The sequence below is a fragment of the Prionailurus viverrinus genome, chromosome C1, assembly GCF_022837055.1.
Source record: "Prionailurus viverrinus isolate Anna chromosome C1, UM_Priviv_1.0, whole genome shotgun sequence".
NCBI classification, from domain to species: domain Eukaryota; kingdom Metazoa; phylum Chordata; class Mammalia; order Carnivora; family Felidae; genus Prionailurus; species Prionailurus viverrinus.
In genome coordinates, this window is record NC_062568.1 from 79,979,039 (window position 1) to 80,051,127 (window position 72,089).

At 36.0% G+C, this 72,089-nt stretch overlaps 1 pseudogene; it reads left to right on the forward strand.

Annotated features, from left to right (window-relative positions):
• The first annotated feature begins 21,982 nt into the window (after window positions 1-21,982).
• LOC125171639 (elongation factor 1-alpha 1-like) lies at window positions 21,983-23,347 on the forward strand (annotated as a pseudogene).
• The last annotated feature ends 48,742 nt before the right edge of the window (window positions 23,348-72,089 follow it).

Here is a 72,089-nt window from a genome sequence, read left to right on the forward strand (position 1 = left end):
TAGAGATACAATAATTTTTTTTGTAAAACACAATAATTTCTTTTTCTCAAATATCAACCTAAAATTATGTTGAAAACTTACTGATTAAAATCATAACACAAATTGTAGAATGGCCCAAAACAGTATATATATAAATAGAAATAAACATGAAAACAGTGCATTTAATTATATTTGATTAAATTTGATATAGCAACAAATAAATGTGTCCTCAGAAATATTGACATTTGTTAGCAAAAATCTAAATAGCAATCTTACAGTAAAATGAGATCACCGTTTATGTGTTTGTAGTTTACATGCAATGCCGGTTTCGACATTCCTTCCTGAGACTTAGTGTGTAGAAAAACTAAGAGATTACAAAATTCACTCTAATATTTTAAAGTAATTGCTTATTTCCTGACACATGGGATGATATAAAAAGGCTTATAGTAAGACACACAATTTCTGAAAGACTAATTATGCATTTAAGCTGAATTTTTTTTAATTTCAAATTAATTTATACATAATGCCACATCCTGTTTAGAGAAACTTGTTTGAAAAAGATTGTATTGTGAATATATACTGAATGAATTGATTTTACGTTTATTAAAAAAAAACAGTTTTATACCGCATTAAACTTGAAATAAATAAAACTCCAAAATTTAACAGTGGTACTAATCACTCTAGGCAGAAAATGATTTTTTTGCTCCAAATATGTGTATTTACAATGCCATTAAGCTCCTTTAATTGGTAAGCATCTAAGATATATACTGGCGTTCATAAATTTCAATTTGTTAATAAATCTTCATGACAATTCCTGGAAGGTACATAAAGATACACCTGGATTTAGGATGTCTATGTGCTGATCGACACATGGAATGATACAGAAAATGGTTCCTATCCTGAAAGATATATATTTTTATGACTATCAAGCAAGCTTTTGTCTACTATAGAAGACATTTGGCTTTGAGCCTTAGTGGCAAAAAAAAGGGAGTGGTGTTGTCATTACACCATCCTGGGGAAGTACTGTTACATCACCTTTGATCACAGTAAAAATGTAGTTGTAAATAACAACAACCACAAAAACAAAACCCTATTATTTCCTTTTTCCATAGAAGCAATAAAGGCTCATTATTTAACAAAGAAGAGATTAGGAGTGATACCAAAAAATTAAGTTCTTTTGTGTTAAAAACTCATGTTTGCTGAGCATAGAAGAAAGGTAAGTGTGTGAGACATCACTCAAGTTCTCCTGGGACGTTTATGTGCTTGAATCATAAACAAGACACATCGTGCTAAAAGCAGCATATGACATGTCCGAGACCTCACTGTGTGGTATTGCCCAGAACTGAATCTGTGAGGGCAGCTTATTTTCTATTGACCACCACCTTGGGGTAAAAGAGTAAGCAGGCAGGCTTCCTGACTTAGCAGGGCAGCGGTTGTATTTCTTTCCTGATGCAGAAAACCATACTATGATAGTGAAAAACTGTGGCATGGAGAATTACAGCTTAGAATTCTTGAGAGTTATATGAATTATATATTTACTCAGCCAAATTTTTACATTGATTCACATCTTAATTTTTCATTAGACTCATCTGAACAATTTGGACACATCCTTGGAAAATAATGATAATAGAAATTCAACTAACACATGTTCTTTTCCTACAATATAGAAATGATTTTGGGTTATTTATCAGGTTATTTCCCAGCTTTAAACTGACACGTCTGTATTCTAGGGCTAGTTATAAGATTCTACAATCCCATTTCTGCAAATCCGGTAAATTCTTGTTAGGTTTTCTCAATGAGTGCTGAAGAGCGGCTGGAAGCCTGGAAGAGGGAGAAGAGACACCTTTCTCTATTTGTTTCCTATTCCTGTTAAGATGATAACAGCCATTGCTCTTTGTCTTGGCAGTTCATTTCCTTCTAGATTCCAGGATTCCCCCCAACCCCGCATTTCCAGAACTCCCACAAATTTTATTTTTAAAGGCATCTATGAACTGACACACAAAAAAGGAACCTACACAGTTAAACTATGAAATTAAGGTAGGAATCTTGGATGACAGATATGTACCAAAGTAAGATTTCATCTTGAGGTCTTCTGGCAAATCCTGGACATCTTATGCTTCCACTTTATTGTTGCTTGGGGAACACAAATGGGATATATAGCCTGTGGACCAACTGAGGAAGGGAGTCTAATAGGATACCTGAATAAAAATCTGGGATCCAAAGTGTCATGCCTATATGAGAAGAAGGGATGAAAACTAATCTAAGCTTGAAGAAAGCGTCAGCAAGGATAGTTACCTGTGTCAAAGTTGACACTGGCTTGTGGGAGAAATACTATTCCCATAGAATTCATAATCTTGAACTGGCTCTCATGCAGGTTTGTTTTCTGAATTCTTGAGACATGAAAAGTCTCAAGTAAATAATTTAACTTAAAATAATCTTGAAATAGCAGTGCCCCCAATAGAAGGGCATTGTGAAAATACAGATATTGGGTGGAGGAACTCAATTTCAACCCAGGTGACAAACACTTTACAAGATAATATAAAACACAACACACACACACACACACACACACACACACAGACATAGAACGCTATGAATAAGAACTAGTACCAAAAACAGGCAATAGAAAAGATACTAGTAAATAATTCAAATATTGTAATTATCAGATATTGATTATAAAACAATTTTATATAACATAAGCCTAAGGAAATAACACAGAAACTTGAAAATTCGCATCATGCAGGCTTAAATTAAAATATTAAAAATAGTTCTTTACAAAAAAACCATTATAATATAAGCTATTCAAGGGACAGATTAGATCCAATGAAGGAAGAAATAGTATGAAAATTATCTGGAATGTAGCCAAGAGAGATACAGAGGAAGAAATATGGGAAGAGTATAAGAGATGGGAGGACAGAATGAGATGGCTCAAACATTAGCATAACCAGAGTTCTAAAAAGGAGCAATAGGTAAGGAGGAGGCAATATCTGAATAAATTATGGCTAATAATCTCTCATAAATTATGAAATACACAAACCCACATATTCAGAAATTCAAATAGAACCCAAGCAAGATAAATGAAAGAAATTCATACTAGATAGTGATCAGCAAATAAGCTGAGAAGATTCTTAAAATACTATTAGTAATATGATTTTAAAGACAGACTGATGTTGGGGCGCCTGGGGGGCTCAGTTGGTTGCACGTCCGACTTCAGCTCAGGTCATGATCTCATGGTTCATGAGTTCAGGCCCCGCATCTGGCTCTGCGCTGACAGCTCAGAGCAAGAAGCCTGCTTCTGATTCTGTGTCTCCCTCTCTCTCTGCCCTCCCCCACTCGTGCTCTGTCTCTCTCTGCCTCTCAAAAATAAAGAAAACTAATAAAAAAAATTAAAGACAGACTGGTAGAACAATAAAATGGCAATTAAATTGATGTTTGGCATCATTTTATGTTGAAAGAATACACAAAACTGTGTATACAAAACAAAAGCTAAACTTGCTGTTTCCAATTACACACCTAGGAGAAATAGATTTTTAAGAACATGTGTTAATATTAGTATATGACATAAAAGAGTTGACCACCAAGAGAATTTCACTAATGTGAATTTGAAAAAAGGTATGAGTGGCAAAAGAAAAATGATCCAGTGGAAACAGAAATGAACTAATAGTGTTATTTGTAAACTTGAACCATCTTTGACTACTTAAAACGAAAGCAACATCTTATTTGAGGGAAAAAGAAGGATATAGGCAGATTGTGGACAAAAGTAATACATGTTTGGAATTGGATAATCTTAAAGTATTCTAAGATCCTTATATCATACAGGTATTTTATGTGTCAACTTCATTGGGGCACAAAATGCCAGATGTTTGCTTAAATAATATTCTGGTTGCATCTGTGAAGGTGTTTTTTTTTTTTAATGAGATTAACATTTAAATTGGTAGACTAAGTAAAACAGATTGCTATCCCTAATGTGGGTGGGCTTCACCCAATCTGTGGAAGGCCTGAATATACAGAAATTTGAATAAGAAAGTTAAGGTTCTCTGCCTGGCTTCTTAACCTGGACATCGGTTTTCTCTTGTACTTTGGTACTTGGACTAAACTTAAGCCATCAGCTCTCCTTTTCAGGTCTTTGGACCCAGACAGGCACCTGCAACATTGGTCATCCAAGTTCTTAGGCTCAGGCTTAGACTGGAACTATCCTACTGGCTGTCATGGGTCTCCAGCTTACTGACTATGTATCTTGGGACTTCTCACCCTCCATAATCACATGAGCCAATTCTGTTTAATAAATCTTTAGATATGTATCTGGATTATACAATTACATACCTTGGAAATATCACATATATATAAATATGACATATACATATCATTGGTATATACAGAAATTGATTAATTTTAAACTTGATTAATTATGTTTGTCAAATAACTAATAACTAAAAGATTTACCATGTAACTTCTAAAAAGTTAAAGAAACGATGAATGAGAAAAAGTGTCCAAAAGAGCCCCAAAAAAGGGGGGGGTGAAAAGAAGCACAAAATCAAGGCAAATAGAAAATACATAGTAATTTGATATACTTCAATCCCAAAATATCAATAATGACATATAATGGACATGACATAAACATTCCAGTTAAGGGAAAGCTTGACACACCTAAAACAAAACACAGATGATTGAGAGTCAAAAGACTAAGGAAATGGGGAAGGTGTGTTAACACTAGACAAAATGAATGCATTGGCAGAAACCATTATTAGGAATTAAGAGGATATTACACAATGATAAAATATTCAATTTAATAGATGCTATATTAATTCTAAATTTTATGTACACAATAATATAACTTAAAATATATAAAGTGAAAATTGATGTAATTACAAGATGGAATTAAATACTTTCCCATCATCATTAGGGATTTGCCATGGTCACTCAACAAATGATTGGGCACAATGGCTAAAAATGAGTAAGAATATAGAAGAGCTAAATGGTACAATGAATATTCATCACAAAATTGACATTCATAGAACAGTACACTTAAACATTGGATAATACATACTATTTTTATACATATGCAATATTTATGCAAAGTAAACATACACTAACCTTACAAATTTTAAATGACATAAAGAACACATCATTTCATTGCACTGGCATTAAAATAAAAATATTAAAACATAATAACAAAAGAAGACACTTATGTTAAGAAAAGTGAAAAAATATCCCTAAAAAATCATGATTCTAATAAAAACAATAATATACATTATAAATTAATTGAACTATTATTAAAGTACTGTGATTAAAACTTATAAGATAGAGCTAAAGTAGATGTTAGAATAAAATTTATTGTCTTGAAAGCTTAAATTAGAAACAATGAAATATTTAGAAAACAATAGACTAAGTATTTAATTTCTTTAGAGATTTTAAAATAAGCAACAGATTAAAACCCAGAAAAGTAGAAAGAAGTAATAAAAATGTCAGAAGTTAATGAGATGGAAGCAAAATATAAAAATTATCCAATAGTGAAAAATGGTTCTTTGAAAGGTATTAAATAAAGTCAAATTTTATTATATTGAAAGGAAAATAATGGAAAGAAAAAATAAAATATTAACAATGGTGTAGTTTAATAGCTACAGAAAATACAGAGATTAATCAGATTACACCAGATTTACATAATAAAACTAAAAAAAGATGATCAATAATTTATAAGAATACAATTGATCAAAATTGACTTAAGAAATAACACAAACCTGAATATTTCCATATCTTTTAGATCAGTTAAAATGGTTAAAAACTCTTTCCACAAGAAGACACTGGGATTTAGATAAATTCAGGATTGAGTACTACCAAGTTTTCTAATAGCAGAAACAAAAAGATCAATCCATTGTTATTAAGCTAACTTACTTTGACACCAATTAAGATAAGAATAGTATAATAAAAAGTTACAAGCTAATCCCACTCAGGAACATAGAAGCAACAAACTAAAATATTAGCAACCCAAATACAGATATTCAGTAAAAGTGGAACACATCATATCCAAATTATTTTTACCTCAGAAATGTAGAGTTCTTTCAAAAGTTATAAGTGGAATGATATAACTCATCATATTAACATCTTAAATGAGAAAAAACATGATTTCTCAATAGATGAATGAAACTCTTCAATAATATTGTATATACCTTTATGATAAAATGTTAACAAGCGACAAAAACACTGAAAATCCCCGAACTTTATTGAAGTTATCTATTAAAAACTGTTGCATGCATTTATTTACTCATGTAATATAAATCTATCATATCAAAGCTCAACCCAGCACACGCCATGGGGGATCTGAGGTCTCTCACTACTTCTGGACATCCATGAGTATGTGCCCTGTGGAGTTTGAAATCTGGCATCCTCAGCATCTTTCTGTAGAGGACAGGGACCCAAACTTGGAAGTGCTATGGAGTTAGTGCCCTGTGAGGTAAATTCTGAGCAATAATAAAGGTAACGAGAAGATGCTGATAAATTAATTGTTCATCCTATCCCATTTCCCAACAGATCATTCTGAGGAGCAGAGGCAACTTTCAACATGTCTAGAGACACCTTGGATGACTTTGCTTTCAAAGTTCTGGAGTGCTCAGTATTGCCCCATTTCATCTGCTTACATTCCTTTCCTGTCTCACTTGCGTCCCCACCATCGGGGCCTTCATGGGATTATATCCCACCTCCCAGTAAAGAAACAGAAGGCATGCTCTCTTATTTTCTGAGGGATTCAGTGAAAACATTGCTCTCCAGTAAAATGGATCTATGTAATGAAATACTACAGAGCAAATAAAACAAATGAACCTCAGTTTTAAGCATAAACATAGGAATGTGAAAAACAATGTACAATGAACGAACATGTTGCAAAAAGATAGAAACAGTATGTTTCCATTGATATAATTTTACAAAATAGATAAAAGTTAAGCAGTGTAATTTTTATGAATACAAATTTTGTTGGAGAAATATTTTTTTTCTGAAGCAAAGAAGTGTTACAACAAAAATTATCATAGTGGCTATTCTATTGGGGGTAATGGAAGGGAAATATGAATGGAGAGAAGAAACACAAGGACTTTTAAAAAAACTGATAAAGTTTGTTCCTTGGTCTGAGTGTTCAATTTTGTTATATTTGTAAGCTGTACAAAATACATTTATTCCCTTATCCCCATAGGACCTTGTATTCCAGTGCCTTCTGTCAACTCAAAAACGTTGCTTTAACAAAGTCCCCCTAAAATTAGTAGATATTCCGCAGCTCTCAAGGGAGGAAATTCTAAGATAGTTCTATATGTATTCCAGTTATCCCCAGAAGGGCTCATCCTGTTGTTACCCACAGTAAACTTTTTGATTTACCTCCAATGTACTGACTTTCTTTTTGTATCTATGAAGCTCCAAAGAAAACCACCAAAGAACCAACCTTCTGAGTATGCATGCCCTTGAGTAGTCTCCTCTTCCATCCAGTGATGGAAGTGACACTTTGCAATTTGAAACCCACCTCTCACAATGACATGTCTGCTTCCTCTTTAGCATGTTTGGAAATCCTGAGATGCCGTATAAGAAGTGTGACTATGCAACATACTACTGGAAACATCCTGTTGAGAGACCGGTCACATAAAACATAAGAGACCCTATGATTACAGAGAGCCAACTTAATCATATCATGCTGTCCTGCTAAGACTCCAGCAGAGGTCTCTAGTGATAGAGGCCCCTTGAGAAGTCCCACGCGAGACCGACTGAAAAACCAGAGCTGATCTCATTCAATCAACACACATAATTTTGAGATATAAATAAAAAAATTAATTAACAAATGAAAAAATATATAAATAAATATAAATGATAACAAGCCACTAATTCTGGAGTGGTTTGCTACACAGTAAACTAGAACTAAAACATCTTTCCTCCTTCTCTTTCACTCCCTTTGTCATTCAGGTACTTCTTGTCACAGCCTCCCAAACAAACAACCTGCACACTAATCTGGCTTTAGAATGTACCTTTAGGAGAGCCGAAACAAAAACAAAATAATTAGCAGTTGAAATAAAGTCAACTCAATATAAAATGAGATTTTACGCTATTTAATTGTCATACACACTTGCATATACATATATAAGTAAAAAAATGAAGAATCATTATATTTCTCTTTTTTGGGGAATGATGAGAAATGGAACTTGGTAAATAGAAGATATTTGCTAATGGGTACAAAATAAGATATAGTAAAACCTTGGTTTGTGAGCACAGTTTGTTCCAGAAACATGCTTGTAATCCAAAGCACTTGTATATCAAACAAATTTCCCCATAAGAAATAATGGAAATCCAGATGATTCATTCCTCAATCCAAAATAATCATACACAAATGACTACAATACTGTAATATAATACAAAATAGTAAAGAAAATACAAAATATAAAGAAAAATAAACAAATTAACCTGCACTTACCTTTGGAAACCTTCATGGCTGATATGAGGGAGACAAGGCAGGAGGGTTATTGTGTATGACGACTTTCACTATCACTAATGGAATCACTGTTATCTACTGACTCAATGGAATCTTTTTCTTTTCATGCAACTTTAACAAGGAACCTATCCAATGACACTTGCTTTTGCCTCCTTTTGAGGATTTTTGTGGAAATGTGGCATTGCCTTGTTAAACAGGTTCATTGCCCACACCGCTACAGCCTTACTTGGATGGTGATTTTCTACAAAATTTTTCAGTGTTTCCCACCTTTTACACATCTCTCCAATCTCATTTGAAGTAAGGGATTCCTCTGCCTTTTTCTCCTCCTCCTCCTCTGCAGATGAGATCTCCTCCATAACCTCTTGCTATTGCTCGCAACACAGCTCCATCAGTCCGTGGGTGGTCAGCTTTTGGCCATGTTCCTTTTCCAGCACTTGAATGCCATCCTAATTCACCTCCAGCCCCAAGCTCTCCCCCAGGGGCACAATTCTATCAACAACTGGTGGCTCTTATTCATGAGCAAACCCCTCTAAGTCAAATCCAAAAATGCAGTCAGGTCAGTTTTCTCCAAGCAGAGTTGAGGGCTCTGTTGGTGACCACATCCCAGACTTAATCAATGATCTTGAGATAGTTCACGATGTGGAAATGATTTTTCCAAAACTAGGAGGGTAAGGTTTGTTCCTTTGGTCACCTCGAACTTTTCACTCTAATAGTACTTTGGCATAAAGCTTCTTAAAGTTTGAAATGTGGTATAAAGCTTCTGAAAGCTTGAAATGACCTGCTGATCCATGGGATGGAGGATTGGGGGGGTGTTGGGAGGAAGAAACTTGACTTTAATGAACTCGAATTCCTCCAGTAAGTCATCCTCAAAGCCTAGAGGATGAGCAAGAACATTATCCATAAACAGCAAGGCTTTGAGTGGCAGATTCTTTTCTAAAAGCTATTTCTTCACTGAAGGACAGAAGACCTTGTTGATCCACTCAATGAACAAGATAGGAATGACCCAGGTCTTGCTGTTGAACCTCTACATAACGTTTAACTCTTCTGCACCTTGCATTTCCCGAAGGTTCATAGATTCTTGGAATGATACATGAGCAAGGGCTTGACTTTGAAATCCCCACTTGCATTAGTACAAAACAAGAGAGTGAGATGGTCTTTCATGGGCTTGTGACCAGGCATTGCATTCTCTTCTTCTGCAATGTAGGTCCACTTTGGAATCTTTTTCCAAAACTCCCTGTCTCATCACAGTTAAAAACTTGCTCCTGCAGGTAACACTCAAACACCATGAGCTTCTGGAATTCAGTAGTGAATACATCAGCTGCCTGAGCATCTGAACTCACAGCCTTGCCATGCCTCACAACACTTCTCCTCTTAAAGTTATCAAACCATCCCTGCTTTCTTTGAATCCTTCTTCATTTTCTGTTGACGTATCTGGCAGTTTACTTACCAGGTCAGTGTACAAGGCCTTTGCCTTCTTGCAAATAAAGTTCTTAGTCACAGTATCACCTGCTACTTGCTTCTCCTTTATCCAAACCAGAAGCAACTTTTCTACATCTTCTAGAAATGTGGCCATAGCTTTGATATTCTCATGATTCCTTTAGCTGCATCTAGCCCTCTTGTTTCTTATTTCTTCTTTAACATTGTGCAAATGGTCAATGTAGACTTCTTATAAAATCTTGCAATTTGGCCACTCACATACCTTGTTTGTACTTCTTGATGATTTCCTTCTTAACTTCCACCATAATCATCTTCTTCTTACCCCCTTTCTTTTTAACCTTTTTCTGCTTAAGAGCCATTGGATAAGCTCACATGGATGTTGCCTAAGGTACAGTATTAATAAACTCTATCATATACTATATTTAATGTAACTGGCAATAAGGTAGTAAAGGAAAGGGTCTATATCTTCAGGCAGCCTGACGTAGAATGAAGCAGAGCATTCCTAAGCTTACTCCTGTATAGAAAAGCAAGAGACTGTCCATAGATGCTTTAAAGTGACAAAAATACACTAGTGCCAGTTGTGGGAAACTTCCAACATTCTGAAAAGTCACCGATTTCTGCCCAACACTGTAGCCTGAGACTGAGCATCTGAGCACGGGAGGGAATCACCCACAATCCCACAATGAGAGAGAGAGAACCATTGGTTCAGTCATGATCACGTGATGTTTGGTATCATGTACTACTCGTATTGCAAGACGTCACTCATTTATAAAGTTGAAATTTAATAGAAATGTTTGATTGTTTTGAGGAACACTCACAGAACAAGTTACTTGCAACCCAAGGTCCTAATGTAAGTCATTGGCATATACTGTGCCAAAGGGTATATGTTATAGATATTTCTATCCAAGTTATCCTTCTTATTTCTCTCCTTTGATCAGAAGTGACAGAAGCAGGAAACACGGGCTAGTGGAAACATGTTCTTTATTAGTTTGCAAGCCTTCTGCCTTCATCCATTCAAGCTGCTATAACTGAATACCAAAAACAAAAGAAATACATTTCTCATGCTCTGGAGGCTGTCCAAGATCAAGGCTCCAATAGATTCAGTATCTGGGGAGGACCCACTTCTTGGTTCATAAATAACATCTTCTAACCATGTCCACTCATAGTAGAAGTGGTAAAGGAGCTCTCTGGGGTCTCTTATACAAAGGCACTAATCTCATTCATGAGGGCTCCATCCTCATGGCCACCCAAAGCCCACCTCCAAATACCATCATGTTGGAAATTAGGTTTAAATATATGAATATTAATTTGTGAGAAAGGCACAAACATTCATAGCACCTTTTTTCTTTAAGTTGTATGTGAGTAAATGTTTGTCATCCTGAACATGTTTGTCATACCTTCTAGAACCTTGGCCATAGAACCAAGACAAGATTTAGAAAAAAAAAATGTTGACTTTTGTTTAAGTTACCACTTTTGAAGTGTATGGATGGGCTCAAAATTTTGTTCTTTAGAGAAATTCAAACTAGGGCAGGCTTTCATCCTTATGAACTGATCATATTCATAATTTCCAGAAGTAAAAAGAAGTAATAGATGACATTTCATTATCTCTTTAATCCTAAGAAACAATACAATAGGTCATTTCCTCATCTGCTAGTTCACATTTGTCTTTAATTTCTCTCATTCTACATTACAAAGGGCATATTCAATAAATATCTACCTAATACCTAACAAGGTGCATATTTACTTTTTTCAATAGAGAATTTAACAACTTTAGTTAAGTAATATTCTATCTATGAAGTATTGGCTATAGTTAAATTTTTAATAACTCTATGGTATGTTATTTTGAAATAAAATTAAATAATTGCTATAAATATTTCTAATGTATCTTAATATGCTGTTACGTATACTTTGAAACTCTATGGAACATTCAAGTCATTTTAAGTATGTTTTCCTGCAATATGATTTGAAACTTGGATAGCAGGCCTTTGAAATGTATAAATTGTAGAAGAAGAAAATCAGCATAGTTTTCTTTTCCTGGGAAGTGGAGCAGTTAATATTCAACACGAAATGTCTAATCTTTAAATACATTATAATCTAACTGCTTAGGATAATTTTTGCTTTAATACCTTAAGAGTCTGCAAAGCCTGAAGGATGGGATTATTAAGATGGAATTTTAATGTCAAAATTATCAGGGAAGTGAACATATTGCTAGTGTTCATAAAAATTGTATTCAATTTCTGTATGATTTGTTCAAATAAGAGATGAGAATATATTTGATTATAACTAGTAAGTAACCCAAAATTTGATCAGATGACTGGAGGTCACTGCCACATAAGAGCTGTCAACCTCAGAGGTGAGACTATTTAAGACCTGAATTTACTCTAATACATAAATGTACCTGCAGAGATGTGCATAAAAATGTAGGTATGAAATAATTAAATTGTTGGAACATTTTGTAGTGAAAATGGTAGGAAAAGGAGCATATGAAAACTAAAATAAAAAACAAATGTAAATGATGATCATTTCTGTAGAAAATAATGGAAAAGCGTAGGGAACATTTATTACTTTTCATTTTTTAAAGCTTTGGAATAACTCAAAGCTAATCTGTTATATGCATCACAGATTTCTAAAAAATTCACTTTTATTTAGCAGAAATTTATTAGTGGGCAGATTAATCTGTGATATAGAATTTACTGTGGAATGCCTAGTATGGAAAGCAAGAAGAAGATAGCATTTAAATGCACTATTTTAGGTAATTGTTTTAGAGCAAATACATACTTTGCAGTATTTTTTATAATAATGCTTGTCAGTTTCTTAAGGAGGATTATCCCTGTAGCAATACAAACTTTCCCTTCTACATTATCAAATACCTACAATGATGTGCTCATACATAATCATTTATAACTATTAATAGAAACTATAATAAGCAATCAATAGTCATTCAAACTTACAATTATAATTTTTTATTCCACTGTTGGGGGGGATGGAGAGACATGTCTTATGTATTGGCCTTAAGATACAAAAGCTCAGTAGGTACTTTTCTTAGAACAATGCACATTTGTAATTTATGAATGTTCTTTTATATTCTTATAGATATAAATATACAGTTACATTTTCCCTTTTCCCCAGTGCTACATAATTATAACTTGTAATATGTAAATATTTATGAATTCACAGGATGTTCGCTAGGAGAGAAGAATGTTATACTTGCAGATTTGTCTAGTATTTGCAGAATTCAGATCTTATTATTAGGCTTTATGTTGTATTGCAAAATGTAAAAATACATTGTTATAAATATGACTTGTCTAGAAAACATACCATCTGGTGGTTCTGTTGAGAAATGAGAATTATCTCAAAATCATTTATTGTTAGGAATAAGACATTACAATGTTGGTTGAAAATGTTACTCCCTTTATTTTTATATAAGTAAATGGCAGACATAATGCCCTGTATTCTATGTGAAAAAATATGGTGTAAACACTAATATCATGAGGTATTAGAATTTAAATAACCTTAGAGATCATTTAGACAGAAATGCCATACTAAGTGATTGGCAGTCGCTGTCTAAAATGCCATTTAAGGGATTCTATCAGGATTGTAGATTAAAGGATACCTGTGCTCCAGTGAGGAAGAGTCCTTGGCTGGCTGAGAATATACGCCTTAGGTTCTGAATGGGAAATTGGTAGCAAGCATCCTGTGTACCACCTTCCTTTATTTCGTATGAAAGAAGATCACTAAAACCTGGTCAAAAATGAAGATTCCAATCCCTAAAACATCACTGAGCTGTCAGACAAATCTACTACTAGATATTTGTCTGTATGTTTGCTCAAAATCTGATTCCTGAATATAGGCAAGATGGCGGCTTAGGAGGACGCTGGGCTCACTACACGTCCTGCTGATCACTTAGATTCCATCTACACCTGCCTAAATAACCCAGAAAACCGCCAGAGGATTAGCAGAACGGAGTTGCCGGACCCAAACGCAGACGAGAGGCCCACGGAAGAGGGTAGGAAGGGCGGCGAGGCGGTGCGCGCTCCACGGACTGGCGGGAGGGAGCCGGGGCAGAGGGGCGGCTCACAGGCCAAGCAGAGCCCCGGAGTCTGGCTGGCAAAAGCGGAGGGGCCTGACGGACTGTGTTCCCACAACAAGCGCGACTTAGCGTCTGGGAGGTCATAAGTTAACAGCTCTGCTCGGAAAGCGGGAAGGCTGGAGGACAAAGGGAGGGAGAGCTGCTGAGCCCCCTGACAACAGAGCTCAGTTTGGTGGGGAACAAAGGCGCTCGCCAGCGCCATCTCCCCCGCCCATCCCCCAGCCAAAATCCCAAAGGGAACCGGTTCCTGCCAGGGAACTTGCTCGCTCCGCGCAAACACCCAACTCTGTGCTTCTGCGGAGCCAAACCTCCGGCAGCGGATCTGACTCCCTCCCACTGCCACAGGGCCCCTCCTGAAGTGGATCACCTAAGGAGAAGCGATCTAAGCCTGCCCCTCCTGCCCCCGTGCACCTTGCCTACCCACCCCAGCTAATACGCCAGATCCCCAGCATCACAAGCCTGGCAGGGTGTAAGTAGCCCAGACGAGCCACCCCACCCCACAGTGAATCCCGCCCCTAGGAGAGGGGAAGAGAAGGCACACACCAATCTGACTGTGGTCCCAGCGGTGGGCTGGGGGCAGACATCAGGTCTGACTGCGGCCCCGCCCACCAACTCCAGTTATACACCACAGCACAGGGGAAGTGCCCTGCAGGTCCTCACCACGCCAGGGACTATCCAAAATGACCAAGCGGAAGAACTCCCCTCAGAAGAATCTCCAGGAAATAACAACAGCTAATGAGCTGATCAAAAAGGATTTAAATAATATAACAGAAAGTGAATTTAGAATAATAGTCATAAAATTAATCGCTGGGCTTGAAAACAGTATACAGGACAGCAGAGAATCTCTTGCTACAGAGATCAAGGGACTAAGGAACAGTCACGAGGAGCTGAAAAACGCTTTAAACGAAATGCATAACAAAATGGAAACCACCACAGCTCGGCTTGAAGAGGCAGAGGAGAGAATAGGTGAACTAGAAGATAAAGTTATAGAAAAAGAGGAAGCTGAGAAAAAGAGAGATAAAAAAATCCAGGAGTATGAGGGGAAAATTAGAGAACTAAGTGATACACTAAAAAGAAATAATATACGCATAATTGGTATCCCAGAGGAGGAAGAGAGAGGGAAAGGTGCTGAAGGGGTACTTGAAGAAATAATAGCTGAGAACTTCCCTGAACTGGGGAAGGAAAAAGGCATTGAAATCCAAGAGGCACAGAGAACTCCCTTCAGACGTAACTTGAATCGATCTTCTGCACGACATATCATAGTGAAACTGGCAAAACACAAGGATAAAGAGAAAATTCTGAAAACAGCAAGGGGTAAACGTGCCCTCACATATAAAGGGAGACCTATAAGACTCGTGACTGATCTCTCTTTTGAAACTTGGCAGGCCAGAAAGAATTGGCACGAGATTTTCAGGGTGCTAGACAGAAAAAATATGCAGCAAAGAATCCTTTATCCAGCAAGTCTGTCATTTAGAATAGAAGGAGAGATAAAGGTCTTCCCAAACAAACAAAAACTGAAGGAATTTGTCACCACTAAACCAGCCCTACAAGAGATCCTAAGGGGGACCCTGTGAGACAAAGTCCCAGAGACATCACTACAAGCATAAAACATACAGACATCACAATGACTCTAAACCCATGTCTTTCTATAATAACACTGAATGTAAATGGATTAAATGCCCCAACCAAAAGACATAGGGTATCAGAATGGATAAAAAAACAAGACCCATCTATTTGCTGTCTAGAAGAGACTCATTTTAGACCTGAGGACACCTTTAGATTGAGAGTGAGGGGATGGAGAACTATTTATCATGCGACTGGAAGCCAAAAGAAAGCTGGAGTAGCCATACTTATATCAGACAAACTAGACTTTAAATTAAAGGCTGTAACAAGAGATGAAGAAGGACATTATATAATAGTTACAGGGTCTATCCATCAGGAAGAGCTAACAATTATAAATGTCTATGCGCCGAATACCGGAGCCCCCAAATATATAAAACAATTATTCATAAACATAAGCACCTTATTGAGAAGAATGTGGTAATTGCAGGGGACTTTAACACCCCACTTACAGAAATGGATAGATCATCTAGACACACGGTCAATAAAGAAACAAGGGCCCTGAATGAGACATTGGATCAGATGGACTTGACAGATATATTTAGAACTCTGCATCCCAAAGCAACAGAATATACTTTCTTCTCGAGTGCACACGGAACATTCTCCAAAATAGATCATATACTGGGTCACAAAACAACCCTTCATAAGTTTACAAGAATTGAAATTATACCATGCTTACTTTCAGACCACAATGCTATGAAGCTTGAAATCAACCACAGGAAAAAATCTGGAAAACCTCCAAAAGCATGGAGGTTAAAGAACACCCTACTAACGAATGAGTGGGTCAACCAGGCAAGTAGAGAAGAAATTAAAAAATATATGGAAACAAACGAAAATGAAAATACAACAATCCAAACGCTTTGGGACGCAGCAAAGGCAGTCCTGAGAGGAAAATACATTGCAATCCAGGCCTATCTCAAGAAACAAGAAAAATCCCAAATACAAAATCTAACAGCACACCTAAAGGAACTAGAAGCAGAACAGCAAAGGCAGCCTAAACCCAGCAGAAGAAGAGAAATAGTAAAGATCAGAGCAGAAATAAACAATATAGAATCTAAAAAAACTGTAGAGCAGATCAACGAAACCAAGAGTTGGTTTTTTGAAAAAATAAACAAAATTGACAATCCTCTAGCCAGGCTTCTCCAAAAGAAAAGGGAGATGACCCAAATAGATAAAATCATGAATGAAAATGGAATGATTACAACCAATCCCTCAGAGATACAAACAATTATCAGGGAATACTATGAAAAATTATATGCCAACAAATTGGACAACCTGGAAGAAATGGACAAATTCCTGAACACCCACACTCTTCCAAAACTCAATCAGGAGGAAATAGAAAGCTTGAACAGACCCATAACCAGCGGAGAAATTGAATCGGTTATCAAAAATCTCCCAACAAATAAGAGTCCAGGACCAGATGGCTTCCCAGGGGAGTTCTACCAGACGTTTAAAGCAGAGATAATACCTATCCTTCTCAAGCTATTCCAAGAAATAGAAAGGGAAGGAAAACTTCCAGACTCATTCTATGAAGCCAGTATTACTTTGATTCCTAAACCAGACAGAGACCCAGTAAAAAAAGAGAACTACAGGCCAATATCCCTGATGAATATGGATGCAAAAATTCTCAATAAGATACTAGCAAATCGAATTCAACGGCATATAAAAAGAATTATTCACCATGATCAAGTGGGATTCATTCCTGGGATGCAGGGCTGGTTCAACATTCGCAAATCAATCAACGTGATACATCACATTAACAAAAAAAAAGAGAAGAACCATATGATCCTGTCAATCGATGCAGAAAAGGCCTTCGACAAAATCCAGCACCCTTTCTTAATAAAAACCTTGAGAAAGTCGGGATAGAAGGAACATACTTAAAGATCATAAAAGCCATTTATGAAAAGCCCACAGCTAACATCATCCTCAACGGGGAAAAACTGAGAGCTTTTTCCCTGAGATCAGGAACACGACAGGGATGCCCACTCTCACCGCTGCTGTTCGACATAGTGCTGGAAGTTCTAGCATCAGCAATCAGACAACAAAAGGAAATCAAAGGCATCAAAATTGGCAAAGATGAAGTCAAGCTTTCGCTTTTTGCAGATGACATGATATTATACATGGAAAATCCGATAGACTCCACCAAAAGTCTGCTAGAACCGATACATGAATTCAGCAAAGTTGCAGGATACAAAATCAATGTACAGAAATCAGTTGCATTCTTATACACTAACAATGAAGCAACAGAAAGACAAATAAAGAAACTGATCCCATTCACAATTGCACCAAGAAGCATAAAATACCTAGGAATAAATCTAACCAAAGATGTAAAGGATCTGTATGCTGAAAACTATAGAAAGCTTATGAAGGAAATTGAAGAAGATTTAAAGAAATGGAAAGACATTCCCTGCTCATGGATTGGAAGAATAAATATTGTCAAAATGTCAATACTACCCAAAGCTATCTACACATTCATGCAATCCCAATCAAAATTGCACCAGCATTCTTCTCGAAACTAGAACAAGCAATCCTAAAATTCATATGGAACCACAAAAGGCCCCGAATAGCCAAAGGAATTTTGAAGAAGAAGACCAAAGCAGGAGGCATCACAATCCCAGACTTTAGCCTCTACTACAAAGCTGTCATCATCAAGACAGCATGGTATGGCACAAAAACAGACACATAGACCAATGGAATAGAATAGAAACCCCAGAACTAGACCCACAAACGTATGGCCAACTAATCTTTGATAAAGCAGGAAAGAACATCCAATGGAAAAAAGACAGCCTCTTTAACAAATGGTGCTGGGAGAACTGGACAGCAACATGCAGAAGGTTGAAACTAGACCACTTTCTCACACCAATCACAAAAATAAACTCAAAATGGATAAAGGACCTGAATGTGAGACAGGAAACCATCAAAACCTTAGAGGAGAAAGCAAGAAAAGACCTCTCTGACCTCAGCCGTAGCAATCTCTTACTCGACACATCCCCAAAGGCAAGGGAATTAAAAGCAAAAGTGAATTACTGGGACCTTATGAAGATAAAAAGTTTCTGCACAGCAAAGGAAACAACCAACAAAACTAAAAGGCAACCAACAGAATGGGAAAAGATATTCGCAAATGACATATCGGACAAAGGGCTAGTATCCAAAATCTATAAAGAGCTCACCAAACTCCACACCCGAAAAACAAATAACCCAGTGAAGAAATGGGCAGAAAACATGAATAGACACTTCTCTAAAGAAGATATCCGGATGGCCAACAGGCACATGAAAAGATGTTCAGCATCGCTCCTTATCAGGGAAATACAAATCAAAACCATACTCAGGTATCACCTCACGCCAGTCAGAGTGGCCAAAATGAACAAATCAGGAGACTATAGATGCTGGAGAGGATGTGGAGAAACGGGAACCCTCTTGCACTGTTGGTGGGAATGCAAAGTGGTGCAGCCGCTCTGGAAAGCAGTGTGGAGGTTCCTCAGAAAATTAAAAATAGACCTACCCTATGACCCAGCAATAGCACTGCTAGGAATTTATCCAAGGGATACAGGAGTACTGATGCATAGGGCCACTTGTACCCCAATGTTCATAGCAGCACTCTCAACAATAGCCAAATTATGGAAAGAGCCTAAATGTCCATCAACTGATGAATGGATAAAGAAATTGTGGTTTATATACACAATGGAATATTACGTGGCAATGAGAAAAAATGAAATATGGCCTTTTGTAGCAACGTGGATGAAACTGGAGACTGTGATGCTAAGTGAAATAAGCCATACAGAGAAAGACAGATACCATATGGTTTCACTCTTATGTGGATCCTGAGAAACTTAACAGGAACCCATGGGGGAGGGGAAGGAAAAAAAAAAAAGAGGTTAGAATGGGAGAGAGCCAAAGCATAAGAGACTGTTAAAAACTGAGAACAAACTGAGGGTTGATGGGGGGTGGGAGGGAGGGGAGGGTGGGTGATGGGTATTGAGGTGGGCACCTTTTGGGATGAGCACTGGGTGTTGTATGGAAACCAATTTGTCAATGAATTTCATAAAAAAATAAAATAAAATAAAATAAAATAAAATAAAATAAAATAAAATGCAAAAAAAAAATCTGATTCCTACAACTTTCTCCACTTCATCCTAATTTATTGCGCATTCCCAGTACGAACTCTTTAGATACCGGAAGATAAGCATTACTTTTCCCTTTCAGTGTTTCCCTTTTCCAATTCAAGTCATTAAGTGCTCCAGCTTCTTTACTATCTCTATTGTTTGTTCAAGTCCTTCTTAAATATTACTACCAGAATGAAATTTCCTAGATGGTATCTTAACTGTATAAAGTGAAACAATTATTTCTCTTAATGAAAACACCATACTTCTATTTAATACAATAAGAGATCCCATGATCTATTTCACGGTGTTTTTATGCTCTTGGATCACAGTGCACTTGCCATTGAGTACAATATTTAGGGTGTTTTTTTTTTAATTTTCTTAACGTTTATTCGTCTTTGAGAGACAGAGAGACACAGAGCACAAGGAAGGGTGGATCAGAGAGAGAGAAAGGCAGACACAGAATCCGAAGCAGGGTCCAGGCTCTGAGCTATCAACACAGAGCCCAATGCCAGGCTTGGACTCACAAACCTTAAGATTATGACCTGAGCCGAAGTCGGACTCTTAACCGACTGAGCCACCCAGGTGTCCCCTATTTAGGGTTTTAAAATGAACCGCTCCTCTCTGTTCTAAATATTAGGTGTTTATTAATTTCTTCATCTGATAATAATGAAAACCGCATTCATTTTCATAGTTGTTCATTGTTAGCCAATGACCATGCTAATCATTTTATCTTGATTACATTATTTAAAATCACATAATTATCCCTAATTTTATCTACATATAAACAACAATAAGAAAGTCACAAGAAGTTGAGGACCCTGCCTAAAGTTGTGGCAACAATACATTTCACCACACTTTTACATTTATTTTGTTAGTTTGAAACAATTCATCCTTTTGAGTTTTTATTTAGTAATTATGTTACACTCTCTTAGGAGATAAGAAACACATATTCCAAATTTATCTTAGATATTGAATATTTATTTGAAGTGTACTTGTAGTAAATGTTAAATATTGAAAACTAAGAAGTTATACAACAAGCGTCTTAGAGAAAAAAATAAAGATTTCTGTAAATAATCAATAGCGTGTCTCAATTCCAATTTTCTTTAGTCCAAAGGAGAATGTCCTGTGCTCATCACCCTTCTTGGGAAGATCCTTCTTTCTTCCTTGCAGTATATGATATTATGGTAATTCAAATTTTTTCTGCCTCTGCTGCTACTGTTGTGGAAAGACATAAAGACTCTTTGTTACTCTGCCTGAGTACTTCTAATTAATTGTATCTTCTTTGTATTCATTTTAATATCATAATAGTTGATGCTGGTCATCTTACTAAGCACTTACTGGTCATTCAGTCCTCTTGAGTTTTCCCAATGACCTTAAGGTAGGCAATGTTTTAATTCTCAAATGGCATAGAAAAAAACTGAGGGCTGGAGAGAGATTAAACAACACCAAATTGACAGATCACTGAATAGGTAAGGCATTTTCTGAACCTGGGTTCATATTCAGGTTTGATTTCAAAGTTTAGATGCTAGCTCACTGCCTGTATTTTCTCTGTTGCTTACATTCTGCCCATACTACTAGCAATGATACTTCCTCTGTGTCCCACATTCACATTTCAAAGGTATTTCCTAAGTGATTGTTAAGACCTTACTCCCCAGTGATCTCAGAGAATCAGAGATTTTGCCAAATGCCTTGCTTGAGTGAAAATATAAGCTGTGTGTGGCATTTCTTTGATCCACCAGCCTAACAAATCTGTCAAGAAAATAAATCACATTAGTTTAAACAAAAATGTCTTAGTAACGTATCAAAATGATAACAACATACATATCTGAAAATTCATGATATAGGTTTGTGGAATAGATCTCATACTTATGCTTATTGAGTCTAGAAACCACAAATCCCCTTTTATGTAAAGGAGAACATTTACTTAATTTTCTCTTGTTTTATCTTGCATTTTCCAAATGATTTCCAAAATATCATGTATGAAGTCTCTCCAGTTGCATACACTTTTCAGTGAGCTCACAAGCAATGTTCTTCTCGAAACATGAAAGCCCGAAACACAAAACCCGAAAATCATGAGCTTTTTGTGAGGTAGCCGCTCTTTTACCAGAACTTTATCTGTTGCATTCTCTCCTTTTCTGTTTTGAAAAATTTTTAAAGATTTCTCTACAGAAAGATATTCAGTTGTCTCTAAACAATCACTGTTAGAAACCAAGGTGCCTTGTGCACTCACATACTTGTATGAAAAACAAAAACATTAACAGCAGCCAAAGGATTTGCTTCCAGAGCACAGGTGTCATGAAAACCACCTCTAAACCTAAACCAAATGGGGAAACGAAGACTCAAATCAGCATCGTTGTCATTGGACACATAGACTCATGCAAGTCTACCACTACTTGTCATCTGATGCACACATGTGGTGGTAGCAACAAAAGAACCATCAAAAAAAAAATGTGAAAGAGGCTGCTGAGATGGGAAAGCACTCCTTCAAGAATGCCTGGGTCTTGGATAAACTGAAAGCTGAACATGAACGTGGTATCACCATTGATATATACCTGGAAATTCCAGACCAGCAAGTATTATGTGACCATCACTGATGCCCCAGGACATAGAGACTTTATCAAAAACATGACTACAGGCACATCTCAGGCTGTGTTGTCCTGATTGTTGTTGCTGGTGTTGGTGAACTTGAAGCATGTATCTCCAAGAATGGGCAGATCTGTGAGCCTTCTCTTCTGGCTTATGCAGTGAATATAAAACAACTAATTGTTGGTGTTAACAAAATTGATTCCACTGAGCCACCCTACAGCCAGAAGAGTTATGAGGAAATCATTAAAGAAGTCTGCACCTACATTAAGAAAATTGGCTACACAACACAGTAGCATTCATGCCAATTTCTGGTTGGAATAGTTATAGCATGCTAAAGCCAAGTGTTAACATGCCTTAGTTCAAGGGATGGAAAGTCACCCATAAAGATGGCAAGGACAGTGGAACCACAGTGCTTGAAGGTCTGGATTGCATTCTGCCACCAACTCACCCAGCTGACAAGCCTTTGTGTCTGCCCCTCCAGGATGTCTACAAAATTGGTGATATTTGTTCTGTCCCTGTGGGTTGACTGTGGTATTCTTAAACCAGGCATGGTGATCAACCTTTGCTCCAGTCCATGTTACAACTGAAGTCTGTTGAAATGCCCATGAAGCTTTGATTGAGCCTCTTCCTGGGGACAACATGGGCTTCAATGTCAAGAACATACCTGTCAAAGGTGTTCATTGTGGCAATGTGGCTGGTGACAGCAAAAATGAGCCACCAGGGAAAGCAGCTGACTTCATGGCTCAGATGATTATCCTAAACCATCCAGGCCAAATCAGTGATAGGTATGTTTCTATGCTGGATTGTCACATATCTCACATCGCTCGCAAGTTTGCTGAGCTGAAGGATATTGACTGTTGTTCTGGAAAAAAGCTTGAAGATGGCCCCAAGTTCCTGAAATCTAGTGCTGCTGCCATCATTGATATGGCTCCTGGTAAGCCTATGTGTGTTGAGGACTTCAGCCATTTTGCTGTTCATGACATGAGACAGACGGTTGCTATGGGTATCATCAAAGCAGTGGACAAGAAGGCAGCTGGAGTTGGCAAGGTCCCCAAGTCTGCTCAGAAAGCTTAGAAGGCTAAATAAATATAATCTCCAATACCTGCCATCCCAGTCTCTTTTTTAAAGTTTTTTAAATGTTTATTTTTTAGAGGAGCAGGGAGAGAGGGAGACACAGATTCTGAAGTAGGCTCCAGTCTCTGAGCTGTCAGTACAGAACCTGCACAGGGCTCAGACTCATGAACCATGAGATCATGACCTGAGCCGAAGTCAGATGCTTAACTGACTGAGCCACCCAGGTACCCCCACCTCAATCTTAATAACTGGTGGAAGAACCATCTCAGAGCTGTTTGTGTCAACTGACCATTTAAGTTTAATAGTAAATGACTGGTTAATGATAACAATATATCATAAAACTTTCAGAGGGAAAGGAGAATCTTTTGTGCACCATTTGGTTTTGTGTGTGTGTGTGTGTGTGTGTGTGTACTTTCAACCTATTAGTTTTTAAAATCCATACTTTTTAATGGAGACAACTTGACCAAAAATCTGTCACAGAATTTTGAAACCCATTAAAACAGAAGTTTAATGAGAAAAAAAGCTCCAAACCCCAAAGCTAATTGGGTCATGCATGCATGTTAAATTTTTATCAGGACTCTCAAATTGCCTGGTAGAGTGTATCACTTTATTTTACCTGTAATAGTACAATAATACTGTACCTTTTTTTCCCCACCTTTGACAATAGGATTTAAATAACTACCTTTCTTCTTATTGTATACTAATTATACCATATGTGCTAAGTAATATATCTACATCTAACCATGTGTTTTGATTCTATAAACAACTTAAATTCCCATTTACTTTCCTTTTGTATTTTTATAATTATGAATTAATTTGCATCTTTATTCTTCCTAGAACCATCCTTAAGGCCATACTGTATTTTTATTTCTTAATTTGTTCTTATTCACAGGTTCCTCTTTCCATGTTTTGTTGATTATTTAAAAAAAACTTTTAAGATGAAAACAATATATTTAGAAAGCTCATATATGTATACAAGATAAACTTTATTATTTACAAATCCAGCTATCTTTTTAGTGGCTGTCCTTATAGGCAATTGATTGAATTAAGAAAATCTTAGGAATAAAAAATTATTTTAATGTAGGTAAATCTAATTTTTTTCTGAATGAAAATAATAATGTACATTTGTATGTCATAAAGAATTTCCTACTTCTCAATTGATCCTAGCATTCTTAGTATAACTGTTCTATTATAAAGATGAGAAAACTGAGACTCAAAGACATAAAGTGATTTACCCAAAGGAACAATTTAGCTGGTGTGGCATGTATGGGATTTTAACTCCAAATACAGTACTTTTTCTGCGGGAGCTTGCGATTCCTCAAAAATACAAAATATTTCTGGAATACTCCTCTCTGTTGCCTTTTGTGCCCCAACAAAACGTCTTCCCTTGCTAAAAAACCCACTCATTAATTGTATTGAATTAAGACAACATCCAATAGTCCTCTATTCAAAATCCAAATACCCTTAGAGATTTAATAATCAAGCTGTTAAGTAATTAAACCTTAGTAAGAATTAGCTTATGAGATTGCTTTTCATCAACCACTAAGTGAGAAGCAATGGAGCACAAAGTAGAAGAGATGGGATGGAGTGAGAACCAAGCACAAGCAATTCGAAAGGGGACTGACAGATTACAACACTGTTGGTAGCAAGAAATTCTGGGTTATAAAAATAGGGAGTCTCACCAGCACAGCTGCAGTTTAGATAACAAAAGAAAATCCATTATTTCATAATTTTGTCATATGATTGGTCTTGGCTGCAGACATAAGCTGACAATCATTCTATATGAATTAAGATCTTACCTCTGTATTTTCTCTTACTGTCTCATCCTACACTTGTAGGTATGTTCTTATGCTCTAGCCCATAATGGTAAAACTAACCTGACTTTTTCTAGTGTGCCCTTTCCTTGGCCTGTCATACAATTCCATAGATTTCAGCTCAAAATCAAACAAAATACCTCATCACTGAGGTGTCTGTGATCAGCTCCACCCCTTAAAAGGCCTGGTGGATTCATCCACCAGCTTCCTGGTATTTCACTCTAATGTACATGGGCTTATGTCATACAGTTAATTAAGCCTTCTTTTCCCAAATTTCTTTTCTATCTTTCTCCTACTGTTTGCCTCATATTCCTTGATGATAGAAACTAAGTCATATTTATCTTTGCGTTTCCTGTATCTGTAAGGGTCTAGACCTTGTGGTCAAGACAAATCAGTACTTACTAAATATTTAATGAATTAATACATGGGAAATATGTAAATATGGACATAAATATACATCTGCAAAACAAATATCCCCTCCTTTCCCCTTCAAGCTGAACAGTGACCTGTATTTTATCTATTTTTTTAAAGTGTATTTGTTTTGAGGGGGGAGGGTAGAGGGAGAGAGAGAGAGAGAGAGAGAGAGAGAATCTCAAGCAGACTCCACACTGTCAGTGCAGAGCCCGACATGGGGCTCTATTTCACAAACTTGAGATCAAGACCTGAGCTGAGATCAAGAGTTGGAGGCTTAACCACCTGAGCCTCCCAGGTCCCCCTGTATTTTATGTATTTTAACTTGTTTTATTCTTCAGATTAATTTTTCCATAGATTTAAAAAAATGTTTATTTATTTTGAGAGAGAAAGCATGAGTGGACTAGGGGCAGAGGGAGAGAGGGAGAGAGGGAGAGAGAGAATCTCAAGCAGGCTCCATGCTGCCAGTTCAGAGCTCAAGGGCGGGGAGTTGGGGCTTGATCTCACAAAGTGTCTGGGGGAACCTTGAGATCATCACTTGAGCCTATATGAAGAGTCTGATGCTCAACTGACTGAACCACGTAGGTGCCTCCCTAGATTTTTCTAAAGCAATGTATTTGAAACCAGAGAATGGAAGGTAAAGGAAATTTTACTAGGAGCTCATAGCAACCTGGTAAAAAGAAAACTGAAGTCTAAAACTTAAGCTAAGTCTTTCAATTAAAGAAACACAATAGCTTCTGTTTAGATAACAAAGACTCTTTAACTACTAGTGTGCCAATAAATAATGCTATTTTGTATTCATATTGTTGAATAATATACATACAAATTAAGTTGATTCAATGAAACTATTAGTCAAAATTAGGAAAAAAAAAGAAGATAGACAAGTTTTTTACATACCAAAGGCAAAAATAATCAATCAATTTACTGACTAAATTTTAAAAATTTATTCATATTATTTTTAAAAATTTAATTTTTCTGGCCTGGTATAGACACAGACCATGTTCCATATGGGGTGTCCGTAGGTTAGGCCTTCTAAATAAAGGTATTTGTGGATTTTTGTGAGCCTTTGTTTATCATAAATTATAATAGCATCTACCCCCACACATGCTAATGCATAATATGACTTTATACACTTGACTTCCCATTTTTCTCTTTCAATCTCAAGTTCTATCATCTTGGCAGGTCTGCCTTTAACATATGCATTGGAAGGCCACTTGTGCTTCTGTGGTTCTTGAAAATTTTACAAGTTTTGACCAAACAGGATGCAGAATTGTTTTTGAGTTTCTGCCATGAAATGTCTAATAACCCTGTCATTCTTTTGAAAATACTGTGTTAATAAATTCTGACAATGTGCAAAACATAGTGAGAAGAGGAATTTTTGCTTCCCACGCAGCTTTTCTCCAAGTGGTAGAAAAGAGAGAGAAAGAGAGACAGAAAGACCCCACAATTTGGTCAGATAGGCCATTTATTTGCAGAAAGATTACTCCTGAAACTTCCATTCCCATACTTTTTCTGGGGAAGGTCACTTTCAAGGTCTGAGGCAAGGAAAATTCTACTACTATTTTGGAAGTACAAACAGCCATCTAAAAATTAGCCCATCATAAAACCTTTAATTTTAAAATTTTGATAGCCAGCTTTTTCAAGCCCTCCTTTTCCATGTTTTCATACATTCTAACACTAAATCAATTCCTGGTCTTGGCTGCATTAATCCTAAAATGCTAGATTGCACCACATGATGACTCTTTTTATTAGAGAATCATGCATCAGTGAAATCACACACACACACACACACACACACACACACACAAACACAAAGAGAGAGACACACAGATACACACACAAAAGTAGTTTTCTTATTCAAAAACCTGTTTCAACATTAGTTAAGACATAGTATAAGGAAAGGCATGAAGTTCAGCCATCTAGTTGTTCATTAATGAGGCTTTGATGGTATGTTGACTCAATAACTATCCAATCTTTATTACATAGGAAAGGTAATTGGCACCTATATACCTTTCTCATAAATGCTGCAAATGGAAAAGAGAATTGAATTCCCTGTGAAAACATTAAACATAAACAACTACCAATCTTCCTTAAAGCTGATCTGAAAACTCTTGGCAACTGACTAGTATATGCACACTAACTGAAAGCATTGTGTTTGTACTGCTCTGCACTATACCATTTCTCGTGGTGCTCCTCTAAAAGCCATGATATCAGAGGCACCCCAGGAACCTAGAATCTCAGTTATTATAAAAGAAAGCTTTTGGCTGCAAGGTAGTGAAGGCCAGTGGATCAAACGTAAAAGCTTTGCTTTTCAGATTAAATTAATACCATAGGCTCAGTCAGCACTGAGTTAGTGTGCACCACGCACCACATAGCACCTCACTGTATAGATTCTCATGGAGTCAAGTGGTGTTATTCTGACCTGCTTCCTCCCATATTTACCAGGTCCAGATAACCCCCAAGCAGAATAATCATGTATATCAAAAATACTTAGCAGTTTTGTGAAAGGTAAAAAAATTTTTTTTGCTAAATCCTCTTTCCATATGAGACCTAATGAGCACCTCAAGATACTGCCTGTCTGAGGAAAGGAAGGATTAATGTTTAAAGTCATTATTCCACCGAACGCCATCAATTTCGTGTCACCAACACATCGAAAGGTGCAATTTTCAGAAAGCTGTTTTCTGCCTGAGTCTTTTCATTGTGGTTTCACAACACAATTGCCTGCTTAGGCCCTCCCAGTGCACGGCACCCTCTCAATATATGCACTGTTTGGACACAATACGTTCCTGTTTTCAGTTAATTAATACATCACAAGGAGCTTTCTAAGTTACAAAGCCCCCAAATCTCACAAACAAATAAGCTTTGGATATTATCCCTGAGCCATGTTTTCACTGCCTTTTTCCCCATATTTTCTTTTATTTGTGTAAAATATATTTTGACTTCACTGCAAACCATAAGAAAACTTGATACCCAAATAATATCAAGCATAATTCAAGAGGAGTAAACAAAAGTAGGAAGAAAACAAATAGCCAAGCATTATTTTTAATTCTTCACATTCTTTACCACATCTCTTAGCACATTTAATTTGACACATCTCTTCAAGAGAAGATAATTCTTGTTTGTTTGTTTGTTTGTTTTTATTTTCCCTCCCATTGAGAGAACAGTTCCAGCTAAGCGGTATCCACAAGATGCAATAAATCTCATTCTAAGTGTGTGAGAGGTCAATTCTCTTTTCAACTCTATTTATTTCTATTTAAATTAATTGGGGAAAATCAAAACAAAGTCACAAACAATGGTTATTTGTAAAATCCAACAAAAGGATACACTTTTTTTAAAAGAAATGTGCTAGTATAATTTGCATGAATATAAACGTTTTCAAAAACTAAGATGAGATACATTTTGTATATTAACATGGAGCACCCTTAAAACACATGGAGGGATAGAATTTAAAATTCAGCATACATACATGTAAAGTTTTAAAAGTGAAAAACAATCCAAAACTTTAACTATGTTGGGTTTTAAAACAGTGGTATCCCAGTCAAGCTAAAGGTGCTTTTAAGGAATGTCATTCCCCACTTATGTTGATTTTTACAGGAAATCATATAAAAGTAGGAGAGTACACTGAACAACCTACCACCGAGAAAGCAGAGTTAATGGTGCAGAAAAGACTTAAAACAGACAATATCCTTAAAGAAAAACATAAAACAGCGTTAGAGGACTTTAAAGATGACACAAGCAGCAATCTGAGTATAAAATAAAAATTATTGAAATAAAGAACTCACTAGATAGTTTGAAGAGTCAAATGGATATAGTCAAATGGCAAAATGTGTAAGATGAAAAATCAAGTCAAGGAATTTGCCAAAACTGAATCAAGGAGAAATTACATTGTAAGAAAATTGAAGAGTGAACACAGAAACAGAATTAGAAATGCTAATGTGTAGGGGTGCCTGAGTGGCTCAGTCAGTTAAGTGTATGACTTTGGCTCAGGTCACAACCTCATGATTTGTGAGTTCGAGCCCCACATTGCAGTCTGTGCTAATGGCTTGGAGCCTGGAGCCTGTTTCAGATTCTGTGTCTCCTTCTCTCTCTGTCCCTCCCCTGCTCATGATCTGTCTCTCTCTGTCTCAAAAATAAGTAAACATTAAAAAAACAAGAAAAGCCAATATGCATATCACCAAAGATCCTGAATAAAAGGAAAACATACAATGAAGGATAAAAAATCAAAGAAATTCTAACTGAAAATGTCATAAAACAAAAGAAAGATTAAGTTGTCAGTTATAAAAGATTCATAGGCTGTAAAAAAAAAAGATATATAGGAAAGAAAAGAAAAGAAAACACAATTAGACCCTTAGGATGTACTCCTCGGAGGAATATTAGTTATAGTGAAGAATGGTAGATAAGTCATTTGGAAAGTTTATTGTTGAAGAAAGAACTGGTTCTAAAAATATAAAAAGAACTTAAGCATAATAATAGAATGTTTAAACTTTAGAAGTTGAAGCCGTCGGAGGGAAGATGGCGGCATAGGAGGATGCTGGGCTCACCATATCCTGCTGATCACTTAGATTCCCACACCTGCCTAAATAACCCAGAAAACTACCAGAAGACTAGCAGAATGGATTCTCCAGAGCCAAGTGCAGACGAGAGGCCCATGGAAGAGGGTAGGAAGGGCAGCGAGGTGGTGCATACTACACAGACTGGTGGGAGGGAGCCGGGGCTGAGGGGCAGCCCGCAGGCCAAGCAGAGCCCCCGAATCTGGCCGGCAAAAGCAGAGGGGCCTGACGGAGTCTGTTCTGACAGAAAGCGGGACTTAACATCTGGAAGGTTATAAGTTAACAGCTCTGCTTGGAGTGCAGGAAGGCTGGCAGACAACGGGAGGGAGAGTTGTTGAGCCCCGGACTACAGAGCTCAGCTTGGCGGGGAACAAAGGCACTCGCCAGTGCGATCTCCCTCACACATGCCCCAGCCAAAATCCCAAAGGGAACCAGTTCCTGCCAGGGAACTTGCTAGCACCGGGCAAACACCCAACACTGTGCTTCTGCAGATCCATCCCTCCAGCAGGTCTGACTCCCTCCCGGTGCTGCAGGGTCCCTCCTGAAGCAGATCACGGAAGGATAAGGGAGCTGAGCCTGCCCCTCCCACCCTTGTTCACCTTGCTGATCCACCCCAGCTAATATGCCAGATCCCCAGCACCACAAGCCTGGCAGTGTGCAAGTAGCCCAGATGGGCCATGCCACCCCACAGTGAATCCCGCCCCTAGGAGAGGGGAAGAGAAGGTACACACCAGTCTGACTGTGGCCTTAGCAGTGGGCTGGGGGCAGACATCAGGTCTGACTATGGCCCCGCCCACCAATGCAAGTTATTCAAAACAGCACAGGGGAAGTGCCCCGAAGTCCCGCACCACTCCAGGGACTATCCAAAATGACGAAACGAAAGAATTCCCCTCAAAAGAATCTCCAGAAAATAACGACAGCTGACGAACTGACCAACAGGGATTTAACCAATAAAACAGAAAGTGAAATTAGAAAAATAGTCATAAAATTAATCGCTGGGCTTGAAAACAGTAGAGAGGACAGAAGAGAATCTCTTGCTACAGAGATCAAGGGACTAAGGAACAGTCAGGAGGAGCTAAAAAATGCTATAAACGAGCTGCAAAATAAAATGGAAACAACCATGGTTCGGATTGAAGAGGCAAAGGAGAGAATAGGTGAACTAGAAGATAAAATTATGGAAAAAGAGGAAGCTGAGAAAAAAAGGGATTAAAAAATCCAGGAGTATGAGGGGAAAATTAGAGAACTAAGTGATGCACTAAAGAGAAATAATATACGCATAATTGGTATTCCAGAGGAGGAAGAGAGAGGGAAAGGTGCTGAAGGGGTACTTGAAGAAATAATAGCTGATAACTTCCCTGATCTGGGGAGGGAAAAAGGCACTGAAATCCAAGAGGCACAGAGAACTCCCTTCAGACGTAAGTTGAATCGATCTTCCGCATGGCATATCATAGTGAAACTGGCAAAATACAAGGATAAAGAGAAAATTCTGAAAGCAGCTAGGGATAGACGTGCTCTAACATATAAAGGGAGACCTATAAGACTCGGGACCAATCTCTCTACTGAAACTTGGCAGGCCAGAAAGGAATGGCAGGAGATCTTCAATGTGTTGAACAGAAAAAACCATGCAGCTGAGATTCCTTTATCCAGAAAGTCTGTCATTTAGAATAGAAGGAGAGATAAAGGTCTTCCCAAATAAACAAAAACTGAAGGAATTTTTCACCACTAAACAAGCCCTGCAAGAGATCATAAGGGGGATCCTGTGAGACAAAGTACCAGAGACATCGCTACAAGCATGAAACCTACGGACATCACAATGACCCTAAGCCCATATCCTTCTGTAATAACACTGAATGTAAATGGACTAAATGCGCCAACCAAAAGACATAGGGTATCAGAATGGATAAAAAAACAAGACCCATCTATTTGCTGTCTACAAGACTCATTTTAGACCTGAGGACACCTTCAGATTGAGAGTGAGGGGATGGAGAACTATTTATCATGCTACTGGAAGTCAAAAGAAAGCTGGAGTAGCCACACTTATATCAGACAAACTAGACTTTAAATTAAAGGCTGTAACAAGAGATGAAGAAGGACATTATATAATAATCACAGGGTCTATCCATCAGGAAGAGCTAACAATTATAAATGTCTATGCGCTGAATACGGGAGCCCCCAAATATATAAAACAACTACTCACAAAGATAAGCAACCTTATTGATAAGAATGTGGTAATTGCAGGGGACTTTAACACTCCACTTACAGAAATGGATAGATCATCTAGACACACGGTCAATAAAGAAACAAGGGCCCTGAATGATACATTGGATCAGATGGACTTGACAGATATATTTAGAACTCTACATCCCAAAGCAACAGAATATACTTTCTTCTCGAGTGCACATGGAACATTATCCAAGATAGATCACATACTGGGTCACAAAACAGCCCTTCATAAGTATACAAGAATTGAAATCATACCATGCATACTTTCAGACCACAATGCTATGAAGCTTGAAATCAACCACAGGAAAAAGTCTGGAAAACCTTCAAAAGCATGGAGGTTAAAGAACACCCTACTAAACAATGAGTGGGTCAACCAGGCAAGTAGAGAAGAAATTAAAAAATATATGGAAACAAAAGAAAATGAAAATACAACAATCCAAACGCTTTGGGACGCAGCGAAGGCAGTCCTGAGAGGAAAATACATTGCAATCCAGGCCTATCTCAAGAAACAAGAAAAATCCCAAATACAAAATCTAACAGCACAAATAAAGGAAATAGAAGCAGAACAGCAAAGGCAGCCTAAACCCAGCACAAGAAGAGAAATAATAAAGATCAGAGCAGAAATAAACAATATAGAATCTAAAAAAACCTGTAGAGCAGATCAACGAAACCAAGAGTTGGTTTTTTGAAAAAATAAACAAAATTGACAAACCTCTAGCCAGGCTTCTCCAAAAGAAAAGGGAGATGACCCAAATAGATAAAATCATGAATGAAAATGGAATGATTACAACCAATCCCTCAGAGATACAAACAATTATCAGGGAATACTATGAAAAATTATATGCCAACAAATTGGACAACCTGGAAGAAATGGACAAACTCCTAAACAACCACACACTTCCAAAACTCAAACAGGAGGAAATAGAAAACTTGAACAGACCCATAACCAGCGAAGAAATTGAATCCGTCATCAAAAATCTCCCAACAAATAAGAGTCCAGGACCAGATGGCTTCCCAGGGGAGTTCTACCAGACGTTTAAAGCAGAGATAATACCTATCCTTCTCAAGCTATTCCAAGAAATAGAAAGGGAAGGAAAACTTCCAGACTCATTCTATGAGGCCAGTATTACTGTGATTCCTAAACCAGACAGAGAAGAGACCCAGTAAAAAAAGAGAACTACAGGCCAATATCCCTGATGAATATGGATGCAAAAATTCTCAATAAGATACTAGCAAATCGAATTCAACGGCATATAAAAAGAATTATTCACCATGATCAAGTGGGATTCATTCCTGGGATGCAGGGCTGGTTCAACATTTGCAAATCAACCAACATGATACATCACATTAATAAAAGAAAATATAAGAACCATATGATCCTGTCAATCGATGCAGAAAAGGCATTTGACAACATTCAGCAATCTTTCTTAATAATAACCCTCGAGAAAGTCGGGATAGAAGGAACATCCTTAAATATCATAAAAGCCATTTATGAAAAGCCCACAGCTAACATCATCCTCAATGGGGAAAAACTGAGAGTTTTTTCCCTGAGATCAGGAACACGACAGGGATGCCCACTCTCACTGCTGTTGTTTAACATAGTGTTGGAAGTGCTAGCATCAGCAATCAGAAAACAAAAGGAAATCAAAGGCATCAAAATTGACAAAGATGAAGTCAAGCTTTCACTTTTTGCAGATGGCATGATATTATACATGGAAAATCTGATAGACTCCACCAGAAGTCTGCTAGAACTGATACATGAATTCAGCAACGTTGCAGGATACAAAATCAATGTACAGAAATCAGTTGCATTCTTATACACTAACAATGAAGCAACAGAAAGACAAAGAAAGTGATCCCATTCACAATTGCACCAAGAAGCATAAAATACCTAGGAATAAATCTAACCAAAGATGTAAAAGATCTGTATGCTGAAAACTATAGAAAGCTTATGAAGGAAATTGAAGAAGATATAAAGAAATGGAAAAACATTCCCTGCTCATGGATTGGAAGAATAAATATTGTCAAAATGTCAATACTACCCAAAGCTATCTACACATTCAATGCAATCCCAATCAAAATTGCACCAGCATTCTTCTCGAAACTAGAACAAGCAATCCTAAAATTCATATGGAACCACAAAAGGTCCCGAATAGCAAAGTAATTTTGAAGAAGAAGACCAAAGCAGGAGACATCACAATCCCAGACTTTAGCCTCTACTACAAAGCCATCCTCATCAAGACAGCATGGTATTGGCACAAAAACAGACACATAGACCAATGGAATAGAATAGAAACCCCAGAACTAGACCCACAAACGTATGGCCAACTAATCTTTGACAAAGCAGGAAAGAACATCCAATGGAAAAAGACAGTCTCTTTAACAAATGGTGTTGGGAGAACTGGACAGCAACATGCAGAAGGTTGAAACTAGACCACTTTCTCACACCAATCGCAAAAATAAACTCAAAATGGATTAAGGACCTGAATGTGAGACAGGAAACCATCAAAACCCTAGAGGAGAAAGCAGGAAAAGACCTCTCTGACCTCAGCCGTAGCAATTTCTTACTTGACACATCCCCAAAGGCAAGGGAATTAAAAGCAAAAGTGAATTACTGGGACCTTATGAAGATAAAAAGCTTCTGCACAGCAAAGGAAACAACCAACAAAACTAAAAGGCAACCAACGGAATTGGAAAAGATATTTGCAAATGACGTATCAGACAAAGGGTTAGTATCCAAAATCTATAAAAGCTCACCAAACTCCACACCCCGAAAACAAATAACCCGGTGAAGAAATGGGCAGAAAACATGAATAGACACTTCTCTAAAGAAGACATCCGGATGGCCAATAGGCACATGAAAAGATGCTCAACGTCGCTCCTCATCAGGGAAATACAAATCAAAACCACACTGAGATATCACCTCACGCCAGTCAGAGTGGCCAAAATGAACAAATCAGGAGACTATAGATGCTGGTGAGGATGTGGAGAATCGGGAACCCTCTTGCACTGTTGGTGGGAATGCAAATTGGTGCAGCCGCTCTGGAAAACAGTGTGGAGGTTCCTCAGAAAATTAAAAATAGACCTACCCTATGACCCAGCAATAGCACTGCTAGGAATTGACCCAAGGGATACAGGAGTACTGATGCATAGGGGCACTTGTACCCCAATGTTTATAGCAGCACTCTCAACAATAGCCAAATTATGGAAAGAGCCTAAATGTCCATCAACTGATGAATGGATAAAGAAATTGTGGTTTATATACACAATGGAGTACTACATGGAAATGAGAAAGAATGAAATATGGCCCTTTGTAGCCACGTGGATGAAACTGAAGAATGTTATGCTAAGTGAAATAAGCCATACAGAGAAAGACAGATACCATATGTTTTCACTCTTAGGTGGATCCTGAGAAACCTAACAGAAACCCATGGGGGAGGGGAAGGGGAAAAAAAAAGAGGTTAGAGTGGGAGAGAGCCAAAGCATAAGAGACTGTTAAAAACTGAGAACAAACTGAGGGTTGATGGGGGGTGGGAGGGAGGGGAGGGTGGTTGATGGGTATTGAGGACGGCACATTATGGGATGAGCACTGGGTGGTGTATGGTAACCAATTTGACGATAGATTTCATATATTGAAAAAATAAATAAATAAATAAATAAATAAACTTTGGAAGTTAACACTGGGCGTGGGGAAAAGGAGAATAAGGGCAGCTCCTATGAGTGAAAACTCTCGTTTATTTGAGAGAGGACATAAATATTAACATGTTTAAGAAACTAACATGGAAAACAGTAAGTACACATTTGAAATGTGAAATACAACAAGAGAAAGGATAACAATAGCAAGTGTAACATTCAACTATTTGTCCATCCAATGACCACAAAATAGCACTAAAAAAAAAAAAAAGAAATAAAATTTAAATTGAAAAGTGAATAAAACCCATTGGAAACATTGAATGAAAGCAATAAGATATCATATAGATAAAAAATTTAACACACCTCTTTAGGAAAAGTAATGTCTCAACAGAAAAAAAGAAGTAAGTATCCTGTAGATTTTAATATCATGAGTAGACATATATGTGTCATACATGGCATATGTACTAAATACATGTAAATATATAGAAGTATATGTAAGTATATAAATATAAATATGTTATAGTACTTTACACTAGTGCATTGAAAAACATTTTCTTTTCTGCCCACCCATAAATTATGTCATTTTATCACACATTTTAATTCTAAATATTTTAGAAACCCACAATAAATTATTACTACTTTGCATTAGATAAATGATTTTTTGAAGTAATGAAAACTAAGGAAATAATGATTCCTTTTTTTAATGCTTATTTGTTTTTGAGACACAGAGAGACAGAGAACGAGCGGGGGAGGGGAAGAGAGAGAGGCAGACACAAAATCCGAAGCAGGCTCCAGGCTCTGAGCTGTCAGCACAGAGCCCGACATGGGGCTTGAACTCAGAAACCCAGAGATCATGACCTGAACCAAAGTCAGATGCTTAACCGACTGAGCCACCCAGACACCCCAGGAAATAATGATTCTTGTGTTTACTTTCATTTTTACCATTTCTACCACTCTTAATTTTTTTGTGCAAATCAATACTTTAATATGCAATTATAATGCTTCTACTTAAGAAAATTAATGAACATATCTTTTTTTTAATATTTATTTATTTTTGTAAGAGAGAGAGAGAGAGAGAGAGGAAGGGGCAGAGAGAGGGAGACACAGAATCTGAAGCAGGCTCCAGGGTCTGTCAGCGCAGAGCTCAATGCAGGGATCCAACCCTCAAACTACAAGATCATGACCAGAGCTGAAGTGAGACGTTTAACCAACTGAGCTACCCACGAGCCCCTCATGAGTATATCTTGTAGCACAATCAGCTGGAAATATATTCACTCAACTTTTGTTTGTTCGAAATTTTTTTTAATTTGAGTTTATTTTAGATTAATACTTTTTTATGGATATAGAATCTAGAGTTGACAGTTTTCTTTCTTTTAGTATTTTACTTTTAGTAAATATGTCATTCCATTGAAAATTTGGCTTGCATCATTTTAATTAAAAGTTTTCTCTTATTTTTATCATTACTTCTCTGTATGTAATGTTTCTTATACCCTTAACTTTCTTTGGCTGCCCTTCAGCAGTTTGACTATGTATTATTATTATTATTATTATTATAGTTCTTTTTTTTTCCATGGGGTTGTCTAAAGCTCTTGGATACATGGTTTATTTTCTTTCATTAAATTTGGAAAGTTCTCATTTATGATTTCCTCAAATTTTTTTCTGCTTTACCTCTTTCTCTCCTTCTGTAACTACAATTATATGTATCTTAGACTGTTTTATAATATGTCATAACTCTTGGATTCACTTTTTTTTACACTATTATCTTCATGTTTCACGTTAGGTAATTTTTTTGACTGATTTTGAATATCAGATAAGTATCTACTCATATTGCCTTTAGTTAATCTCTCTCTTGATATTTATTCTTTAATCAATCTGATGATATGATGAAATATAGGTAATGTGATGTGTGTGTGTGTGCACCCATATGTATGTGCACGAGTTTGTGTGTGTGTGTGTGTGTGTGTGTGTGTGTGTCTGTGTGTGCATGTGTATGGGAGGAGAGAGAGACAAGCCAAACCCAAACCAATTCCTAACTAGATTAACTCCTAACTCACATTAAAGATCTGAAAGAGGAAGTGTGACCATGTTTTCAAATATCATGCTACAAATCACATTCAGTGTTTAATCAATAAGTAAAAAGTAAACCTTAAAAAACAAGACAAAAAAGAAAAAACAACTCACTGTCAAGAGATAAAGCAACTTATTTGAGGCTTAGCAATAGCCCAAATATTGAATCTATCACACGGGGTTTTAAAAATGACTATGAATAATATATTTTTAAAACCCAGTGGAAAAGGGAGAGGACTTGAAGAAGTATTCAGCAGCGATACGAAACTACTGGAAAAGCTAAAGATTGCCATATCGGAGGCAAAGAATTTAATCAAAGGGTTCATATCCTGACAGGGCATGGCTGAGAGGGCATCGATAATTTAAAGAAAGGCAAAGGCCTTCTTCAGTAAACTCAAAAAAGACGATAAAAACAAGGGGATATATTGATTTTGAAAATCAATGAAATTATCTTTAACATCAGAAGAGGTTAATAATATAAAAACAAGAATGACAAATTTTAAGGGGAATATGCAGCCTAGTGTATGAAGCATGAGTATATGTAATAGAACAAAAAGTATTTTTTAAATTTTACTTTTTATTTTTTTAAATTTACATCCAAATTAGTTAGCATATAGAGCAACAATGATTTCAGGAGTAGATTCCTTAGTGCCCCTTACCCATTCAGTGCATCCCCCCCTCCCGCGACCCCTCCAGCAACCCTCAGTTTGTTCTCCATATTTATGAGTCTTTTCTGTTTTGTCCCCCTCCCTGTTTTTATATTATTTTTGTTTCCCTTCCCTTATTATCATCTTTTTTGTCTCTTAAAGTCCTCATATATGTGAAGTCATATGATTTTAGTGTTTCTCTGACTAATTTCATTTAGCATAATATTCTCCAGTTCCATCCACATAGTTGCAAATGGCAAGATTTCATTCTTTTTGATTGCCGAGTAATACGCCATTGTATATATTCCCATATCTTCTTTATCCATTCATCCATCGATGGACATTTGGGCTCTTTCCATACTTTGGCTATTGTTCATAGCATTGCTATAAACATTGGGGTGCATGTGCCCCTTTGAAACAGCACACCTGTATCCCTTGGGTAAATACCTAGTAGAGCAATTGCTGGGTCATAGGGTAGTTCTATTTTTAATTTTTTGAGGAACCTCCATACTGTTTTCCAGAGTGGCTGCACCAGTTTACATTCCCACCAGCAGTACAAAAGAGATCTTCTCTCTCCCTATCCTTGCCAACATCTGTTGTTGCCTGAGTTGTTAATGTAGCCATTCTCACAGGTGGGAGGTGGTATCTCCTTGTGGTTTTGATTTGTATTTCCCTGATGATGAGTGATGTTGAGCATTTTTTCATGTGTCATTTGGATGTCTTCTTTGGAGAAGTGTCTATTCATGTATTTTGCCCATTTCTTCACTGGATTGTTTTTTTTTGGGTGTTGAGTTTGATAAGTTCTTTACAGATTTTGGATACTAACCCTTTATCTGGTATGTCATTTGCAAATATCTTCTCCCATTCTGTCAGTTGCCTTTTAGTTTTTCTGATTGTTTCCTTCACTGTGCAGAAGCTTTTGATTTTCATGGGGTCCCAGTAGTTCATTTTTGTTTTTATTTCCCTTGCCTCCGGAGACGTGTTGAGTAAGAAGTTGCTGCAGCCAAAATCAAAGAGGTTTTTGCCTGCTTTCTCCTCGAGGATTTTGATGGTTTCCTGTCTTACATTGAGGTCTTTCATCCATTTTGAGTTTATTTTTGTGTATGCTGTAAGAAAGAGGTCCAGGTTCATTCTTTGGCATGTCACTGTCCAGTTTTCCCAGCACCACTTGCTGAAGAGACTGTCTTTATTCCATTGGATATTCTTTCCTGCTTTGTCAAAGATTAGTTGACCATATGTTTGTGGGTCCATTTCGGGGTTCTCAATTCTGTTCCATCAATCTGAGTGTCTGTTCTTGTGCCAGTAGCATACTGTCTTGATGATTACAGCTTTGTAATATAGCTTGAAATCTGGGATTGTGATGCCTGCTGCTTTGGTTTTCTTTTTCAAGATTGTTTTGATTATTCAGGGTCTTTTCTGGTTCCATACAAATTTTAGGATTATTTGTTCTAGCTCTGTGAAGAATGCTGGTGTTATTTTGATAGGGATTGCCTTGAATATGTAGATTGCTTTGGGTAGTATCGACATTTTGACAATATTTGTTCTTCCTATCCAGGAGCATGGAATCGTTTTCCATATTTTTTGTGTATTTTACAATTTCTTTCATAAGCTTTCTATAGTGTTCAGTGTATAGATTTTTCACCACTTTGGTTAGATTTATTCCTAGATACTTTATCGTTTTTTGTGCAACTGTAAATGGGGTTGATTCTTTGATTTCTCTTTCTGTTGCTTCATTGTTGGTATATAGGAATGCAACCGATTTCTGTGCTTTGGTTTTATATTCCTGCAACTTTGCTGAATTCATGGATCAATTCTAGCAGTTTTTTGGTGGAATCTTTTGGGTTTCCCATATAGAGTGTCATGTCATCTGTGAAGAGTGAAAGTTTGACCTTCTCCTGGCCGATTTGGATGCTTTTTATTTCTTTGTGTTGTCTGATTGCAGAAGCTAAGACTTCCAATACTATGTTGAATAACAGTGGTGAGAGTGGACATCCCTGTCTTGTTCCTGATCTTAGAGGGAAAGCTCTCAGTTTTTCCCCATTGAGGATGATATTAGCATTGGGTCACTCATATATGGCATTTGTCATATCAAGGTATGATCCTTCTATCCTACTTTTTTGAGGGTTTTTATCAAGAAAGGATGCTGTATTTTGTCAAATGCTTTCTCTGCATCTATTGAGAGGATCATATGATTCCTGTCCTTTCTTTTATTGATATGATGAATCACGTTAATTGTTTTGAGGATGTTGAACCAGCGGTGCATCCCAGATATAAATCCCACTTGGTCGTGGTGAATAATTTTTTTAATGTATTGTTGGATCCAGTTGGCTAATATCTTGTTGAGAATTTTTGCATCCACGTTCATCAGGGAAATTGGTCTATAGTTCTCCTTTTTGTGGAGTCTCTGTCTGATTTTAGAATCAAGGTAACGCTGGCTTCATAGAAAGAATTTGGAAGTTTTCTTTCCATTCTATTTTTTGGAACAGCTTCAAGAAAATAGGTGTTAACTCTTCCTGAAATGTTTGGTAGAATTCTCCTGGAAAGCCATCTGGCCCTGGGCTCTTGGTTTTTGGCAGATTTTTGATTACTAATTCGATTTCCTTACTGGTTATGGGTCTGTTCAAATTTTCTACTTCTTCCTGTTTCAGTTTTGGTAGTGTATATGTTTCTAGGAATTTGTCCATTTCTTCCAGATTGCCCATTTTATTGGCATATAATTGCTCATAATATTCTCTTATTATTGTTTTTATTTCAGTTGTGTTGGTTGTGATCTCTCCTCTTTCATTCTTGATTTTATTTATTTGGGTCCCTTCCTTTTTCTTTTTGATCAAACTGGCTAGTGGTTTATCGATGTTGTTAATTTTTTCAAAGAACCAGCTTCTGGTTTCATTGATCTGTTCTACTGTTTTGTTTGTTTGTTTGTTTCGATAGCATTAATTTCTGCACTAATCTTTATTATTTACTGTCTTCTGCTGGTTTGGGGTTTTATTTGCTGTTCTTATTCCAGCTCCTTAAAGCGTAAGGTTAGGTTGTGTATCTGAGATCATTCTTCCTTCTTTAGGAAGGCCTGGATTGCTATATACTTTCCTCTTATGACAGACTTTGCTGCATCCCAGAGGTTTTGGGTTGTGGTGTTATCGTTTTCATTGACTTCCATATACTTTTTAATTTCCTCTTTAACTGCTTGGTTAGCCCATTCATTCTTTACTAGGATGTTCTTCAGTCTCCAAGTATTTGTTACCTTTCCAAATTTTTTCTTGTGGTTGATTTTGAGTTTCATAGCACTGTGGTCTGAAAATATGCAGATGATCTCGATTTGGTATGGTATGATCTCGATCTTTTTGTACTTGCTGAGGGCTGATTTGTGTCCCAGTATATGGCCTATTCTGGAGAATGTTCCATGTGCACTGGAGAAGAATGTGTATTCTACTGCTTTAGGATGAAATGTCCTGAATATATCTGTTAAGTCCATCTGGTCCAGTGTGTCATTCAAAGCCATTGTTTCCTTGTTGATTTTTTGCTTAGATGATCTGTCCATTGCTGTGAGTGGGGTGTTGAAGTCTTCTACTATCGTGGTATTACTATCGGTGAGTTTCTTTGTTTGTGATTAATTGATTTATATATTTGGGTGCTTCCACACTTGGCGCATAAATGTTTACAATTCTTAGGTCTTCTTGGTGGATAGACCCCTTGATTATGATATAATGCCCTTTGGCATCTCTTGATACAGTCTCTATTTTAAAGTCTAGATTGTCTGATATATGTATGGCTACTCCGGCTTTCTTTTGTTCACCATTAGCATGATAGATGGTACTCCATCCCCTTACATTCAATCTGAAGGTGTCTTTAGGTCTAAAGTGGGTCTCTTGTAAACAGCATATAGATGGATCTTGTTTTCTTACCCATTCTGTTACCCTATGTCTTTTGATTGGAGCATTGAGTCCATTGACATTTCGAGTGAGTACTGAAAGATAGGAATTTATTGCCATTATGATGCTTGTAGAGTTGGAGTTTCTGATGGTGTTCTCTGGTCCTTTCTAATCTTTGTGGCTTTTGATATATATATATTTTCATCTTTTCTCCCCTCAGAGAGTCCCCCTTAAAATTTCTTGCAGGGCTGGTTTAGTGGTCACAAACTCCTTCAGTTTTTATTTGTCTGGGAAACTTTTGATGTCTCCTTCTATTTTGAATGACAGCCTTTCTGGATAAAGCATTCTTGGCTGCCTATGTTTCTGATTCAGCACATTGAATATATCCTGCCACTCCTTTCTGGCCTGCCAAGTTTCTGTGCATGGGTCTGCTGCAAACCTGATCTGTCTTCTCTTGTAGGGGAGAGCCTTTTTTTCCCTTGCTGCTTTCATGTATCTCTCCTTGCCTGAGTATTTTGTGAATTTGTCTATGATATGCCTTGTGGATGGTCGTTTTTTGTTGAATCTAATGGGGGTCCTCTGTGCTTCCTGGATTTTGATGTCTGTGTTTTTCCCCAGGTTAGGAAAGTTTTTCGCTATGATTTGCTCACATAACACTTCTACCCCTATTTCTTTCTCTTCCTCTTCTGGGACCCCTATAATTCTGATGTTGTTCCTTTTTAATGAGTCACTGATTTCTCTAATTCTTAAATCATGCTCTTTTGCCTTAATCTCCCTCTTTTTTTCTGCTTCATTATTCTCTATAAGTTTTTCCTCTATATAGCTGATTCTCTGTTCTGCCTCATCCATCCTTGCCGCCACTGCATTCATCCGTGATTGCAACTCAGCATTTTTAATTTCATCTTGGATATTTTTTACTTCATTTATCTCTGCAGAAAAGGATTCCAATCTATTTTTGACTCCAGCTAGTATTGTTATTATCGTGATTCTAAATTCTGGTTCAGACACCTTGCTTGTATCTGTGTTGGTTAAATCCCTGGCTGTCGTTTCTTTATGCTCTTTCTTTTGGGGTGAATTCCTTCGTTTTGTCATTTTGAAGGGAGAAAAGGAATTAATGAGGTAGAAAAATTAAAATTAAAAAAATTAAAATTAAAATTAAAAACACACCCACACACAGAAATTGAATAGATGATGCTAGATCCTAGGTGTGTTTTGGTCTGGGTGTTGAAAGTGGTTTGACACATTAGAGAAAAAAAAGGGGGGGGGAGAGAAAAAAAAAGGAAATCATTTGAGAATTTAAAAAAATGATTATACTGAAGTGGACTAAAATGAGATGATGGGAGTAAAATAGAATTTGAAACAATTTACACAAAAGTAAAGAATATAGTAGAAAAAATTAAAGAAAAATATTTTTAATAAAATAAAAATAAATATGAATTTTTATTTTTTTGTATTTAAGAAAAAGAAAAGAAATGAAAAAGAGAAAAAAGAATATGAAAACTGTTTGAAAACTTGAAAAGGTGAATACACTGAAGTAGACTAAAATAAAATGATGAAAGTAAAATAGAATTTGAAAAAAAATTACACAAAAGTAAAAAATATAGTAATAGAAGTTTAACAAAAATATTTTTAATAAAAATTGAAAATAAAAAAGAATTTTTTCTCTTTCTGTATTAAAGAAAAAGAAAGTGTAAAAGAAGAAAAGAAAAAAGAAAGAAAATTGAATAGAGGAACCTGCTAACAGATTGAAGTAGGACTGAAATTGCTTCATTTTCTCCTAGAAGTCAGTTATGTAGCACTTTATAGTCCATAAACTAAGCTGGCAGTGAGACTTGGCGTTCTTAAAGAGCGAAGTTGGCCCAGTTGGGTGGGGCTCAGTGTAACAGCTACACTCTCCACTAGATGGCGCTGCTAGTCTACTGGGATGGATTGTTGCGGGCGCTCGTAGGTGCATGTGCGCATGCGGTGGAGGGGTGAATGGTGCCACCCAGCTATCCAGTCTGTTCTCCTGGATCAGCAATAGGGCACCCATCCTCTGTCTTCAGCTCTCATCCACTCCCCGCTTTTTCACTCTCCGTGACCAGGCCTCAGGCAGTACCTCTCTCTCGAGTTTTGTCTCATGCGGCTGTTTTCCCTGGCCCCTTGCTTCCGAGGGACTGCGGCTTTGACCCGTTCCTCCCCTCTGTGAGAGAGTCTTACCGAGCAATGGCCGAGTGAGCAATGACCGAATGTTGGCTGCACCCAGGAACGCTTGCTGGACCCCGCTGCTGCTGGTGTCCCAAGACTGCAGCCGGGTGCCAGCCCACCCCTGATAAAGTTCGCGAGACAGTGTAGCAACAGCCTTTCTGGGATTATGGAAAATCACAACATACATCTGGCACCAGGCTTCACCCTTAACGACCTTGCCCCAGCACCAGCAAATGTGGCTGCCTTCTGGGGTCTGCCGGGTCCAGGTGGCTTCAACAGTTTCTACCAAATGTCCTTCCAGCAGTGGAACCGCTTTTCCCCCTGTGGCCCGAGAACCTCCAGACCCCACTCTGTTCCTGGGGATTCGCCTTTCCCACCAGAGCACCGCCAGGTATGGAGCTGCGGAGTTGCAGCCTTTGCGCTCCCCTTGTTTACAGTCTTAATGGAATTTAAAGCCTCTCCTTTCTCCTTTTTCCCTTTTTAGTTTAGTCCCTGCGGCTGTTTCCAATTTCCCACACTCTCTCCAGCTGCTTTCGGGGAGGGGTGCTTTTCCTGTATTCTCTCCCTCTCCCCAGTCTCAGTCCTCTCTCCGCCCACAAAAGCTGTTCCCTACCTTCCGCTGCTTCTTGCTCCCCAAATTCAACTCTGGGCCATGTACCTGCTGAATTCTGTGGTTCAGGTTGTGCAGATTGTTGTGTTAATCCTCTAATCAGTTTTCTAGGTGTGTAGGATGGTTTAGTGTTGGTCTGGCTGTATTTCATGGACGCGAGACACACAAAAAACTTCCATGCTGTTCTGCCATCTTGGCTCCTCCCCAAAAAGTATTTTTATAAGTCACTAAAGAACCAATCTAAAAGATGATATCTGAATATTCCTTAATCACCATATACTATACATTGACTGGTTATAATTATCCAAAAAAATAGTGAGGTAGATTTAGATTTTTATAATAAATTAACTGAGATTTGTAGAAATATAGTATGTCACCCCAAATTATACATAGAGTATGGTAAATATGGGATTCACCCCTGAGACATTCCATTTCCAAAAAATTTGCTCTTTCTTCCACACTGGTGGTCCTCAAAGTGTGTTCTTTCAACTAGCAGCACCAACATCACCTAAAAACTTGTTAGAAAGGCAGATTCTTGGAACCCATTCCAAGCTTACTAACTCTGAAGCCCTAAAGGTGAGTTGAGCAATCTGTTTCAACAGTGCTTCAAATGATTTGATATATACCATGTTTGAGAGCCACTACTCTGGACCATGATGGGTTTTATCTGGTCCATTTTTCTGTATATATATATACATACACACACACAATAAAACCTTGGATTGCAAGTAACTTGTTCTGTGAGTGTTCCTCAAAATGAGCAAACATTCCTAGTAAATTTTAACTTGACAAATGAACGATGTCTTGCAATACAAGTAGTATGTGACACCGAACATCACAGGATCAAAATGAGCCAATGGTTTTCTCTCTCTATCTCTCTTTTTGTGCGGGATTGTGGGTGATCATCTCCCATACTCAGATGCTCCATCTCAGGCCATGGTGCTTGGCAGAAATCAGTGATTTTTCAGAATATTGGAAGGTGCCCACAACTGGCACTAGTGTATTTTTTTGTCACTTTTTTAGCACCTATGGACAGTCTTTTGCTTTTCCATACAAGAGTAAGATTAGGAATGCTTTACTTATGGGTCATTGGATAGGTTCCTTTGGTAAAATTGCAGGAAAAAAAAGGAAGATTCCATTGAGCCAAACACATAGAAGTAATTCCATTAGTGACAATAAAAGTGGTCCTATACAGTAAACCTTCACTCTTGTCTCCCTCACACCAGCCATGAAGGTTTTCAAAGGTAAGTGCAGGTTAATTTGTTTATTTTTCTTTAAATTTTATGTTTCCTTGGGGCACCTGGATGGCTTAGTTGGTTGAACATTGGACTTCACTCAGGTCTGATCTCATGGTCGTGACTTCAAGCCCAAATTGGGTTTGTTGCTGTCAGCCTGTCAGCACAGAGCCCACTTCAGATCCTCTTTCTCCCTCTCTTCCTCTCCCCTGCTTGTGCTCTCCCCCAAAATAAATAAATATTTTAAAATTTTTTATATTTTATTTATTATTTTGTTTTATATTACAGTACTGGAATATATTTATATGAATTTTTTGGGTTGTGGAACAAGTCATCTGAGTTTCCATGATTTCTTTTGGGTAAATTTGCTTTGATATACAAGGTGCTTTGGATTACAAGCATGTTTCCGGAAAGAATTATGCTCATAAACCAAGGTTTTACTGTGTATGTGTGTGTGTGTGTGTGTGTGTGTGTGTGTGTGTGAGTGTGTGTGTGTGTGTATAAGTGATTTTATATATATAATCACTTGGGAATTAATATGATCTACAGATAGAAATAACTGTGTCATAGTTAAGGAGAAAGACAGTACCGAGAGGAAATCACTATGACAGATCTAATACAGATTCAGAATTGACCTCACGAAAAAATATTAGAATCTTAATGTATTCAACCAGGCCTACTAAAATAACATCAGACGGTAAAGGAACTTCCAGCACACCTGTTTATATATTCTACCTAGACAGAAGAGACTGAGCAAATTCTCTGCCTCATTAAAGTTACCCTTTACTACAAGGTATCAAAATATTTTTAAAAGTGAGAATTTCCTCACAGTGACATTTTCAGGGTTTGGCTAACACCAAAATCCAGTGATTAATAACATATATGAGTAGCTTGAGATCAGTCTGTGGACTTTTGCTAAGCCTGTCAAAAATTCTGTTAATGTGAGCAAGGTTCATGATTCCCTTTTACCCTAGATTTATTAATCTGAAAAGTGGAATAACTGTATAAAATTGCTTTCTTTATAGGAATTAATAAAGACATAAAAAGAAAGATTCTCCTAATATAGTAACTAATTTCAATTGATCTAAAACATTTTTGGAACTAGCACAAGAACTTCTCTAGCCCCTAAGTAGCAATGTACTATGTTGAGCAATGTGACCACAAACATACATTCTAGAAAACTGTGCGTCTATTTTAGTACTTGTGCCTTTAATCATACAGTTTCATTGATTTCCATTATAATTTCGAAGTTGTGTTCAAATAAAACAATTGCCTCAGAGATATAATAAACATCAAACTTAAGAATCATTCAAAGAACATGCAGATATCGTCAAAATATAGTTTATGTGCATTTATTCTTCTGCACAGCGCTACATGGAAAGTTTGTTAAATGTTCAATTGATCCACATGATCTTGGCACAATTATTAAAACAATGGGTACTTTAAATCTGTTTTTCCCCTACATACCTTTTAGTTCATAATACAGAGTGGCCCTTACAAAGAATTTTTAAAAATGAGTAAAATTTCCCCTGATTCTATGGCAACAGTAAACAGCCAGCCATACAGATTACTTTAACTAATTCAGCAGAATTCACCAGCTTAAAAAAACCACATGAAGATTTTATTTTAGACAGACCTGATGTAATACAAGTAAGCTGATTTGACTTAACCTTAAGTATTACAGCATCTTTTAAAAGCAAGTCCCTTCCTGCTGTTTTACACTTTAATTACTTCTTTAATCGACTCATTAGTTGATTAACTTATCACTACTGGCAATAAGTACCTGTTCTAAGTAGGGGGGAGCTAATTGAAATGGTGGTCTTTGAATGCTGCCTGGCTGCAGCCCAGCATCTGGGTTAGGCTTTGGGGGCAGCTGGGGGACTTCAAAGTCTGCACATAAAATATCCGAAAAGCAAAATTATACCACTGCTATCATTAATTAAATACTTTACAAGTAAATTGCACTAAATCATTACCTACAATGCTGGTTGTTCCTTTCCTTTCCCAACTTAAAACCACTCTTACTCCATGGACCTTGAATTCAGGTAATTTGAATTGAATTCAGTGCTTTACCAGCTAATGGCAGTTATAGACCACCATGTATCTTGCCAATGGTGAACATCACACATGACTGTAAATGAAAAAAAGAGCTATGGGCATTTCAGAGGAAGATGGTTATGAATATACTGGATCTTAGCAAAAAAAATTAAAGCTTCCTCTTTTATTCTAAGTATTTGTATACAGTGTAAGAATACTCGCGTCATGTAGACATTCTGAAGCTCATATTAAATATCATATCTTTTGGATTCACTGGCTCTGCACTTTACTTCATCTCCATTTCAGCCATATATTTCACTGGTGCAACAAAGAGACAATAGTAGTATTGCATAATTAGGAAGCAATTTATCAAGTGATGATGGTCTCATAACTCTTTCTGTAAGAGATTTAGGTTTTACTCAATACTTAACACCATTTAATGGGGGTTTAAAGGTCGAGAAGAATGAGGAAGAACCGATAATGCATGCCCTGCCAACTTGGAAAAAGGACGAGACTTCTTTCTCCGGCTCTCAGAAGCTTTTTTCAGACAACCAGAAAGACTTTGGTCAGGTAGCCTCCTCCCCTCCAGTTTCTCACAGAATGGGAAACACTACCTTTTCTTCCCATCAGTTGTAGTTTTGATTGAAATTTAATGAGGCAAAAACAAAGTGCTAATAAACAAGAATTGAAGTAATTAATGAACAATAATCTTTATACCTTCTACTTCTATTTAATTTAAGGAATTCATGGTGCTATAATGAAGCCATGGAGGTAACAGTGAGTGTTCAAATGGCATAACCTGAGGCAGTGATGGGTAATGTTCCCAGTTTTGTAATAGGGAAAAGGTTTGGGAAGTCAATGTTGCAATTCTTGACGCCAATCAGCTAGAATCATGAGAACCAGGCAGATTACCTCACTACTTAATGTAATGACTGCAAAATACCATATATTGAGTGGCTATTAATTATCAGGGACTATCAGGCACTTTGACTATATTTTCTTACTTATGCCTCAAACCCATGAGATGATTTCCATTTGCAGCTTGTGAATCTCAGAATAGTTAAATATCTTGGGATTATACCGCTAGTAAGAGAGGCAGCAGGGAAAGAAAGTCAGTTCTTTTGAATCCAATGCCATGTTTACTATTTGACTTTTCCTTTTTCAAAACAGGCTGAAGGATTCTTTTAGCTTTTAAACTAGATTTCAGCATGTTTTATGAAAACGACAAAGGACTGATACAGAGCAAAGTTCTAGTCTCATATTTGATTTTAGCTGGTATAAAGTTAAAGAAAATGTAATGTACTATCTTGTCTTTTGTTTCCATGACTATAATGTAAATAGAGTAGAGTAGAATCTCTACATCATTTGTTGGCCTTAAATGCTTGCTTAAATTTACATTTATATATAAGAGAAATACAGATGCAGACTGGAAAAAATTGTTATAAGTAAAGCAAAGAGGTAATGTTCAAGCTTATTATAATAATATAATAATATATTCCTTTTTAAAAATTATTCCATAACTCAACAAAATGTATTGAGCCCCTGGTCTGTGCCTAGCATTGTTTAGCTACTAGAAATAAAATGAAGAGTAAGGGGCAGGATCCTTGCTTTCCTTAAGTTTATTCTAGTAGAATGAGGCAGGGGGAGTTGAAGGGGAGGAAAGGCATACAATAAGTACATGAAGAAATAATTTCAGACAGTTACAAGTGATACGCAGTCATGGTAATCTTCTCGGAAGAAGTGGCATTTTAAGGGAGCTATAAATGTTGATGGAAGTGGGTATGTGAAGTGATGGATTAACAAGAATATAGAGCCATGCGAACGGTATTCCAGTCAGAGGGAAGAGCAAATATGAAAGGTCTAAACTGTAAAGAGTTGATACATTTGAGGAACTTTGAGAGAACCAGTGTGGTGGGAAAGTGGAAGCAATATCAGAGTTAATAATGTACACAGGTGGACCGAGGTTTTTTCTGCCATGTTTACTTGTTTCAATGTCCTTTGGTGGTACAACTGTAATTCTAATACATGATTTGTTGGTACATATAGCCAGGTGTCATTTCCAAAGCTAATTTATCGATCCTAAACAGAAAACAATATAAAATATAAAATTTAAAATTTAAATTCATTTGTTACACAGTGCCTTAAACTGTAATGTAAAAAGTTAAAAATCCATTGAAATAATTATTAAATTTTATGTATGTGTGCTCTTTAATATTCTTCTGAGAGAGATAAGCAAAAAAATACTATAATACAGTGATCCAGAAATTATATTCTTACTAGGTATATTTTGTATTATATAAGTTTTGATATTTGCTAAAACAAATAGAAAACATGATGGGGGGGGGGGTAAAAATCCTCAGCAAATAACCTTAAAATGGTTTTCCAAAATGTTAGGTTTGATAGGCAGTAGTTCAAGAAAACATCTTTAAAGGCAATTCTGAAGGAAATTAGAGCTGGCTTAGTAAACATTTTCATTAGCTCAGTAGATTTCCCCAAGGATCCAGAGTGGCCAACTATACCCTGTACTTTCCCTCACTTTTCTTCCCTCTCATTTAGGATGACGTTAGCTTTTAGCAGACATGGAAAATGTGGAAATTAATTAATCCAACATCCTTCTAAATCAGGTATTATGATTAGTTTCTAAATGTCCTTACATTTATTTCAATTATTAGCAATACTTTCTTTTTTTAGTAGTAAACTACTCAATGAAATTAGCACTTTAAATTCCAATACTAATCAAACTAACTTTTAAAAAATCATTCTGCTATCATTCTGAATCAGATAGTAAATTATAAAAGCAAATTAGTCATCCAATATAGGTGGAACCTAACTAACTAACTAACTGTATGTCACTACCTATCATTATAAATATACCACCATATATGTATATAAACTAAATATATACATCATTATAAATATGATGCTGTATATAGCTACACCTATACATATATGTAATATTAACTGCAGCTGAAGAGCTAAAGAAAAAATGTGGACACTTATTTCTGCCTAGGACCAATATACCAAAAAAGATACAGGCAATCATTTTGAAATAAGTAGTGTAAAATAAATGGAATATCCTAAATTTGATTGAACTCTTCTCTGTTAATGCTAAACAGTGAAGATTCAGAAGTTGCACATGACCTTAGCTGTTTTATCCATGAAGTTCTATTTCAGACTTATGTTCCCAGCTGCTAGGATTTAGCTTCCCAGTGGCAGGATGACTGCTTAAGTGAAAGCACACAGCCTGCGATTCGCTTTGCCACCCAAATTCCACAACGGGACAATGGATCTTAAACCTTCTAATATAGTTAGTAACTTACTATTTTAACATTGAAGCTCTTGTATTTAATATTTAAATTTACTCTTTAAATATTTAGACAAATAGGATTTCTATAATCTACCTTCGCTTAATAGTTTCTGTTCCAAACATGATTCTCCAAGTCTATCTAAATAGACTCAGGAGAACATAACTTTATTCTGTAATTTATTTCTATGCAGAAATGAGAGACATTTAAAACAAAAAAGAAATGAGAAACATGTGATTGAAATTCTTTGAAATTATTATTTAGACCTTACACTTAGAGTTATATTTTCCATACTTCCTGTCTTAGCTCAGGGTGCTATAACAAAAATACCATAGACAGGGCAGCTTATGAGCAACACAAATTTATTCTGCATGATTATGGAGTATGGAAGTCCAAGTCAGGGTGCTAAAGTCATTGGGCTCTGGTGAGAGCCCTCTTCTAGGCTGAGGACTGCCAACATTTTGTGCCCTCACATCAGAAAGCAAAGCAAACTCTCTGACTTCTCTAGGAGCTCCATCCTCATGATTTTATCAAATCCTCATTACCTCGAAAGACCCCCACCTCCTAATACCATAACATTAGTGGGAAGGGATTTAACGTGTAAATTTGAGGGGGACACAAACATCAGTCCATAACACTTTTCAAGACCCACCCTTGGAGAACCTCTTCACTTTCCCATTTTAGCTCAGCACCCATTAGCTTTTCCACAAAAGCCTAAAATCTTTCATTTTAAGGTGGCCTCATGTGCCCAGATGAAGTTCTTCAGGAGGCTTTGTGTGAACACGGCCCGCAGACTGTAGAAGTGAGTGGAGGAGATCAGCCTACTGACTTTGGATGCTAAGCTGCAACTCACCCGAGTCAGGGTGCTGTCTGACATCAGCTATGCTGGTAGCTTGTCTTGTTGTAGGTCAGTTTCTGCTCCAAGTAAGAGCCAAACAACATGGCTGGGGAAGGAGAAGGAAGAAGAAACGAGAGGGTAACAGGCATACCTCAGAAATATTGGAGTTGGCTCCAGACCACAGTAATAGAGCAAGTCAAATGAATTTTTTTGGTTCCCCAGCGCATATAAAAGCTATGTTTACACTGTACTATAGTCTATTAAGTGTGCGTAGCATTCAGTTTTTTTTAAAAGTTACATACTTTGGGGCGCCTGGGAGGCTCAGTCGGTTATCTGACTCTTGATTTCAGCTCAGATCATGATCTCTTAGTCATGGGATGGAGCCCCGTGTTGGGCTCCACACCGGGCATAGATTTTCTCTACTTGGGATTTTCTCTCTCTCCCTCTCTCTGCCCTTTTCCCCCTCTCTCTTTCTCTCTCTCAAAATAATAAAAAATAGGTAAACTTAAGTTAAAATTACATACTTCAATTTAAAAATATTTTATTGCTAAAGATGCTATCTGTCATCTGAAATTGCAGGAAGTCAATCATTTTGCTGGTTAAGGGACCAGCCTCAAATGTTGATTCCTGCTGACTGATCAAGTGGTTGTGGCAATTTCTTAAAATAAAATAATGAAGCTTGCTGCATCAGTTGACTCTTCCTTTCAGTTGAACACCTAGAGGTCATCGTAGGTTTATTCATTAGCCTAATTTCAATATTGATGTGTCTCAGGAAATCAGGGAGGCCTGAGGCAAGAGAGTGAGATGAGGGATGTCTAGTCTGTGGAGCCATCTGAGCACAAACAACATGGATCTATCAAAAATGCTCTATTTTATGGATGTGGTTCATGATGCCCCAACGCAATTATAATAGTAACATTAAAGATCACTGCTTACAGATCACCATTACAAATATAATAATAGTAATAATAATAATAATAATAATAATAATGGCGATGATGGAAAAGTTGAAATATTGTGAAAATTACCAAAACATGACACAGAGACATGAAGCGAACAAATGCTGCTGGAAAAAAAGGCACCGATATAGACTTATTTTACGCAGTGTTGCCACAAATCTTCAATTTGTAAAAACGGGAATCTGCAAAGAACGAGACATGCCTGAGTGACAATTAGTGGCATTTTTCTCTCATTCTAAAAACATGGAGAATTTGGCTCTATGGTGTGTTGTAATCTTTTAACACAAGAGGAAATATTTTTGGTTTGGGTTTCAGTATCACACATTTTATTTTGCTTTATTTTTGTCTTGCTTTTCTTGTTTTGTTTTCATCAGACAGGAACTCTGCCAGCTCGATCTGATGGCTAAATCTATGTCATATAAAAATGATCATATATATAAAACATACAGAAAATTTTATAGCAGAAATAAGTTAATATTTTGCCATATTTCCTTCAAATTTCTCTCATTCTCTGTGTCAAATAAAATATTAATAGCTCAAGTTTCATACAACCTGAGTCCTTTCTCTGCCTGACTTCCTCAGAGGTAATCATTACTATGACATTGGTGTGCCCAATCTCCTTCATCACATTGTAAATGTAAGGAATATTTAACATTGCCATTTTTTTTACTAAATATATATAATTCTTTTTGCAACTTGTTTGTGTCATCCAACTTACTTTTCTGAATCTTATTCATGTTGATACAGGTTGATTTAGTTAATTTTAACAGCCACGCTGTCTTTCAATGTGTGAAAAAGCACAATATTAAAGTCTCTTTCCTGAATCTTAAAAGTCAAGAAACACATTCCATAAAAATGAGAATATGAAGTAAGAGTAAAGGAGCAAAAGGAATCATGAAGTGGTTTGAATAACTAAATTATAAAACATGCATATTCAGAAGTTGATCAGTGAAATCGCTACAAATGTCCCCAATTATTAGTTGATTTCGATTTTCTCAAATACTACTATTTAATATCTACTTGAGTTGCCTTAACTATAGCCCTCTGAAAAAACATACTTTTAAAACTTTCTGTCTTAATAATAGTACAGGATAGTACAGATTTTCATATTTTTTTTAAATTATGTTTTGTTTTTATTATTATTTTTAATCAGCATTTTACTGATCAATATACAGCACAAATAAAAAATCAGTACATAACAAATATGAAAAAATCAGTATATTTTCCTTGTAAGAGATTCTTTAGAATCATTCATGGTTTGTGGTTCTAGATATCCTCCAGTTGGGTTACATATGATAAGCATTTGTCCTGTTTACGCAAAAGCTGCATCAGAGACCATTAGCAACTTATCCTAAATGGAATAACCACAAACCATAACTAATATTAATATAAACATACTTTACATTAAAAGATCTCATCTGAACAGTCCCCTAGCAAGAGTTAACATTTTAATGCAATTCCACATGTGCCAGAAGAATAAAATCTGTGGATAAGGACAAGAGTTTTTTGAGTCAGGAACAATCGAATTCAAAGCTTTGATTCACATCTTATTATTAAAATTTCAGTTTGGACAAGAGATTTTTTTAAATTCCCACTTATCAAATATCTCCTTTATCCATGTCAGAGTATGAAAATATTTCATACACATAATTTTTAATCCTCATATTACTTTCTGAGATAAAAACCATTATCACTATTTTTAACCCCCACTGAGAATTCTGAGGTTCAGAGGTTTAAGTATTTTGCCCCAATCCCACAGTCAGTAAATCCTGGAAGAGGAGTCAAACCAGTGTTTCTGATCTCTGTAATTTCCCCTATTTAAATCTCATGCATATAGTGGATTGAACAATTTCTCCAAATATTTCTGTCCACCGGGAACTTCAGAATGTGACTCTATTTGGAAATAGAATCTTTGCAGTTGTAAATCGTTAGGTACCTAGCAATGAAATCATTCCGGATTTAGCATGGTTCTTAAATCTAATGACTTTATAAGAGAAGAGGACACCTAAGGACAGAGTAGACCATGTGAAAATGGAGGCAGAGATTGCAGCTATGCCTCCACAAGCCACAGATTGCCAAGGGCCACCAGAAACTTGGAGAGGCAAGCATGTAGTGTGCTGTCCAGGCCGACACCTTGATTTCAGTTGTCTGACCTGCCACTCCTAGAGAGATGCCCTCGCCCTACACTGGGACTGGACCAAGGGGTGCCCTGTACTCTTGGCTGCATCTACCAGGAGGAAAGCTTTCATCTCAGTAAGTAAAGACAATGAAGACGGAAGGGGAGAAGCTCAGTGGATTACATCCCAGACTCTCATTCTGACAGATATCCAGGAGCTTATCTTCAATAAATGTGTCTTCATTTCCTGTGGGATATTAGGACAATTTCCAGGGATTTTAAATGTGTTTTTATGTTTTTATATAATTCTCACTGGTTATGGTTGTGTTCCTAGAGAAGTCCGTGGAGCTCCTCATGCTGCCATTCCAGAGGTGCCTCCCAACATACTAATGACTGTGAAAGAAAATCTCCTTGTGTAGGAAATCTATTTTCATATATAGTATATTTCATTTAATTTGATATATTTAAATTTTAAAAATAATCATTGATAGAAAATACCTTTAAGTGTAGAAATATGAAAGAAGATATGTCAGACTACGTCAGACCACCTCTGATTAGTACTGAGTTTCTAAAATGTTGAATTGTACTGACATGAAAATGGAGTATATAATCAAGAACATAATAACTATTGATAGAATATCTTATAGCTTTTCCAGATGATAATAGTTAAACACAGAAAGAAAAGTACAAGTATTCTAACCTTATGTGATTCAACTACAGATATAAAAACATAGGAGCAGGTCTCTTAAAAGTTATTAAGAGAACTGTTTAAGCTTCACATAAAGTTATCAGAAACACTTTTATTTGTAATATTGGTGTAATCTTCTACATGAATATACTTTTTACAAATAAGCCTGTACCTGCACGTTTGAGCAGTCTAAGTATTTTGGTATATTAAATTTCTTTGTAACATTTTAAATTGCACAGTTTTCCTTGACAATAATTACTTATGAGTTATATGATACCATTTATAGTCATTAGACTTGAAGAAACCGTGCTATAGATTTCTAAATTTATCTCGTGGTACTAACTGGACAAATAAATGGAGGAAAGTGGGTAAACACGATACAGGCACAAAGTTTATTCCAGTATGATATTAAAAAAAAAAAAAGCTTGGAAGACTAGACATTTAAGAGCAAGGAAAAAATAAGAGGAACAAAAAATATAAAATCCAGAGACTCTCATTAAAGAAAGTTGTAATTACTAGTTAAAACTTTTGGAATATTTCAATGTAGTTTCTCTTATCACTATGTTTTCTTTTAAAGATGGTCCAGTCGCATGTAATTCTAATGTTTGAAAAACACTATTTAAAAGCTCCTTTGACATGAAACATTACGGTCATTAAAAACTGTATATGCTAAATGGGATTAGTGCTTGGTTCGGTTACGCAGTTTAACCTGATGCTACCTGCTCTAATGCCTACTTGGCAGCATTTCAAAAAACCAAACAGATGTCTTCTGCTTCCCATAGAGAGAAAGTGTGTCTGTGTGTCTGTGTGACGGAGGGTATATACCATCCGTTGGGAGTTCCAGATGGCTCACAGTGCTACCTGCATCTTGATATTTAGTGCCGTTAAGTATAATTTTGTCAACATTATCCCTTTTATAGTCTTGACATCCTTGAGATGGAAAATTAGTTTCAGAAATATTCTTTTTTCACTAGGTGATTACTGAGTGACATGTGTTAGAAGTATATATGAGTACCTAACATGTTGGGATCTATTTTAAATATATACTGTCTTTATATAAAATATTGTATTTTCTCTACATGAAATTAGGAAAAATTTGGCAATTAATATGTTATTTGTGCATACACACAACAATGTCAGATTTTCAGAGGTTCATTTATATAAGGTCATTTTCCAAAGTGAGACCTTTCTTTGGAAACTTGCAAATTTTGGGCAACATTATAACACAGGTGAAACATCGAGTCTGTCCATTGGCCATAATTTTAAAGGGGCAAATGACTAATTGTCCATACAAAGATTTTGGCTCCTAAAAATACACAGAAGAAACATTAAAGTATGAGAAACTTAAACATCATATTTATATTAATTTTTTGCAAATGCATTCAAAATATAATGAAAGGTTGAGTTTATTTACCAACTTATAATGGAAAAAAATTCTTTGTAATGTACAAGTGATTTTTGTAAGCATACTGAAAAAAAAATAAGTCATCCAGATACTTCTTGATGACTAGCTTTTATTATTTATATTTCTAACTTTAAATCTGTTGCTTTAAATGATTTTACTTAGTGAAATTCTGCAACTACAAAGTGTTTATGCTGTTGGAAACACCAAGTGGTAGCACGGAACCCCAAAATGTCCACATCAAAAACTAATTTCTTGCATTTAAAATTATGTCAAGATTGAACATATTGCTTCATAACCCACAAGTCATCTGGGGCCTACCTTCCCAAGAGAGCTAAATCAGATAGTTTCAAACCTCCAGTTTCCCAATCCCATTGTTTGGTGAAGCTTGAAGTCTTCCAAACTCAGATGTGTATAGATTTGAGGTATGTATGCATACTTGAAGGCTTCTCCAAACTCCAGTACCTTTATTGACATGCACCTGCCAAAAATTGCAAATAGAATCATAGCAATGTCAGAATTTACAGAAGCTTTAAGTGAGTGTGTGTGTATGTGTATGTGTAAGAGAACAAGTGTAGAGTAGTAATTCAGAGGGATTATATTTCTCATCACACATGCTTTTGTACCCCAGAAGTTTAAAACAGAGCATTGAAAATGAGATATATGTATAGAGAGGTAACTGCATTTGGAAGTGTAATGTGATTTGTTATTTTATGGAAGATATGGGCAGAGATTATATACATAACAAATTTTGATAACTAAATTTAGAAGTTAGTCAAGATAAAATCTATCAGATCAGTAGAACCTCAACATTTTTCTAGATTAAAAAAGAGGCCAAACTAAATATAGGTGATACAACTTCACATAGCCTGGTTTAATGTGATTTGAAATTAGTTGTTAAGGCACACGGAGTATGATAAAGAAATACATACATTCAAGCATATATTCATGTATAAAGACGTGCATACTTCAGAGATTGGGTGAAGTATAAAAATCACATGATAGAAAAAAGAAATAGTTATTTTCATCTTTACAATTCCAGAATTTGTATTGTACTTCTACAATCAAAAAGGTATTAATTGTGGAAAGTATGCCATTTTCTTTGACAAGTTTTTCATGAACTTAATATAAAAGCTAAACTATTAATTATCTATGGCATAAAAAGTGTACTTGGGATGAAGTTTTAATTTCTAATCTCACTCAATCTTATTGAAAGCCAAAGTATCTGAAGACCATTTAAGTAGTTAATGGTTCCTAGGTCACATGTACTTAACTTGGGACTTCTCAATGAGTTATAATGGATTGATAAAACAGTTGGCATTTAATGTACAATTTTAGGTTTGTGTTTGTTTTCCTACTGAAAGGTGAAAAATTTGCATCAGATACTCAATGTTGTCTATGAGAAATAAACAAAGGTTGAGAAGCAGTGCCTTTGGTGGCGTTTAAGCAGGTTTAACCACCAAAATAGTATTAAAATTTAGCAGATATAATGTATTGGTGCAAGTTAGCAGACTAATGAATAATAAGTCTGTAGAGGATGTTATATCTTTAAAATGGAAAATGCAAATGCTTGTGCAGAATTTTAAAAATAAATGTCATTTTGCCCCTAATACATATACATGGATATTTGGAAGAATCGGTGTACTCCCATGATACAATGAGTGTCAATAAGAAAGTCATCTGGGACTATTTCTCAGATTAGTTTCTCATGTTATGTATTGATGTGGCTTGTTATTTCATAGCAACCAACACTGTAAAGCAATCAAGACGACCAGTACTGGGTATTAGTTGCTGATGTAAGTGCAACAAGGGAAAGTTTTAATTTATTAAATTAGCCTCAATTTCTTCATTATAGTCAGATTTAACTTTGTATTATCACACATTTCTATCTTTCATTCTCTATTTTACAGGGATTAAAATTGAGATAAAGGAGAAAGAAAGAGGAGTGTGCTTTCATCTTCAGGAGTGAATAAAAAGATGGGGAGCTCTCCTATGGATTATATGGAATTAGTATAATCTTAATCCTTAAATTAAAAAATCCAAGAGAAAACTCTAGATCAGTCTTTAATATTAATAAATGCTTAAAACTTAAGATGGTGAAAAAGGATTCCCATGCTAGGAAAATCTCATTATACTCAATCCAAGTTAAACCTAGGGATATGAAGATGATTTAACAGAAGAAAATTTATTAATAAATTGATAACAGGTTGATTAAAATCATAAAACATTTGAATTTATGTAGAATTGACCTTTGATAAAATTCAACAACAATTCCTAATAAAGATTTATAAATAAGAATGGAAATCTTCTTTAGGCGATAAAGACAACTTACTTTAAACCAAGAGCTTCATTATATTCACTAGTAAAATCTCAGAGGAGTTTTATCTAGATGTACAAAATGAGATCCTCATTATCACAGAACTATTCAATACAGTGTTGGCTATTCTAGTCAGTGTAATAAAGAACTGAAAAAGATACAAGTTCTAGAGAAGGAGAGGCAAAAGAGCCACTCTTATGAGTCACATATGTGACTTTTTCTTAGATTTTTTTTATGGCCCAGAATAGTTTAAATTGCAATGTTGTTCACATTTAGTAAATATTTAAATGTGTCTTTTTACTATGGCCTTTTTAAAATATAAACTGATGAAAGAGGTAGCTGTAAAAAGTAAGGCTTTTTTTCGTGATATTGTGATTCTGTCAAATACAGACTCATGTACTATCAAATTCATACCCATGCCAACATTGTACCATTGGACTTTTTATTTTTAAATACAGGAACTCTAAAATATATTGTTGAGTAAGTTTGCCAATTGTCAATATTTTGGAAAGTCTGTTTTTTCTTATTCTGTGATTAAGTTTATTTCACATTTTTCATGAAATCGCCTTGATTTTCTGGACAACTATGAAATCAGATGATAATTTTAATATTGTTTTTATATTTGAAATAGAAAGATAATATATGTGTGTAGACAGAAAGACATGCACAGACACATACACACACAAGATAACATTTATCCATCATCCATTTTTCTCTCTACACTCAACTAGTTCATGAAAAGTCTGGCAAATATAGTTTTTACAACTGCCTTTCATGGACCAGAAAGGTCAGCGTAACCAAAGAGCCAGGGAATCTGAAGAGAATTCTGTGTAATAATAAATAACAAAAATAATGCATTTGGTAATCTTTCAATGACTTTAAAAAGACAAAGTACCTCTATGAAGAGAATCTTGCCTTATTAATTTGTTGCATGCGACTTGGAGTCCTGTTGACAAAATGCCGCTTTAAAGTTCTATGGCATTCACAGCTAAATGAACATGCTGCTTTTAGCAACTGAATGCCAGAGGCCGGGAGATCCTAACAGGATAACTTTCAGGATCAAAAGAATGTTCATGTAGGAAACTTGGAACAAATATATTATCCTAAAGCCATCAATCAACAAAAAACAATGCGTGCCACTAATCGAGTGCTAACAATGGCTGCATTATTATCCATATGGATCCGTTGAGGGTATAATTCCTTAACTGATATACTTTATAAAAGTAGTGATTCCACTTACCTACTATTCTTTCCAAATAATAGTTATCTAAATAGATAGGCTAATTTCTTTCTATTGAAAAATGCTTGGATTCCTTTTTTTTTTTAGTAGATATCTCAGAAATACACTTCCTTTCTATCTAAGCTGCCACAAAACAAGCAAACAAAAGAATGATGAATAAAAAATTTTAAAAATATGGAGATCTTTTCCAAATAACATCGAACTAAGTAACTACAGATATTTAAAAAGTTTTATTGCCATATTTAGTATCATTAACTAAAAGTATTAGGCAAGATTAAACTGTATTAAAGCCAAGGTATAAAACAAGGGGCAGGGGTGGAGATCAAAAATTGGTGTTATTGAATAGATTCCCATGGTAAATGTTAATGTGGTGTTGGTTATGCCATTAAAATGTAAATCTGGCTAAGTCTTAGTTGCTATCACCTAAAGACAGAAACTATTAAATAGTAATGTGAAAGATTGCCTGAAGTCCATCAACTTGGGTAATATTCACAATTGAACACTATGACATTACAGTGAACTTCTGTTAGAAAACTAGATTTTTAATCTAAACCAATTATTTTTTATTTACTTCTTGAATTAGAAAAGCTGGCTGTTAGAGATATAAACTTAAATTGTAAACTAAGTCTTCATCTGAGAAATCTGTTAAGGAGTTGGTTATGTAACTGACTTTCATAGATGGACTCATTTATCTGCCTTAATGCAGAAGGATTGCTCAGAGGACCATGCAAACTTTCTCCCACATTCCATATATGGACAAAACATCTACCTACTGATGATTCCCATCTTACATACTAAGGCAAAGCCAGTCCCAGCTTTGGGTGAAATGTAAATTCATTGAAAGTCAAGATTTTTTATTTTACAAAATCATAATAATGAAGGGATTTAATAATACATAAGCAAAGTTCAAAATTAAGATGCTGAAAAATTCTATAAATACAGCAAAAGTAGTGACACTCTTTATTATTTACCAGCACATATTCATGCAGGTGTGTGTGCACATGCACCAACAACACACACATCTGGCAATATTAAAACACTAGGAATTCAGGGGGAAGGCTAGCTGAGTTGACACTGAACATACAAAGGTAAATGATTGGAACTTTAATTACTTTGATCTGTCATGCCTTGTAGCTATGTGTCAGCCTAAGCCAACACAAGTGACATGGAACAAAGGCCATGGCTGCTTCAACATAGTAACACATTCCTAATGGCTGATTAATAAGTGTATTGAATTGAATGTGTGCTCTGAACTGAAAGTAAAACTATAGATATTTGGGACCTATCAAAGTGATATCTGTTATATCTGTATATGTTTGCATTAATATGGAATATAGGTACATAACATAAGTATGTAAGTTTAGATGAATGCATATCTGACATATGTCAAATATATGTTCATTTAGAGAAAGAGATGAGGAATTTCCTATTTTAAAATTAGAATATTTAAATGAGTAAAATAATGATATTTTTACACCAAGCAATAAACTGTTTCTTTAGTTCATTTATGGAAAAGTATAGCCAAATCATTACAAAAAGATATATGTAGGATTGAAACAACTGGTTGATTGACTGCTTTTTTAAAAAAACAATATCTCCCTCAGTGGCTTACTATAATATGCATATAGTAGTATGAAAGTGGTAGAGAATTTTGAGCAAGTGAAAAAATATGCTATTATTTTGCTTCACTCTTTTTCTCCAAACCACAAAAATTTCTTTAACATTTGCAGATATTTTTGAAGAACAAATGACAGAGAAGAAAACTTACCTTTCCATCTAGTAGTATGTAGAGTTTTACACTATACATCAATTTCTAACAATGCTTTGAAGTTTTCAAATTTTAGAGATTTGCCATTCTGTGGTTCCACAGAAAAGAGCATAACTAAAAATCTACTTAACTTGTATATTAGAAGTTGTAACCAGAGGCCTGTTCATTCGAGGAAGCTCTTGGGGTTAAAGGCTGGACTACTTATTAATACGAACAACTTCTTGCAAAGGTATAGCATGCCAACAAAGATATTTTGTTTTTCTATGATTGGTAGTGATGTCAAAAATAGAAAAAAAATGAGTATCAACTTTAATTTAGGCATATTCACTGTTCAGCATTGCATATTTAGTCGTCTTTAAATACATATGGATTTTCTATGATTTCTTCAAGTATAAAACGTCCTTCTATGAAACTTTTTCTATATAATTCTCTACTTTGGTTCTTATTTCAATAGACATTGAAACCTAAGTGTATCCACATTTTCTATCTTTTTGAGGCTATCTTTTCTTTTTGTAGCAAAATAAAATAACTCAAGTCCAATAACTTCCTTACATAATTCCTGGAATCTCTGGAGAAGACAGTCATCTGTTATGTGTATGTGTGTGTGTGTGTGTGTGTGTGTGTGTGTGTGTGTGTATCTTTGATGGCATGCTATACCTTTGCAAATATATATATTATATAATGTTTTCACCTCTGGCTATGAACTGTCCCTCTAAGGCAACATCTGGTGGCCTCATCTCCGCTTTTCTGTGCCACTTAAGACGTCTGCATTGAATGGTACTTTGGAAGGTCAATACTATAATTCCTCTGGAAAATATCATTAAGGAATTAAAATGAAGAAATGGAATATGTATTTAAAATTGTCTAGCAGAGTTCTCCTCTTCAGGTCATTGTTTTTTCACATCCACTGGGGAGGTTCTTGTTGGCTATTTCTCTTTTTCCCCTGTCTTGCTAGTCCCTTTCCTTCATGGGTACATCTACATTTAGCTCCTTACTTCTTCGGTCTCTTTCCTCAGACTTTACCATAGGAGGCTGGAGATCCCCTCTTACTATACAGATCATCCCGCTGCTGAGCTGCCTATTTCACCGGTATAACCTCTCACACTATAATGGAAATCCTTACCAACTTCTTACAGGGATTTGGCATTTTTCCTCCTCAACATATATTTGGGCCTGCTGCCAACACAATACAAAGGTACTTGGCTTATATATTCATGACTAAGAGTTTATCAAAATGATTCATTCCAAAGTATAAGAGTCTGACACAAAGACAAATTTCAGCTTTCTGCCTTAGAACCACAGGAAATAATGTGTGAACAGATTCAATGTAGCTGATATTTTCCACTTGAGTCTTCTAATAGACAAGGTCAAACAAATATTGTGGTATCTGAATACTTAAAATAATTAAATGCAATTAGAATTAGATATAACACTTCTTCCATTATTTATTTTACTTTATAATTAAAAAATGAATTAGAAAGGAACTCTGTTCCCAGCCACGATGGAGTAGCTTGTATGAGAAAAAAGCTCTGCCAAGAACAACTAATAAAGCTGGATAAAACACAGAACTAAAAAACAAGGAACAAACAAACAAAACAGCACTTGGAAGTAATTGGACAGTAAAGGTCAATAACCAGATGGGATTGGGAAATGATAGAAACCAGAAGAATATAGAATGACATTTTTTAAGTATGATAATAAAATAATAATAATAATTAATAAAAATAATAAATGACAGTATAAAATTTTATCTCCAGTTAAAATACTCTAATAAAAATAAAGGCAAAATAAATATGTGGTGAAACATATGAAAGAAGAGAATTAATTTTTTGGAGCTCACTGAGACCTTCCAAAGGGAGTACTTAAGACAAAAGAAAAATGATTCCTGACAGAAATTCAAATATATAACAAAAAATAAAAAACAATGGAAATGCTAAATATGTGGATAAACCCATGTAATTATTTTCGGCACAAAACGATAACAACTTCTTATGGGTTTTGCAAAGAAATATATATTCAGATATATGCCAGTATTAGCATAAAAGACATTAGAGTATTCTAACATTCTTGCATTGTCTGGGATGTGTTTAACGTTTTAATTGATAGTTGAGTTTAATGTGCCAAATATGCATGTAGTAAAGTCTGGACAGTGTTTTCAAGTGAAGTCTGTGAACTCTTGGGTCATCCATGAGAGCCTCCTGGGAGGTCCAAAGAATCAAACCTATTTTTCTAATTATAAGACTTTATTTACTTACTTATTTATTTGTTTATTTATTTACTCATTATTTTCATTGTATTGAATTTTACTGTTTGCAAAAGTAGTGCTGGTATTTTGGTCTGAATCACAGAGGCACCAAATGATATCAGTAACCATTGTATTCTTCTCATATACTCAAAGGAAAACAAACAAACAAACAAAAACCAGTTTCTTTTAAGAATGCCATTGAGTAGACATTGTCAATATCCTGTGTAAGGAAATGGCAAGCCCACAGAAAGCTATTCTCTTACACACCAAAGTACGATGGTTATCTCAAGGCAACCATCAGGCATGTGTGCAATTATTTGGGTTGTGCGCTAAACTAGCCATTTTTTTCTCAAAACATTATTTTTACTTGAAAGAATGACTGGCAAGGAAATACAGAAATTCAAATTTGGTGTTTGGAAGACATTTGCTTATGAATAAACCAAATGACTTACAACCTGGAGAATAGCAACAGTGTTTGCTGCCAATCACAAAATTTGAACTTTCAAGCAAAAATTAGAATGATTGAAAACTTACAACTGTTAACATAAACTTTATAGCCAGCTCACCAGTACTTCAAGATGAGATTGGTAATGAAAATTATAAATGTTAGTTTTAGTATTAGATATGTATAATGAAAAATATCAATATTTGAAAAATATGCATAACTCAGCAAATGAATATTTTACAAAAGACAAAGTCTGCAATGGTAAAACTAATTTTTTTCAAAATGCAAATAGACTGATGGATTTTCATGTAACAGAATACATAAAATATACTGATACGATATCAGATTCCACATTGCAACTAGTCTTCAAGAAACTATTTGTTGAGATTTATTGTAGTGGCAAAGAAAAATATCAACAATTATCTAAAAAGCCTACTAAACCCACTTTTTCCAGCACAGTTTGTTGAAAACACTATTGTTTCTCCACTGGATTGTGTTGCAAATTGTCAAAAATCAACTGATCATAACTGTGTGAATAAATTTGTGGATACTCTATTATTCTGCTTCATTAATCTATATTTCTACTATGGCAAATCTATACTGCCTTGAAAAGAAATCTTGAAAGTAGGAAATGTTAGTCCTACAACTTTGTTGTTCTTCTTTTAATGCTACGTTTGTTCTACTAGAATCAGATTATCAATCTCCACAAATTCGCTTTGATTTTGATTAAAAGTTTTGATTAAAAATTTGTGTTCTCTAAAAAATATATTGAGAGAATGAAAAAGTAAACCACAGTCTGGGAGGAGATGTTTGCAAATGACATATATGATGAAGGATTTGTTTCCAGAATATGTCAAAAACTATCAAAATTCAATAATAAGAAAGCAACCAAAAAACGTGGAAAAGCAGTTTGAACACACTTCACTAAGAAAAGGTATATTGCTGCCAAATAAGGACATCAAAAGATGCTCAATAGCATTAATCATTAGGATATACAAATTGAAACTACCAATTGCACTACATAGCCAAAAGAATGGCAAAAGTTACAAGCATTGACCATACAAATGGTGTAAAATTGGAGAAACTAGAACTCTTATACATCACTGGTGGAAATAGAAAACCTTGCAACTACTTTGAAAACGGTAGTAATTTCTTAAAAAGTAAATGAATACCTCCTATATCATTCAGAATTCCACTCCAGGTATAAACACATGTCTGCAAAAAGGCTTTTTCACAGCTGTTTGTAGCTGCTTTGTTTATAGTAGTTCCCAAATGGAAATACCCCAAATAGCCATAAACATTTAAATATATAGCAAATTATGGTATATGCATACAATGGAATAAATTTTGCAATAAAAAGTAATGAATTGCTGATGTACGCTAAAATGTGGCTGAATCTCAAAATAATTACAGTGAGTGAAAGAAGCCAGAATGATGACAATAAAAAACAAAGGAGTACATATTATAAGATTCTATACTATAAGTTATATACAAGAACCTAGAAAATGGAAACTTACGGTGATGTAGGGTGAATCAGAGTCTGGGGGAAGGGGGCGTGGTAGGAGGAAGGGATTACCAAGGGGCATGAGGAAACATTTGGGAGTGATGATATGCTTCTTACCTTGAATGTAGTATAAATGTATACATATGTCAAAAGTTACCAAACTTTATGTGCAGTTTATTATATGCTAATTATTCCTCAATAAACCTATTTAAAATGTAGGAAAAAAAATTAAAAATTGATAGGTAGGCATATTTGAGACAGAGCATTCTTATTTTTCAGACTTTGTGTGTTCTGTACTCCTGTAGAGTTCATAGAGTGTATCCACCTTCTTTCTCCTTTGGCATCCAAGAAACACTAATAAGCAGGCATTATCATTTCGGTTTTGCAGGTAGAGACATGTATTCAGATAGTTCAAGGGATTTTATGAGGGTCACTTAACTATTAGGATCAGATGTGTCACTGGAATTTGTTCATTTCCACCCATAGCCCATTTGCTGAGTGCTTATCATGTGAGAAAACTTGTGTTTGATACTGGGAGTACTAAAATGATCAAAGTAGACCTCCATCATGGACCTCCCTTTTCATATGGTTGTGGGATTATTGCTGTTCAGAGAAGCAGGGAGTAATTAGGCCAGGGCGGTGGTGTCACCTCTATTTTCTAAACCAGAAAGATGCTGTTGTGTGGAGACTGGACTGGGACCAGGGGTCTTTGCTTCGTAGAAGCAAATTCCCACGGGGGAATTCATTTGGACAATTCCCAGCCTCCCACCCTGACTTCTTACCCCGCCGCAATTCATTTGCACAGAGTCAACACATTCTTAAAGGACTCCTCTCCTGGTCAAAGTTGGTTGTAATGGAAAGTCTTTTAACTGTTTGTATATCTTGGTTTTTCACTGAATTCCTCCTCCTCTTCTTTTATGAAGAGGAGGTCCTATTTAAAATCAGACCACAGACAGATTCTGCATCTAGTTTAGAGGCAGGTGGCCAGTAGCCAGCCCATTGCCCATCACTGATTTATACAGACTGCACAGGAGTTACATATTAGTCCATTTTAACAGAATTGTCTAGTTAATTTGGCTTTATATGTTTAGGGAATTGATTGAGTTAATTGATTATTTTTTGTAGGATCCATTAATTAATCCACTAATATTTATTTAGCACCTGACAACCACAATCAAGACAGAACCCTTGCCCTCACTCACCCTTACATGCATTTAAATACAGAGGTTTTTTTTTTTTAAATGTTTACTTATTTTGAGAGAGAAAGAGGGAGCACAAGCAAGGGGAGGGAAAGAGAGAGAGAGCAAAGAGAGAATCCCAAGCAGCCTCTGTGCTGTCAGAACAGAGTCCCAGGGCGTTCAATCCCAGGATCTATACTGTGAGATGGAGACTTGAGTTGAAATCAAGAGTTGGATGCTTAACCAACTGAGTCACCCAGGCACTCCCAAATACAGAGGTGTTTTTTTTTTAATTGTGTCATAATGATAAATAAAGGAACACTTTAAAATACGTGTGTTTACACATATGAGGGCTTCATGTGGGAAAAGATTTGGAAATAGAAACCAAAAGGCAAATTACACACACACACGTACACACACACACACATACACACACACATACATATATTAGTAGATGATTTTGGCTAATGTGTAACTATGTAACTGTGCAGCCAGTTCTTTTCTAAATATCATATATATATATACATATATATATATATATATGTATATATATATAGTGAGAGAGAGAGAGAGAGAGAGGCAGAAAAGGGAGACACAGAATCTGAATCAGGCTCCGGGCTCTGAGCGGTCAGCACAGAGTCCGATGCAGGGCTCGAACAGCATGAATTGCAAGATCATGACCTGAGCTGAAGTCGGATGCTTAACCAACTGAGTCACCCTGGCACTCCTGCATAGCTAATTCTCAAACTAATAACATTTTATAGGAGCCAGTTTGCATTTAAAGCAATTAAACCTAGTGATTTTCTTCAAATAGCCTTAAATCAGTAAGGATTTCCACTTCAGTGAACAGACAGGATTTTCTACCTAAGAATCTTGGAAACAATTCTGAATTTCTATACTTTTTTTTTTCATTCTGAAGAAACAGGGCCTACAAATTGAATAACAAATACAGGGTAATTGAAGCAGATTAGGAGACAGGAGATGAAAAGTTTCTAAAAGTAATTAAAAACAATATGCAGGAATGATGCAAAGTGTCATTGAGAAACAGAAGGTAAGAGAAAGAAATGAGAGCTTAGCTGTGTGAACGCTGCAATCATTAATTCAGGGGGTCACTGGGGAAATAACTTTAATGACCACTGTATGTATTTGGGCTTCTTGGTGCTTTGTATGTGTTTTGCTATTTTGAGGTTGTAGGATATTTATTTATTTTTTTGAGAGGGAGAGAGAGAGAAAGGGAGGGAGAGACAGACAGCATGTACAGGGAAGGAGCAGAGAAAGAGGGAGAAAGAATTCCAAGCAGGTTCTGCAACACTAGCAGCATGGAGTCCAACACGGGGACTCGAACCCACAAACTATGAGATCATGACCTGAGCCAAAATCAAGAGTCAGATGCTCAACTGACTGAGTCACCCAAGCGTCCCAGTGAGGTTGTAGGATTTTTAAAAGTTGTATAAAGCAAGCATATATACCAAGCGAAGAAGTCCTTGAAGCATCTGTCGCTAAATTTTCTTAGTCTTTGCTTTTCTTGTGGAAAATTACATTTTGGATTTCTTTATTTAATCAAAGAGATAGTAAAGATATACAAAATTTCAAATCAAATGATCATGAGTTTACTTTTTAAATAGAGTACTTAGTAATGTGATAAATCTAAAGTCGTATTGATGGAAATACATACCTAGAGAATTTAACTCAGCTTGTAAAAAGGCTAAGTAATGATAATATTGGAAAATGTTTAAATCATGCAACTGTCTTGAAACAGAAGATGTATGCCGAGAAGGGGTACATTTCTCCTTTATGTAAGTAGTTACCTCCATATTAGGAAACAAATGCAACAATTCATCAAGGAATTTGATTGATCTATTTAAAAGTTATACTACGTTGTAAGTGTCAAAGGTATCTAAAATGAACTTCCTAAGGTATAAAGAACACACGTGGAGAATCAAATTTAATATTATTTGCCTATTTTCCAATATTAATAATTTACAGAATAATAACTGCTTGGCTAAGGGTCATTATCCTGACAATGCCATTTTGAAAGCAATGGAAAATGAATAAGCTTGGTGATTTTAGGTAACCATACATTTTCTAAAGCAATTAACAATATATATAGGAAGATCCCAAAATGAGTTTCATTCCTGAAAAGAGGTTAAACTGATTAGGTAAGAAGGTTAAAACTGAAGAAACATTGCCTATGATTAATGTGAGATATTTCAAGAAGTACCTTATGAATCATCCATAACAATAAACTACTTAAAAGCAAAAATTCACAAAGGAATAATTTCTTAAAAGGATAAAAACAGAAAAACAGTTAAACAGAAAAATAAAAGCATATTTTGTTCAAAAAAATTGAACAGAATTTTAAAGACATGAAGATGTTCAAAAACATGTATAAAAGACCTAGTTAAATAAATATATATATAAAGTAATATTAAGCAATAAGTATATTTCAATTCAATAAAATTAAATCAATGTTAAATTTTTAATAAAAAATAAACTTTGAAAATACTATATAATTTAAAGTGTATTAGCACCCCTGTTAAATATCATTTTTCCTAAAGGGTCTTTTTTTGCAGTAACTAATAAAAAATAGTAAGGTTTTAGTAACAGTTCAGTGTGTAATAAAGAAGAAAGCTGAATTATATCTCTTAACTACATCAAGCATGATGGGATTTCTTATAGAATTTAAAATTGAGATAATGGTTTTAATGAAGAGAACAACTTTTTATTTCAGATAATACCAGTTATATCAAATCAGTCTACTATCTACTTGTTTTTTCTTTAAAGAATCTTACAATCATATATCACCCAAGTGCACATGTTCACCATTATAAATGGAACCAAATATCAAAGTGGTAAACACTGCTAAGTGTAACTTGCAGTTTACAATGAACAGGTGGTAACAAGGCTGAACTATTTCCCTGGTTAGTCTATAGAGTAACTTATCCAGAATTACTGGAAATCTACTCAAAGCAAGTTAATAGAATGTTAGTAAAAGTTAGTGTTCCATAAAGACTCTCAAAGAAATGTACTCACCATTTCTGAGAAAGCTGTTAATAAATACAGTCTATTTGTTGTTATATAGTATGCCCTAATTTCAATATTACAAGTTTCTCTTTCACTCGTTACAAGGCACATATGTTTTTTTTAAATTTCTTTAATGTTTATTCATTTTTGAGAGACAGAGAGAGACAGAGCATGAACGAGGGAGGATCAGAGAGAGAGAGACACACAGAATCCAAAGCAGGCTCCAGGCTCTGAGCTGTCAGCACAAAGCCCGATGCAGGGCTTGAACCCATGGATCGTGAGATCATGACCTGAGCTGAAGTCGGACGCTTAACCGACTGAGCCACCCAGGTGTCCCAAGGCATATATGTTTTTTAATTGTAGTAAAAAAAAAAACACAGAGCATAAAATTTACCATCTTAATCATTTTTAAGTGGACAGTACAGTAATA